The 71678-nt window shown below is 48.0% G+C and overlaps 1 long non-coding RNA gene across 1 annotated transcript; it reads left to right on the top strand.

Annotated features, from left to right (window-relative positions):
* Positions 1-34170: 34170 nt before the first annotated feature.
* LOC307096910 lies at positions 34171-57577 on the top strand. The gene is made up of 3 exons (XR_013813319.1): positions 34171-34225; positions 54746-54802; positions 57509-57577. It is a non-coding gene; the product is annotated as an uncharacterized lncRNA (long non-coding RNA).
* The last annotated feature ends 14101 nt before the right edge of the window (positions 57578-71678 follow it).

The following is a 71678-nucleotide window of genomic DNA, read 5'->3' as shown; positions in this document are numbered from 1 at the left end:
CTCTGTTCTGTTTAGTGAGTAATAACAGTTGGAGGAAATCAAAGTTGAAAATTGGGGTTTCCTTGCCATCCCTAGAGTCCCTTCCATGGCGTTGCAGGTGTTGCTGGAGTTTGGGGTGAATAAGACGGACACAGCCCCCGGCCTCGTGGCGTTTATGATCCACAGGGAAGAGAAACCAGTTATGATGAAGTTCAGTGCAATGTGGTGAGTTATATTCATTCTCCCATGGCCCTCCATGCCTCAGAGACCGCACCTGGCCCAGGGCTGGATGGCTCCTTGGTACCTGAGATATCCTTGTCCTGCATTTATTCATTCCTTCATTTGTAAACATTTGCTAAACCCCATGTTATATGTCATGTTGAATGAATTATGTCCCAGACTCTGTGCTAATAACCTGAGAGGCTGATAAAAAAAATGATCAAAAGCCTGGCCTACGTGGCTCAGTGGTTGAGCGTCGATCTATGAACCAGAAGGTCACAGTTCGATTCCCGGTCAGGCCCATGCCCAGGTTGTGGACTGTATCCCTGGTGTGGGTCATACAGGAGGCAGCCAGTCAATGATTCTCTCATCATTGATGTTTTTCTCTATTTTTCCCTCTTCCTTCCTCTCTAAAATCAATTTAAAGTATATTTTTAAAAAATTGAGCAAAATTCAAAACCTTGTCCTAAGGATCTGAGTCAAGTGAGAAGTCAGAGGAGTAAACAAATTGCATCAGTGCTGGGAGAATGGCTCAGGTGTACAGTCGTGGTCTGTACCAGGCCATAGGGGAGTGTGGGGTGGGGCCCAGGCAGGGCAGAGTGGTCGGGGAGACCTGGGTCTGGAAGCATAGGCAGGAAGGTTTTCATCCTTTCAGTATTTCCCAGTCAAAAAGTGAGCTGATATCTGTTTATCACTCAGTCACTGTGGATTGAATACCTACAGTGTCCTTGGTGAACCAGTTGAACGGATTGTTAGATCTAACCAATCAAACCAATAACCCTCTCCTGGCAGGTGACAAACTGCTGTCAAGCACTGGGGACCATATGGAAGAAGTGGGAGAATCTCTTTCCCTCAGGGCATCTGCAGCTGAACTGAGATGGCCACATGTGTTCAATCACCTCCAGAGCTCCTCGTTTAGAAAAGGTGGGTCTGGCCCACTGGCAGGAGTGAGTTCCCTTCTGGGGGGAAGTGAGATGCCTGCTCACCTGGGTAGGCAGTTTAAGTACAGCTCTTAAGTTTTGTAACAGAATGCCTGGTCTGTTGTCTGCCATGTTGGTAACTAAAGTATGAGCATCTATAATGTGCTAATATATATATTAATGATAAAGTTTATTTTATTATGGCAGCTAATATGTATATGAATGATAAAGTTTATTTTATTATGTTCATTAAAATATAAAAATACAGAAAAAAGTGAAAGAAGATAACTAATCTAATTATTTGATACTAGTGGCCTGATGCACGAATGAAGATTCGTGCATGAATGGGCCTTTGTTCCTCTGGCTGCCGGCACCACCTTTGCTCTGGCCAGAGCAGCCTTTCCGCTCCGGCCCAGAGCTGCCTTTCTGCTTTCCCACGCTGCCCAGAGGCCCCAGGTGGGGGTGGTGCAGAACACCTTCGTCCTACCCCGGCCTCGGCGCCTGTGTATGCAAATTAACCCACCGTCTTTGTTGGGTTAATTTGCATACGCACTCCTGATTGGCTGGTGGGCGTTGCGAAGGTACGGTCAATTAGCATGTTACTCTTTTATTAGGTAGCTTTTTCTTTCTTCCATGCTTTTACATGGTTATGATCATTGCATATGTATAATTTTATAATTTGTGTTTGCTGTTTAATGTTATAGCAACATAAACATTATTTTAAATGACTACATAGTTTTCTTCATTTATGTACCATGATTTATTTAATATATTTAAGTATAGCACTTTTTAAATATTTATTTTTCTTAAGATAAATTCCCAGAACTGGAACTTCTAGTTAAAGAGAGAAGCATTATTAAGACCCTCAGTACATATTGCCAAATTGTTTTCCAGGTTTTATTTCCATAGTATATGGAGTGCATGAGTTTAATTCTAAATTGCCTGCTATTTATTCTTGATAAAAAAATAACTGAGATAATAAATTAAGCACCATCCTTGTATGTGATTGGGTCAACAGAGAGAAATAGCTTTGAATTATATTAGTTTAGTTCCTTTACTTTGTATTGTAAATTAATACTGTGCCCTTAACTTTTATTACAGGTTATTATAAAACAAAACAAAAAAGACACATTTGGCATCTTCTGCTAAACCATCATTGATGATCCCATCCATTGTGTTATTCAGTGTCCTTTATAACAAGATATAGTCCTCTTCAACTTCAGCCATATTTCCATTTTCTTAAAATTGAATAATGATACCCTAGGATACCAAGAAGCTCATAGTTCATATTCATGTTTGCTAGAAGCAAGGGCTTAAAACCATCTTTTAGAGTGATTGAGAACAGGCTCAAGGACCACTAGCCAAATACACATCAGATGAGCAGCTAACAACGAGGTAAGCTTCTAAAAATGTCAGGTTCTCTTTTAACCCCTGTATGGAGAATGGGGTGGGACCTCCTACTCCCTCCCTGAACTAGATTTTGGGACTTGCATGTTCTGCCAAGCGGATGCTGAGCCCACATATTCAAGCTACTGCAAGGAATAGATTACAGGCCTGCTTCTAGAAGGCTAGAGTCGACGCAGCAGGAGAATGGAGACCATCCTGCTTGGTGGTGGTGGCAGTGGGCAGTGAGGGGCAATTCCTCGAGCAGGTGGCCAATCACAGAAGTACTGGGGGACAGAGAGCAGGAGCCTACCCTGTTCTGATCAGACCAAGGAGGACAGGCAGTGACTGCATCACAGTGCCCCTGCCTCAGTGACCCCTCTCGGCAAATGTGGACCTCACCCATCTCATCAGCTCCTCCTCCTCTCCCAGAGGAGAGAAATGGCAAAATTCCATGCCAATCCTCCCCTTTTGCGGACTGGGGCAGGCAAGTCTCTCCTCTATGGAAAGGTGGAGAAGAGAAAAGGAGGATTACCCCCAGGGGTACTTCACTGCGGTAGCCAGCTTAACCAGATGTCTAGCATAATTGTCCTTTTCCTCCCTCCGTGATGTTTCTGATTATTCCCTCTCCTTGTATCTTGAGCTTTGCTATCCCTTAAGTGAATTTAGTTTTTAACTTTAAGCAGCCTAAGTTTTTGTATTACATTATATACAAGTAAATAACATGTGCTGGACACAGTCAACAGATCAAAACACTTCCCCGGGCGAGGCCTTAAAAGCTAAGGTCAGCAAGAACTCCAGTTATCAGGCATGATTTTCTATGGGCATCCAGGCTTGAGTTGGGTTTGACTGGGTGAAAGAGTCATGACATCAATGGCAGTGCTGGGGGTGAGAATAATCATGAGTCGATATGAACAATTGTCATTCCTTTAGCCCTTTATAGTTTGTAAAGTACTTGAACATCTATTAGACCATGTAATCCTCACACCAACCCTACGAAGTAGGTACTATTATCATCCCCATTTTATCCATGAGACATGAGGCACAGAGAGGTCAAATGGTGGATCTGGGACTCCCATCCAGGTCTTCTGGCTCCAAATACCACACCCGCTGTCCTGGACTGTTTGAGCTGAGTGAGGAGACCCATGTGACTCTAGAGAGCATGGGAAACTGTGGTGTTGAGTTAAGGCTGAACCCGATGAGGAGGTCCCTGACAGTCAAGCAGTACAAATTTAATGCAGAAGAAATTGAGAGCCATCGAAGGCTTTTGGGCAGGAGTGTCATGGTGCAGGTGGTGAGATCCATCCGTCTGAGGGCTAGTGTGCCGAGGATGGGGAGGTGAAAACGAGGGAGCACAGGAGTAGAGATGCTGTGGAGGCGGCGTCTGGCGGAAGCCTGGTCTCCAGGTTACATTGTTAGTGCCCACGATATTATTGGCTTTTTCTTGGGGTTTATCATGATGCCCCAAATTGGAATTAGACACAGTTGATATATTCTGTCCCTTTCATTCCCTATCTTTATTAATGAGCCAGTATCTCGGATGTTTTGTCCATGTGTTTTTGCTTTTCCACCCTAGCATTTCTGCACTACATCACCTCAGGACCCTCTCCATAAGCAAAACTGTGATTAAAATAATGCCCTAACATGACAATGAGTTGAGACAAACGTTGACTTGACTTACTATAGTTAATGAATAGTTACTGAGAGAGGCTATGGGGGAGGGGGAGGGTTTGCAAAACTGGCTCCTTCTCACCCTGGGAGGGAGAGGATTAGGTGTGGATCCACCCTGCAGGGTATGTCCCACTCTGAGGTTGGCTTTGCTGTGTGATCAAAGGGTGTCTCAGAGAGGCCAGCAGGCCCAGCCTCAGAGGTTAAACCGCTCCTTTCTGCTGTGCGGTGGCCGCCCCCGAAACTGGCTGCCCCAGAAGAGTGAGTGAGAGTCTGTCTCCTCCCCTCCTCCACCCCTTATCTGCTCCCCTGGGGCTGTGCCCCACCCTCCAAGGGGAAGTCTGGGCTGTGAGGGGCAAGAGGGCGCCTGAGTCCAGTGACACTGACTGGCCGTGTGCCCTTGGGCAAGTTATTTCTTGTCTTTGGTTCCTTCCTCTTTCCGAATTGGAGCAGTTCCTTGTAGCTCTGAAGATCTGAGGGTGATTACTACAGAATTGCATCTCGTGTGTGTGTGTGTGTGTGTGTGTGTGTGTGTGTGTGTGTGTGTGACTTGCTGTTTAATAGGGTGCTAAGACAGCAGGGGAGTCGTCCTTCCCACCCCCGCAGCCACACACACGTGTGGCTCTCATTACTGTCAGGAGGCCTTAAGTCGGCCACATGGAGATGAGAACAGACCCCTTAATTAGGCACTGTTCCCAGAGCGAGAGAGGGGCCAGCCTGGGCCTGGCTGCCCTGGCCTCATGGGGAGCCCAGCCTGCAGGGCTGGAGGGGGGCGGGAAGGGGAGGCTGCTGCGGCCGGGGCATCTGAAGGACTCAGCAGGTTTACACTTCGCTGACCCGATGGATGAATGGGGCCCTGTCCACCCACATGGGGCCCTGGAATCTTCAATTATGGCAATTACATCAACAGGTCGGAAGGGCAGTGCTTTCCACTGAAGAGGTTGAGGAATTAAAAGAGAAATCATAAGCCACTGTTTTATTTCTTTCTTTCAAAGGGATTGGGTTGATGGAAGAAGACCCCCATCTGCAGTCCAATTGGGCTGTGGGTAGAAAACAAAGATGTGCCATGTTTTGGGGGTAAAATCTGGCTGGCACGTGCTCACCGGCCTCTGGACTCTGGCTCTTCCCTCAGTCGACTTTGTACTACAGTTCCTGGTGGGTGTGCATCTCATCTGTTGTCTTCCTGAGGACTGGACGGGTGCCTTCATCTCTGAATCCTCCCAGCATGCAGTGCAGTGGGTGATAGTTAAGACAGCACTGAACTGGTGTCGGAAGGGCTGGATTAGACCTTGGGGAAATCCATTAGTCTTTCTGACCCTCAGTTTCCATATCTGTAAAATGGGTATAATGCTCGCTGTCCTTCCTCCTTTCTAAGGTTTTGAAGAAGACACTAGTTCCTGCTATATTCTCCAGCTGATTGGCTGGTTTCTTTCTCTCAGCCACCTGTTAGGTAGGTAAAACTCAAGTGTGGCCCTTGCACCAGCCGTGTGGGTGTCACCTGGGAGTTTGTTAGAAATGTAGAATCTCAGGCCCCACCCAAGATCTACTGAAGCAGAACCCGCATTTGACCAAGCTCCCCAGGAAATTCATGTGCACGGTCGAGTTTGAGAAGCACTGCTATAGACTGAAACTTCACATAATAAACAATAGTTAAATGAGTGAATGACAGGGAGCTTTGTGGCCTTTTTCTCATTTGTAAAATAGGGATAATAATGCTTGTTTTTTTCCCATATGAGGAACGCTGTGAGGACCAAATGAAAAAGTAGTTTATAATTGTAAAGGTGTTTTATCGTCGTCACTCACTAACCCATTCAGCAAACATTTGCTGAGCAGCTACTATAAGGCAGGTTTGGGGTTTATAAACGTGTTCTCTGCTTATGAACAATTTGAAGCATTCTAAAAGTCTGATTTTTAGAAGAACTGAGTGCAAGATAATGTGGTAAGTGCTGTGAAATAGCTGTGATCACCACAGGGAATAAGGGGGGGGGGGGAGCCGTCAATTCCGATGGAAGTTCAGGGCTGAGTGAGTTGGGAGAGCCTCCTCTGCGTGGGTGGCATGGCACTTCTGTAGGCATGAGCCAGGTGGAGGAGAAAGAAAACATCCTCTGGAGGCTTGGAGGTATGACGCGATTGGTAAGCACAGACGGAGGAGGTCTTGCTGCCTGTTTAGCTTCTTCTGGGCCCATCGCCTGGTTTCTTTTAGGTCCCAGGCCTGCCCCGGGGCCAGCAGAGAGCTGCTGTCCTGTCTGCACTGCCAACTGCCTAAGAAGACATCATTTACTTTTGCTTTTCTTTTTCTTTTTAACGATTCTTCATTAGCTCTCACGGGTGAGGTTTATGGCCAACCCCAAAGTCTTACTTCATAAGATTTGAACCTAACACTGAGTAGCGGGGTCGGTTAAGAAAGGGAAGTAGGTTTCCAGCTATGTCATTATTCTCCCACCCCGCTGGAGAGGCAAGTTGGCACCTACGGTAACCGAGAACGGAGATGTCAGCACGGTTAGGAAATGGTCGGTGCCCTCCTCCGGCACCACTGAGACCTGTCACTGCCCGGCTCCCCGCTGCCACCCCGCTGTGTCCACAGCAGTAGTGGTCACAGCCCAGGGCCAGGTGGCTCTCAGTCAGGGAGCAGTCTGCAGAGTAGAGATACCCTGAGGCCCAGAGAGCAGAAACCCTGATGCAACTGCAAGAGGCGACTCCCATGGGAAGCAGCAAGGGAGTGGGGGTCCGGTCAGCTCTGCCTGGTCACAGCCGGGAGACCAGGAGTGAGAGTGGGTGACACCGTGTGGGTGTGTGCAGAAGCAGGCACGGAGCAGGGCAGGCCCAGGGTGTACACCGAGTTCGCCGGTAGGTCAGGAGACGTTCCGGTGGCATGAGGGCTGGTCTGGGCCGCCAGTCCTGCGTGTGGTGCCTGATTGCAACTCCTGATGCAGAGGGAGGCCCTGCGCAGGGCTCCTGGGCGTGGCAGAAAGACCCATCTAGGCTCCTCTTCTCAGTCCTGAGTCCGAAGCGACAGGCCAGGACTTTGTCTTCGTTGTACGCGACAGCGCCCTTGGTGGCGAGTTAAATATTTAACCAAACTTGCAAATAAGGGTTATCTGTTTGTCTCTGGCAAGGACATTGGGGCAAATGGCTTTCTGCACCACTGCCCTCGGTACTAGTGTTTATTCTCTTGGGGCAAAGGGAAGAGATAGCGCCTCCCCTTATCTCTGGTCCCTTTTAGTTTGTTAGCAGAGGCAGTCAACTTACAAAAAAAAAAAGGACAGAACCCGGGGCGTGGAGCTCTGGGTGAATCTTCACTGTGAGCTTGAGAGCAGCACGTGGCAGAGAAATAGCCTGAGATTTGCAGCCAGGTAGGACTGGACTCAAACTGACAGATTGTAGTGCTCAGGAAAGTACGTTTGCCGTGCCCTGCCTCCGTTTCCCCATCAGTGCCGCAGAACTGAGCTGTGCCCTTGCTGGTGGTGAGGACTGGAAGGCGGTGCAGTGACAGGGCTGTGCTGGCTGGTTTGCTGGGAAGCTGGATGTGATCAGCCCCCGTGGTCTGGGGATGGAGACGCGGAGGGCTTTCGGTTCATGAGGAGCATCTCAGTGTTGGAGCTGGGCACGCAAGGAGCCTCGTGTCAGCCCTTCATCAGCCAGAAAAGGAAGCTGCAGCCAGAAACGCCCCACCCTGCAGGGCCTCTGCGGCCACCACGCCTGTCCTCAGACCACACCCCACCCCAGGAGAGGGAGCTCCTGTACCCTCGGGCTTTCTGGACCTGTTCTTGGCACCCACCCTGCCTCCACCTGACCTGGTGTCTGCTCTCTAGCTCCATCGCCTTGTCGTCGGACTTGACTCTTGCTAGCTCCCAGCCATGGCCTGGAATCCACTAGCAAGGACTCTGATCACACACCCACGTGTTACTTCTGCTGCCTCTGGTGCACACACCTCCCGTTTCAGGGGCTCCGGAGCCCAGGGCTTCAGGAGAATGCCCTCCCCATCTCCCCACTCCTGGCTGCTGTGGTTTCTGGATTGACATTTCCTTCCTCTCTCTCTCCCTCCCTCTCTCTCTCCCTCCCTCTCTCTCTCCTTTGTATTTTTTATAGCTCTGGGAAGCCGTCTTTGAGGTTTTTTGGGGTGAACACGCTGTTTGCCTGCAGTAAGTATCAGCAAGAAAAAGGATGTCCTTAAAGTAACATGAAATCAAAAAGGGCTCTTAGCCTCCCCTTCAGAGGGCAGAGGGCAAGTCCTGAGCAAGCTCCTGGCATCGGTGACTAAATCTACCTCCTCTAGATGCTATGGAGTGTTGCAAAACATTCATCTCCCTGCTCGGAGCCTTAGTTTCCTACTCTGTAAAATGGGCACAATAATGATTCTAATCTAGGTAACCAAGTTGCTAGCTGGACCGCAGCAGATACTGATGTGAAAATGCTTGGCAGGCTACACGGCTGGTGCACTTGACCTGGCTTAATTCTCAGCCTCGTTCTGGGTTGAGGTCTGTGTAGTCTCACCTGGGTCAGTCCTGGTTGTGCTAAGCAGCCCCTTCAAAGGGCTGTCCGGTTCCAGGGCTGAAGAACCACAGCCATGGGGCCCATCAGATCCCTCTCCTCAGGCTCCTCTCCCAGGTGAAGTGTGCCTCACAGGCGGTGAGGAGGCTGAAGGAGTGCTCAAGGGTTATCTCACTCCAGATGGGCTCTCCCACGCCTAGACCAAGGACCCCGACCTGACCCCCTCCCAGTTAGAGGTGAGAGTGTCCAGGGAGATGTGGCTGCATAGGTGACATGGCTCCCCTGGGTAAGGAGGGGAAAAACACATTATAAAGGGCAGCCACACCTATTGCCCAGGCAGTAAGCCAGCCACCAGCAGCATTTGCATAAGGCGTTTGTTCACCATAAAGGAGCCAAGAGAGTTGTCAAACACTTTCCAGAGACAGCAGCACCAGGCTGGAAATATTTACTAGTTCATTCATTTGTTCATTTCCTCAACATGTGCTTATTTCTTTAATCTTGACGCATTTATCAAGCACTTCATATGTATTACAGCCATGCCAAGGGTCCTAGAAACATTATGCCTTGTGTTAGTCAGGATAGACCAGGTAATGCTGTGGTAACAAACAACCCCCAAATCTCAGTGTCTGGAAGCAATACCAGTTTATTTCTTACTGTCTCACTGTAGCTCTTTAGAGAAGGGCCTGCCCATGGTTGACAACTTGAGGGGTGTTCCACCATCTTATGATGTCACCGTTCAGCATGAGCCCTTATGATTCACTGTAGCAGGGGAAGAGAGCGCGGAGAACTGTGCACCAGTCTCTAAAACGATTTGTCCTGGAAGTGACACTCACACTTCTGTTCACATTTCACTGGATGTCATATTGCCACACCTAACTTCAAGCAGGGGTAGAGAAGTGTAATCCTTCTCTGGGCCTTAAAGAAAGGAAATATGGAAATAGTGTAAACTCTGTTAATTTCTACCACATTGCTAACCATCCTCCACCCCCACAACCCTGGATATAGTTACTATTCTGGTTTTACAATGAAGAAACTGAGGATGAGAAGGATTAAGCACCTCCTTCACATTTGCATAGCTAATAAGAGGGAGATGTGGGATTTGAACCTGGGATGATCTGATTGCAAAGCCTTTTCTGGTTCCTTTTATATCACACAGCCATGCCCACAAAATGGTTATATCACAAGTTAGGGAACTGTAGCTGGTCAGCCAAAGAAGGATGGGTGAGGTGCTGTGTAGTTTTAGAGGAAGGAGAGATTGCTTCCAGTTGGATAAATCCAGGAAGCCTTCATTGTGGAGGTGGCTTTTGCCTCCAGGCCTTGAAGAGTAAGCCAGATTTGGACAGTCAGAGATGTTTATTTTTTCAATCAGTCTGTCATTCATTCTGTGTGCTATGTGGGAGGCTTCTTATATCTGGCAAACCTTTTTGAAATCCATTTAGTTCACACTCTTAGCTTAGTTCACACTCTTTCCTCACATGAAAAGTCCCAGAGTGATGAGGATGGGAGGGGTGGTGGTTCTGAACTGGGTTTGACTAAGGAACTTTCCCGGAACGGGCCCTGGGGAGCGATCTGATGCAGTTGGTCAATTAAGAAGTGGATTTTATTGCCAATTTATTACAGCCTTCCTTCCTTTCTCCCTCCCTCCTTACCTCTTTGCCTTTCTCCCTCCCTCCCTCCTTGTGTCCTTAGTGCCTGCTATCTGCCTAGGGCCGTGCTGAGTACTGGGGAAGGGAACTGACCTGGACACAACTTTTGTCCCTGGGAGCTTCGGGGTTCAATGATAGGAGGGATAAGGTTGCAGGGCCCCAGGGTCCCATGTTTGCCTAGAAACTCAAGAAGAAGCCCCCAGGGTGGGGCAGAGTGACCCCATCGAGGGGTGTGGGTAACTAGAGTAAAAGAAAATAAGCTAGCCATACAGAGTAGGAGGTGGGGGGAGGGGGGAGAAGCTTGCAGGGCAGCCAGAGGGGAAGTCCCAGGCCTGCTGTGAGAGGGGCTGAATGAGTCAGGACCAGCCAGTGTTATTCCCTGACTTGCAGGGGGAGGTGGGCAGCTGGGCCCTCCGGGCTCACCCAGAGGCCGCCCAACTGCACCTGGCCTTGCCCACAGCTGTGCTCCCTTGAGTGGCCCATGTCAGCAGCCAGCTTGTGCCAGGGAAGCTAGAGCAGAACTGGCTGCTGCACTGATTTTATTCTGCTTCCTACTCCCCCTCCCCGCTCCAGGGAGAACTTGAGTCTGGAGGACAGAACTCTGCCTCCGTCAGGGATGGTTCCGGTGAACCAAGGGTAAGAGAAGTGGGAGACATCCTTGCACACAACTTGGGGCACACATTTCCCTTCCAAGATTCACAGCAGAGCACCTGAGGTTTCTACTCTGGAGAAAGTGTTCTCAGGTCATTCCTGGGGGGCAAGGGAGGAATGCATGCCCTTTCGCCGAGTCTGCATCCCTTCTACTCCAGTCTCTTCTCCCAGTCACACCATCAAAGGATCTCAGCGCTGGAAGGACCTCGTAGGGTATCTAGGTCATTGGTTGTTAAACTGGCAGATCGTCACCTGGGAAGCTTTAAAAAAAACACACACACTGCCAGGCCCTGAGCCCAGGCGTTCCGGCTCGGTAGGCCTGGGCCTGGTCTGTGCTGGTAGCTGATTGTGCAGGTCCCACGCTCAGAGGGGTGGTCCCCTGGGGCCAGAGGCCCGAAGAGCACTTCCCTTGCTTGTGCTTGGCAACCAGCCTTTTCTTGTGAATTTATCGTTCTCATTAAGGGAATGGCTCTCCAAACCCGCTGAGAGGACCAACACCATTGTGCTTCTGAATGCAGGGCCGACCGGCCAGGAGAGGGTTTCTGCGCTGGCTCGGTTCCATTTCATCAAGGAGAAGGAGCCCTTCCCTGGGGTGGGCGAGCACCGTCTGTGCCAGCACAGCTGCCTGGGGAGGTCTCCTGAGCCAGCCGTGGGGAGACCGATCAGCCAGCAGCGTCCTCACCGGGGCTCAGGGCTGCCCAGCAGAGGAGAGGGGCTGCGGAAATACCGCTGACCGCCGCCCTGACATCTCCGCACATCCAGGCCTGGCTGAAGAGCAGGCTGTGGGCTGGAGGAAGTGAGACCCTGGGCATTTCTCTGGGAAAACACTTTACTTTTTATTTCTAAGTCCAAAGAAGATAATAGAGATTTTATTCCACGTGCCCAAGGTTTACTCACGCAGGTTCTCATGTGCTCCTCAGCAACTGCCCTGGGAGGAAAGGGCACAGGAGGAAAGGGCCTCCCGCTGTCTGTCTGTTAGGTACCGTCAAATTGCTCAGAAAGAAATTGTGTGTGTGTGTGTGTGTGTGTGTGTGTGTGAGAGAGAGAGAGAGAGAGAGAGAGAGAGAGAACAACCGATAAAGAAAATGGGGTAAATTTTAACAATAGTGGATCATCTGGGTAAAAAATATACAGGGTTTGAATGTGGTTTATTCAAGACACAGAGCAAGTTAACAGTGGGGTCCCTGTCCATGTAAGACCTACTTGTCACAGCTCTAAGTTAATATATTTCTCAGACTCCGTTTAAATGCTAGTTCTTGAGGAGCCTTCCCTGGCCTCCCAGACTGGATCGTGTGCCCCAATTTCAGGTACTTTTCCTGCCACTTTTCACAACAAGTAGGAGTGAATTGTTTTTGATTTAATGCCCGTGTTCCTGCTGGACTATGAGCTCCATGAGGGTAGGACCTCAGCTGTCTGGCTCCTGGCTCTGTCCCAAGGGTCTAGCGCAGAGACTGGAGCACAACAAATGCCCAACTAAGACTCGTTGAAAGGATGAATGAATGAGTGCGTGGATGCCAGGGCATGGGCCACAGATGTGCACCGGTGGACTCTCCCGTGCACGGACATGCTCATGCTCTGCTGTCTTAGTTCCATTGCTCTGTGTCATACCCAGGCTGGAGATGCCAAGATGTAGAGGCAGCTGGCAGGGTGGCATCATGCCTCTGGAAATGACATCTGGAATGAATGACATCCTTTGGGAAGAGAGGATGACATCCCTTCCCAGCCAGTCCCCCCCCCCCCCCCCCACCTCAAGCCCAGATGCTCTTCTGGGGAGAAATGATGCCCTTACAGCAGGTGGTGGAGGGATCCCAGGGACAGCAGGCGTGAGAGGGGGGTGGGGGTGCCGAGTGGAAACCGCTGCCTTTCCAGAAACAAAAGAGCCCTTTAAAGTCACTTGGTATCGCGTCTTCCTGCCTGGGCCTCTGCCAAGCCTGCCTCTTCCTATCCTGGAGCAGCAGTACCAGCAGAGACCTGTATTTGCTCCCCCTGATGCCCTGCCATGGGGATGGGGACAAGTGCCGTGCTGGGCAGGCCTCGTGCGCCCCTTCACCGAAGCATTTTGATTTTGATTTTTGAATAAGTAATGCATCCACAGATTTCAAAGTTCAAAAAGTATCAACATACATGAGGTAAAAGTCCCCCTCCCACCTCGGCCTCCCATTCATCCAGTTCTCCCTACCGATGTTTTTGGTTTTCGAATCCTTCTGCAGATAGCTGATGCACATACAACCAAATACATACTTCCCTGCAGTGGTAGAATTCCATACACTGGACACTGTATCTTGCCTTTTTACCTAATTATATATCTTGGCACTCTCTCCACGGGAGCCTATAAAAGAGTATCCTTGTTTTGTTTTTCTTGGCTATATAGTATTCCGTGGTGTCAGCGTAATGGGGGAAATGCTCAATACATCTAAGAAGCCACACTCCAGCCTTCCCCTTGTCATGCTGTGTGTACAAATCCACACTTCTGTTCCTGGGTCGGATTGAGTACTAAGCAGTGATGGAGACTTAGAGATGGGAGGCACCTCACGCCTGTGCTGTCCGGTGAAGTAACCACTAGTCTCTTGTGGCTGTTGAGCACTTGACAGATGGCTAGCCACACTGAGATGTACTGGATGTCAAACACTCACTGGATGTTGACGATTTCATTTTAAAAATCTAAAATATCTTAGTCATGAATAAATTAGATGTTTGTTACAAGTTGAAATTATGATGTTTAAATACATTGGTTAAATAAAATACATGAAAATAAATGTCAGCTGTTTTTAAAATTACCTTTAAAAAATGTGGCTACTAGCAAATGTAAAGTGATGTAGGATGGTCATGTTTGTGGCCAGCATAGTTGAATGGGACTATATGCTTCCTTGGAGACTTGGAGCCCGGGGGGAAGCTGGGGTGGGAAGGCGCTAACCAGAGCAGAAGGAGCGAAGCAAAGGAAAACAGACAGATGGCCAGCAGCGTGCTGGAAACCCCTGAGTCTCACAGTGACTTCCTGGGAGGCCTGGGGACCGGCCTCCTCCCTCCTCTGTCCCGGTGTCCGCCTGTGTTCTGGATGATGCCTGGGATTTGAATGGTTGCCACCAGGAGAGCAGAGATTCCTCTCCGGTTTGTTCTCTCCTCTGTCCCCGGAGCCAGCACAGCGTCTGGCACAGGACTGGGTGCTTGCCGGATGAATGAATGAATGAATGAATGAGAGTAGGAAGTAAAATGGAAAATTTAATTTTTATTTTCTAGGCAAATAGTAGGCTCATCAAACTATCGGACTAGGATGCCAAGGCTCAGAATGTAGGAGCGACTTGCCTGAGGTCTCTCTGGGTGTTGACGGCAGAGACAGGACCCCCTCCAGTTTCTTCACTCCCACAACCAAAGAATCACCCAGAAAAAAAAGGCTCTTCTAAATTGGTGTCTGCCCTTGGTAATGCCTGCTGTAAATGCATCCTGACCGTGGCACCCCCTCCTTCTCCATTACCTGTTTTTTAGGGAAAGAAGGGGAACAAGGAACCCACTCAAAACCAAGGGCTCAGCGTTTTCCAGTGTCCCTCAGTCAGAGGGCCTTGCTCCAGGTGATCACCAGGCAGAGGTCCCGTCCTCTCCCCGGGCCTCCGGGGCCCAGGCACTGGCCCAGAGAAGCCGGAGGCCAGCCCCGAGGCCTGAGGAGCCAGCAGGCTGCACTGGGCAGCTGGGGAGCAGCCTCTAAATCACTCCCGCAGGTGGGAGGGGCCGAGAGGGGATTTTCGTAGATTATATTGAAGGAATTACAATGGCGAGGGAAAGGGGCCGAGTTCCCACAGCGTGTCCGGTCACTCCCGAGGGGGGCTGGGGCGCTGGGCCCGGCTGCCTCTTTCTCTCTGGGCAGCAGCACACACAGTTTTTAATAATTAAGTAACTTTAATTGTCCTGGGAAAGCCGAGCTCGCCTTGGGGCACGCTGCACAAACTCATAATTAATGTTACCAAGAGAGATTAGCAAAGGAGAACTGAGAAATGATTCACTTTTTAAAAAGCGCCTCACTGTTAAGCCTTATTATCCTAAGTTTAGAACCTCATTTATCTGCTTTGGGGGGGGGGGGGGGGGGAAGACCCGAGACCCAGAAACGAATGCCTGTGAAATTAAAACTCCATGCCTTTGTAATGTGGTTTAAAAACATCAGATGGGAAAATGTTGCCATTTAGTGATTCCATTCTGGCGAGTGAGGGAGAATTTAAGACACAGGAACAGAATTAATAAATTATAATGCATGAACAAGAACTCCAGTTTTTTTTTTTTTTTTTTTTTTTTTTACTGCTCTCCCTGTTCCTTAGAAACGATTTCATTTTAGGAGTTTTGGGAACAGCCTTTCCTCTCCGGTGGCCCATGAAAGACATACTAAATTCTGTGTAATTTTCTATAATTATTCATATGAAACCATCCTAGTGGAGTGTCTGGCGTATCAGAGGTTGGTAAATAGGTGATGAATTACTGAGAGCACCTTAATGATGAAAGGAAGGGCGCCCTAAAGGAGAGCGTCTGTGCTTGCTCAGACCTCCCTGATCCATACGAAGGGCCCACCAGCCTGAGCTGGGTGACAAAAGGACGGTGAGAGGGCTGGCTGAGAGGGAGGGGAGAGGGAAGGCATGAGTTAGGAGTGGGTGTAAGAATGAGGGCCCGGGGTGAAGGGAAGCACAGAGCATGGGGCCTCGGGTGGCCCTTGTGCATGATGAGGGGTGCATGACCGATGGCCCTCAACCGTGAGCGTGCTCCCTCACGAAGTCCTAGTGTCTCCACAACACTGCCCTGCTTTTGTCTTCCATTCAGACTGCAAATAGCTGTTCCCTAAATCATGGGTGTCCTACGCTTTCCAAGCACCACCGTGGGTTGGCTTCCACTTGGTTGCCTCATATTGATTGGACGTCCACTATGTTCCAGGCACCTTTTTACACGGACATACCTTGAAACAACTAGAATGCAGGGGGGAGCCTGGCTCTCAACCAGATACATGGTGCCTTTCTTCTCTCTGAGCCTCAGTGTCCTCATCCACAAGATGGGAACAATAGTAGCAGCTTCCCCAAGGCTCTGCTGAGAGTGGATGGCAGCTCCTTGGCAGGTGGACAGGTGATGCTGGGAGTTCCTGGAGCCCCTTTTCCAGGTCATCGTGGAGGATTTTCCTCTTTCCTTCTGGCTTCTCTGAAGGAAACCTTAGAGAAGGCTTCGGTCCGAGGAAAGGGTACTGTTCGCCCCACACACCCACGCAACAGGGCTCAGACGGCCCCTCCTCTCTTGTCCTAGAGTGGGAGCTGGAGGGCGACTTGTCCTGTGCAGCCACCTGCCAGCGCGCTCAGGCCTCTCCTGAGAGCTATGCTGTCTGGAGAGGCTGGTGGGTAAAAACGAGGTGGTGGTTGATTCAGCTCAAGGTTGTGATTCCTTTCAAGGTTGCTCCATGTGATCAGATAGCTTACAAGGAACAAATGCTTTTAAGACACGAAGGAATGAAGTCATTCTCTTCCTGGTGCTGTCCCTTTGTGGCATGAGGCAAATTGTGTCTGAGCCTTTGTTGCCTGAGGGGAAAGAGTAGAAGGGGCTCCCCAGGGCTTCTCCTGAGGCACTGGGCGCTGAGGTGGCAGAGGCGGGGAAAAGCATTCAGGCCTGTACGTGCAGAGGAGGGGGCTAGGGAAACAGGGCTTGCCAGGCGCAGCGTCAGGGAATAGAAATCACTCTTGGAAACCATGACTAATTAAGGGCACTGAGTGGAAAAGCACACACTGAGAATAAGTAGTGTTACTACTAAACACGGTCCCTCAACCTGTTCCAAAGATTAGATATTATAGATTACTTTCCCATGCATCATCTCATTTGGCCCACATAAAAATTCCAGGTCAGAGAATACTATTCCTATTTTGCAGATGAGGAAACTGAGGTTTCTGAGATTTTAGTTGACCCAGGACTTGAGCCCAGGTTCTCACACTCCGACCACTCTGCCGGATGAAAGGCTGCTCACAATAATCCTACTATTGCCTTCCGGCTCCTCAGTACTGAGATCTATATTCCCGCTCTTTCCAAAATGTGATGCCATACATTTCACTATTACCTTGGTGCTCCGGAAAAAAACAGACAAATTTCTGTTCATTACTTATCTTTCAATCATCAATCCATTGTATATTCAGTTTATATTTCCTGAGAACTTACTGTGTGTTTTAGCTAATCAGGATCCCTGACTCCCAGTCTTGGGCTAGGTGTGATTTTTGGATTTTAAAATGACACGCACAGGCCCATGTAAGCGAAAATGTGTAAGAAAAAAGAGTAAAAAGTTAGCTCCTCCCTCTTATTCTTGATACTCTGTCACTCAGGGCCTCTCCCAGACACAACCACTCTTGCCAGTTTCTTGTGTATCCTTCAGAGATAGTCTATGCATATGCAAGCGTGCACACACACACACACACACACACACACACTGTGCACCCTTCTTCCAAAATGGAAACATACTGTATGTACTGTTTCTATATCTTGGTTTTCTGTTTCCATACCTGGTTTTTATCGGGGAGATAGCTTCGTATTAGAACACAGAGAGCCAAGCCAATCTTCCTAAATGGCTGATTAGCGTTTCATTTTATTTAACCTACATTTCACTTGCAAACTACTTGCCTACTGATGGGCTTTTGGGTGGTTTTCATTATCTTGCCACTTACGTTTTCCCCAGGCCTGCCCTTTGTGGTGGCCACAGGGCATGCCTAGACTGTCGCCGTGCAGCGCAAGTTCCTGATGGGCCCTCATGTTCTGGCCCTACCTGGTCCTGTCTCAGAAGTCCTGACAGGGGCTCCTTCAGACTGGACACTGGGTCCTGTGAGGAGCCTCCCCCCTCTTCTCCCAGGCCAGCCTGAGCTCTCCCCATCAGCTCCCTGATACCTTAGAGGAGAGGGGTCCTTTCCTGCTGGCTCATCTTGGAGTAATTGGTGCAGTAGAAATGGCTGTGGACAGAGACTTGAGAGATGGACATTCTATTCTAAACCTGTATTAATTAGCTACTTGAGTTTGGACAAGGGCCACGGCCTCCCTGGGCCTGAGTTTTACTATCCATCAAATGGGGAGATTGGGCTCTAGCTAGTACCCAGCATCCTTCCCAGCCTGTCTGCCTCAGAACCCTTGAGTCTCCCCAAACCTCAGAAGTGGCAGAGCGCCCCACACAGGGTCAGCCCCGGCCGGAGCTGTGGGTGGGGTCCCCGGGGCTCGGTGACCTAGTGAGCCTCTCCCGTCGCTGATCTCGGTGAGGCAATATTGAACCCAGGCAAGTTTGGCCTTGTTCTCCCCTGCACGCAGCGTGATTCAGGGCCTGTAGCGTGGCTTCCCCACCAGCAAATGAGCTGCAAGACACTTTTCTTGGCAATGGGCTTAACGAGGGCTCCGGGAATGTCTGATTACTCATGTGTTTTGCAAGGCAGCAACTCCTGGCTGAGAAGAGGAGGCAGCAAGCGTGGCTTCCTTCCTGAATTAATGACTTCAGCGTTATGAATGACTAATCGGCTCAGCATGGAGCAGAACCAGGTGGTCGAGTCGAGGCTGGGGGTGGCAGCGAGGCAGATGGTGCCGGTGTAGGCTTTAGGGGGGCAGAACTGGGGTCACGCGTCCTTCCCAGATGCAAGTCTCCACTGCCCCCTGGAACCTGTCTACCTGGGACATCGTTGCTGCCAGCAAACGTCCCCTCTAGCCTCAGGTCCTGCAGAAGGAAAGCTAAATGCTTACACAGAAATCCGGGAGTAATATCCAAAATGCATAAGTTGCATGACATCCTCTATCGTGTACAAGAAGGATTTCTGCAATGAATCTGTTACTGGGAGAAGGCATACAGGTGGGGAGCATTCTCTTTGCCCGGCTCCTGTGACAAGAGCAGCAGATGGAGGACTTTCTCCCTAGCTGGTTCCCTCTCCTCTCCTATCTCAGGCAGCCTATTGCATATCCTAGGATTAATGGGGACAGGAGGGAATATTTCTCCTTTAAAGCAGGGTCTCTGGCTCGGAGTTGCCCTCCCTACCACCCCTCCCCTTCCCCCTGCTTTCCAGCAGTGATTAGGCAACTGCTCTTTGCTCTTTGCAGTGGCTCAGGGCATGCCCGGACTGTTGTCACGCAGCACAAGCCCTGGCCTCCCCTGGTCCATCCCAGAAGTCCCGAAATGAGCCCTTTCCATCTGGACACTGGGATCTCTGAAGAGTCTCTCTTCTCTCCTCGGCCAGGCTGTGCTCTTCACATCAGCCCCTGACTCCTTGGAGGAGAGAGGTCCTTCCTGTGGGCTCCTCTCCTTAGCATCGTTTTGAAATTGCTCTCCTGGCTGACATACAGGACACGTGGCTTCAGTCTATGCCATTCGGGGCTTAGGCTATAGGACATCTCTGAGCATCCTGCATGTGCTGGCCCACCTGTCTTCGGCAGCATGTACCGGCCCTGTCTCTGGGGTTTGTACTGGGACGCGTTCCCCTGCGCTTCCATAGGCAGCCCTCATGGAGGGTTCTCTAAATGTTCTGTTCTTCTCACCGACTCGCCTTTCTAGGGCTTCATTGGCCAACATGCCCTCATGAGATTGGAGGGACTCCCCATTTAAAACAGGGCTCTGGCCCAGCCGGTATGGCTTGATGGTTGAGCATCAACCTATGAACCAGGAGGTCCTGGTTTGATTCCCGGTTGGGGAACATGCCCAGGTGTTGGCTCGGTCCCCAGTGTGGGCGTGCAGGAGGCAGATAATCAATGATTCTCTCTCATCATTAATGTTTCTTTCTCTCCCTCTCTGAAATCAATAAAAATATATTTAAGCCCTAACCGGTTTGGCTCAGTGGATAGAGCGTTGGCTTGCGGACTGAAGGGTCCCAGGTTCGATTCCAGTCAAGGGCATGTACCTTGGTTGCGGGCACATACCCAGTGGGGGGTGTGCAGGAGGCAGCTGATCGATGTTTCTCTCTCATTGGTGTTTCTAACTCTCTATCCCTCTTCCTTCCTCTCTGTAAAAAATCAATTAAAAAAAGAAAAAAATATATATATATTTAAATAAAGCAGGGCTCTACCCACTGTAGACAATTGTTGAATGAACAGATGGGTGAAGGTTTTTCATCCTGGGCATTAACACATTCCCTTTGCCTTCAAAACTCTAAAATTGCCTTTTGCTACATATACCTGGACCGGCTGCTCAGTCCTCAATGATTTCTTTCCTGGGAACACCTCCACCTTTCTTGGGACATGGCAGCACAGTTCCTCGTGTCAGCGGGCCCCGGTTACTTACAAGTTCACCAGCTTCCCGGCCTGACTGAGAGGAGCTGGCCTTTGTGGAAGTTGTCCTCAACTAAACTCTTTAATAATTAGGATGTCACCCTACTTGGCCTTTTCCTAGAAATCCCCCCACAAATTTATTGTTTGGGCTCAGAGTGGGCAATAAGACCTCCACAAGCACAGGGCACGTGCTTGAGAAGCAGGACTTCCCAAGTGTGAAGTGAGATTTATCTTTCCTCTCCCAGAGCCTTTAAGCTGCATACCCTAAGTCCCAGTGTGAAATGCCCAGGGAGTGCTCCCTGTCCCTCCCTTCTCTGCCCAGGGCCTATGGGCTCTGGGCCTTGGGTTTCTGCCCTTTCCCACGTGGACTGCTCCTTGGACCAGGGGAGTGCAGGCCCTGCTCCTCACAGAGAGGTCATGCCTAAGGAAGGAAGGCGGAAAGGGGGCAGAAACCAACCTGTGTATTTCCTGTAACTGGAGACAAAAGCTAACACATTGCCTGCTGTAAGATTAACAAGCTATTTGACTAAAGAGATTCTGTTCTTTTCTGTTCTTCACCCCATCCCCTTCCTTTCGGGTGCTTGTCACACCAAGACACTGGAGTCACGGGGAATGGGTGGTGTTTTTAGCTTTAGAAATCCTTTTTCAGGCAACTATGTCAAGAATGTTTTCATACTTTGGGTTGGATGGGGAGGGAGAAAAAAAGGCTTAATTCCCTGAGATGGGTATTGCTCTGAAAACAGACATGCAAATGTTGGGCTGTCACCCCCTAAAATGTTTTCTTTATTCTTGAGAGTTATGGCATCATGCCGGCTGAGCCTGGGAGACCTGACAAGTGAAAGAGGGAGGCCTGGAGGTGGGGTGAACAGAATGTGGGAAGGGGGGTGGGCAGCAGAGGCAGAGGCACGTGCCAGATGAGCAAGGCCATCCCTCCCCAGTCCCTCAGGCTCCCTGCGGTTGGAGCTTGCCTTCCAGGGAACTGAACACCGGGATCAAGGAAAAGCCAGAGCTGCACGCTTGTGCGCATGCTCAGAGACACCCTTGTGCCTGCTCTGCAGCTGTGGGGCTAGCCGGAGCTCCCGCCCGCTGGCTGAAGCTCAGACCTGCCAACCTGAGTATAACCATAGAGACTTAGTGAGAAATCGGCATGCCTGCAGAAGCCACCTGAGTGAGGCTCATGGTGCAGAATCTCTCTAGATCTCCAGGCATTGGGATGGGGGCGGGCAGAGTTAGCAAGTGCTTCCTGTGGGCTGCTAAATAATTGCAAAGCACCTCATGAGGCCTTGATATCCCTAGGTGTGAGTTCACAGCTCTGTGGGAGAGACAGACAAGAAAACACACATGCTAAAGCAAGGCAGTCTGAGCAGAATGCAAAAAGAGAGGGGCAAATATCCCTCATCCCCACACTCGGTTAAAATAAGTATCCCAGATGATAAAGTGGCTTTAAGCTATCTTACTGCATCTGTAGCTCTAGAGAAGAGCCGGTCTAAACTTTTTAGGTTTAGGTTTCTCATTTCCCACTTTGCCTAATGAAAGTATAGGAACAGGGCAGGAAGTGGCCTGCTCTGCATAGCTGGGGGTGCTTGGGTTGGGCACAGTGTCCCAGAGGCTGAAGGAAGAACTGTGGAGTGGGCTGCTGTCTGACCTATCTCTCTGAGTTATTGTTTTGAGACTCAAATGAGGTCATGATTAGGATTACATTTTGCACATTATAAATTAGTAAATAACTAAAGACTTGTCTTATTTCCTTGAGAATTATGATTATAGCCTTGAAAACTCTAATGATGCTTTCAACTTATTGAGCATCCACTATGTTCCAGGCTTATCTAGGGACTTAACTCATGTTAGAGCCAACTGGAATGTAAGCTTGATGAGGGTCAGGACTTGGCTTTGTTTCTTGCTGTAGTCACCGGGCCCAGAAGAATGCTGGTTACGTAGAAATTCTTCAACAGGTATTTTTTAGAGGTTGAAAAGGTGATTTTTGATGCTGGTAGCCTACTAGGGCATTGGCCCCACTATACTGATGAGCAAATGGAGGCTTGGAAGGGTTGGGTGGCCTGCTCTAGGGACCCCTGCCAGCTACTTAGTGAGTTGGAATTGGAATTCAGTCCATCTGTCTGTGGATCCAGTTCTTTCCATGATGCCCAGGCTGACCTAGACTTCTGGGTCATCTGTCTCCTGATTTTATTGGGCTTAGTTGTCCCTGGCAAAGGAGGCTGCTGTACCAGGAAGATGTGAAATCTTAGAATCAGCTTCAGGGACAGGCTGCTGTACCAGGAAGATGTGAAATCTTAGAATCAGCTTCCTCTCCAGACTCTAAGGACAGTGCAGAAGGTAGTCCCCAATTAACTGCAAAATGTTCGAGCTCTTCTGTTCAGAAACAGGTGGAACAGTATCTATGGTAGGCAGAAAGAATGGTCCCTCTCAAACATGCATAATCTAATTTCTGGAACCTATGAAAATGCTATGTTACAGGTCAAAGGGGAATTAAGGTTGCTAACCAGCTGACATTTATATGGGGAAATTGTCCTGGCTTATCCATTGTAATCACAGGGGTCCTTATAATGGGGAAGAGAGAGGCAGGAGAGCCAGTGTCAGAATGATGTAACACAAGAAAGGCTTACCTGGTCATTGCTGGCTTTGAAGATGGAGGAGGGGGCCACAAACCAAGGAATGCAAGCACCTTCTATAAGGTAGAAAAAGCAAGAAAACATTCTCTCCTAGAGCTTCCAGAAAGAAAGCAGCCTGGCCACCTCCTTGGTGTTAGCCCGGGGAGACCCAGTGCAGAGTTCTCAGCTCCAATATTGTCAGATAATACATCTGTGTCATTGTTGTTTTAAGGCATGGTGGTGACTGTGACAGCAGCCAGAGGACACTAATACAGCAACTTAACGCAGCGCAGTACTCAAGCAGCTTTGGTCTGTGCCTTGAACTCCAGGGACAGGCATGGCAGAAGCAGACACAATGCTCTAGGCTTTCTGGAAAACTCCTCTTCAGGCCCTCCTTACTCCAGCCATGCGGCACCTGGGTGCCCACTGGCTTTGAGCAGCTTCATGGAGGTGCTGCACCTCACCCTGGGCCATCTCACCTACCTCGCACTTCCGGTCTTGGGGCTTTCTGCTGTGAGGCACTGACATTTACCTACGTGCATTGTGGAACTGCATAGGACCACCCTTGACCAATAGAGGACATGAACTTATGGACAAATGCATCCCCCTCTTTAGAAATTCCCAGTGAGTGGAACACTCCTTTCCCAGGTGGAAGTTGCCTCAGTAGCACATCCTTGTATTGGCTTTCCCCTCTTCCCTGTTTCCCTCTCAACCGGACCTCACTCCTGGCCCTGGAATCATCATCCCCATGGGAACCTTTGTTTCTAGCCCTGCTTTTGGAGGAAGCTGCTAAGACAATATGCTTGAACAGAACAGCTGCTCATCTAGTATCTGCTCAAAGGTATATCCCCGGCCCCAGTCTCACAGAGCTGTGGGAGCTCATGAGGGCGAGGGGTAGTGGGTGGCTGCGAGCCCTGGCTCCTGCCAAGCACAGTTGCAGACAGGCCTGTCCTGGGGTCCTGGCTGAGGATACTTCCTGGTCTAGTTAGAGGTGGATGAAGTCCGGAGGGGTTGTGGCCAGGCTCTTGGGGCCATCAAGGGCCCTGCTTGTTTAGTCACCCAAGCCCCCTGATTCTGGGGGAGTCCCTCAGAGCATACCAACTGTTCCTATCATTCAGAACAGATGTTTTTCTGATGAACTTAATTGCATTATTAGCAACCAGACTACAAAATGGGTGATTTGAGAGCGGTCCCAGGCTGGGCAGCTGTTCCCAGGGCTGGCGGAGCCTGCCTTTGCAGTGGGCTCCTTCCCCACCCCCAAGGAGGCTGCCTCTGTCATGCTGATAGGCCAAGCTGCCCGGTCTGAGGTTTTCCCACCAGCCTTGCCCAGAACAGATGGAAAGGGATCTCCTGGGCATTTCCAGCTGATGCGGATTTCACAGCGGGCGGAAGAGAGTGAGGGGGAGCAGACAACTCAGCCCCTTCCCACGGCCACTTGGGAGGCCACACTGGTTGTTCAGCTGTCCACCTTCACTCCTTGTGAAAGGGGTGGGGCTCAAAATTGGGGGATCTATTTCAGTGGAGGTGAACCTAGAAGCTAGGATTACAAAATACCCCAGTTCCTTCTGGTTTTAAACCTGAGCTCCAAGGAGCTGTGGAGAGGAGGGTGGGGGCCAGGGGGACCCCTTACCATCACTGTTTCAGCCAGCACAGGGTCTCCCTCCAACACCCACTGCAGAAAAGGCGGGGGTTAGTCCCCGAATGCCCCTCCCCCCACTCTCTGCCTTCTAGCCTCTGCTCTTTGCTCCCATCCCAATCTCCTTTCTGCACCAGCACATCCACCTGATCCCTCTAGACCTGGCTCACGTGACATTTTCTCCAGAAAGTTGTGTGCCCCCCCCCCCCCCCCCCGGCCACCATTTTTAGCAATAATTCATCCTTCTTTCCTCTGATTGCTCAGATGGAGCCAGTCACTTAATATCTGGGCTCATAATTACTTCTGTCCTTAGTTATCTCTCCCACTGGACTGGGTCCTCTTCGGATCAGGGGATAGCTCTTTTCTGACTCCATAGTCCCCATGGGAGGTGCTTGGTAAAATGTCTTTTTAGGTTTGGTTAGTTTCATTTTTATTTTTAATGAATGCATGTGAAAAAGCTGCTGTTTAAACTCCTCTTCCCAATGACTCTGTCTTAGTCTGTTTGGATTGCTGTAGGAAAATACCATACTAGTAGGCCTGGTGGCTTAAACAATCAACACTTCTTTCTTCCAGTTCTCAAGGCTGGGAGGTCCAAGGTCAAGGAGCCAGCTCAGGCAAGCTCCCTCTTCCTGGTTTGGGGGCTGCTGCCTTCTTGCTGGGTCCTTGCATGGTGGAGAGAGAGGGCTCTGGTCTCTTCCAGATACCATCCCATTGGGGATTAGGGCTTCCAGATATGAATGGGGAGGGGGGGGCATAAACATTTAATCCAGTGTTGGCCTGTCTTGTAATCATAACAATCTCTGAATTAAATACTGGGAAATCTGTTCAAAACAATTTTTGAATGAATACCTGCTTGTGACAGGCATTGGGGGAAGGTGTTGAATGGTGAATGAGACCCGGTGCCTGCCCTCTGGGAGCTCACAGTCCAGCAGACTTGCTGTTGCACACCCAGACAGCTGTGCATCTTGCCATCAGGGCTAGACGGGCGGGGGCGGGAGGTGGCGTTTGACAGGCATGGGTGGCAAGGCCCACTCCTAATCTCCCAATCTTCCTGTTCCTGTTCCTCTGCTTCCTTGGCAGGGTCAGGAGACAAAAACCACTGGCCTCAGTGAAAGGCAGCCCAAAGAAGGTTTAGTCGAATTTTCCTCATTTGGGGAAACTGAGGCCGTCAAAAGAGAAGCGGCTCCTTGTGGGCCCCATGAAGCAAAGCAGCGACTCAGCCTGTCTTGGGAGACCTCAGGGTTTGCATGATTGCTCTTAAGGAATTGAGGAAGAACAGGAAGAGGGAGGGGTGCCCTGCTGCCTACAACACATCCACAGAGATAATCTGTCAAGGGAATGAAGGAAAAAAACAACGGCGAACAAGCCATCTATTCTTGTCTGTGCCACTTTCCCATGTCAGGGGCAGCCTGCTGAAAAATTTAGGTTTCTACTTTCATGTTTCCTTTCACCACACTCGGGACAAAATGTCTTTCTTTCCCCCCTTTTCTTTGGCAAGATCCTGACCAAAGCTGTAAAAAAAGCATCTTTTAAGAACATATCTATCTATCTATCGATATACATTCAGCCCCTGACAGTGACATGGAACTGTAGTGCCTCTTAATTGCCCAGGAAGTGACAAGGTCAAGAGGTGTCTGAAAGCGGCCTTGTGGTTCTGAGCATTGATTTCTCACCATTGTCGCCGCGCCACAAGCTGGAGTGGGGGGCCACGGCGCCTGGTTTTTGTCCTCTGTTTGGATTTCTTCCTTTCTTCTTTCCTCACTCACTTTTGAAAAGAAACTTCTGGCATTTGGGGTATTGACCGAAAATTCATAAAAGCAGGACGAGTTTCAGGTTGGCTGACTAATCATAATTGCTGCCTGGGTGCTTGGGGAGGAGGTCAGCTTCTTACAGATACACCCTCCCCTGATGCCCCCATTCTCTGCTACTCTCCCACTTTTTTCCCTATTGTCTTTGGACTTCCCAGGAGAAAATGACAATTAAAGAAACATTTTAATCCCATGAATGATCACTGGTTGTGTTTGTGATGCGTACATAAGTTGTACCTTTTGTGCTTCACGTAGAGTTTTGAGGCAGAGAGTGGTATCTTTTTGAGGAGGGGAGCTGAGGTTTTGAGTCATAGTCTTCAAGAAGCAGTATAGTACAAAAACAGCCTCCAGTGTTTCTGGAAACTGTTGATCGAGGTTTTAGAAATTCCTGGGCAGTGTTGTGTAGTTATATTTTGAGATAGAGAAGTACGAGCCTTCTCCAGAGACGTCAGAGAAACTAGTAGTGCACAGGCCACGCCCCCCCCCCCCCCCCCCCCGAGTAGTTTGTTCCTCAATAAAAACTATGGAAAGTGTTTATATCACCAGAGCAGAGAAATAGTTAATTCTTGGTCTGATAACAGAGGTGTCTTTCAAAACGTTACCAAGTCCTAGCGAATGTTAGAATCTTAACTATGAAGAAAAGTCAGGACCCACACAATGCAAGTCTCTAATTCTTCATGTTTCCCTGTCGGAGAGGAGCTTATTGTGCACATACAGCTCTGGAATCTTTCAGAACTCTCAGGAAGGAGTCTGGGGCATAGCATTTTTCTCTTCGTTGTACAAATGACACCTTGGAAAGTTAAGGCCCAAATCTAATGTTAAACATTGAGAGAATCTCTAATAAGAGAAATCTTACCTCGCTTTAGAGAAGTCTTGGATTTTCTTCCCAACCTCCCTGCTTTTCATCAAGGTTTTGAAACACACCTAGAATAGATAAGCCAGACCTTTGGCTTTAAGTTTGAGATATAAAAGACAGAACAAGAAGTTGGGAGTTGGGAGTCAGGTGGAGTTTTAGATTCACTCTACATCTGGCCTATGCAAACCTCGTTTCCTCTCCAGACCTTGGTTTCCTCTTCTGAAAAATGAGCAGTTGGACTGGTTGACCTCCGATCCAGTTGGGACCCCAAGAACAGAAACAAGAATATGTTGACATCTACTTTTGAAAGCTAGTACAAACTCAACATGTTTCAGGTTAGGGGCAAATTACAACATAACGGACCTTTTGTCAACTGCAAATATTGACTTCACAGGATTTGAGATCCAGCCTGAATGAAGTATTCCCAGTACCTGTTCCCATGGTGAGAAATAAATTGTGAAAGATAGACAAGACATAGAAGCTATTGGATAAACATTGAACAAGTAAATATATTAACATGATGAAGACACCCAGGTATGAATATGTCATACGGCTCCTACTGCCAGGCTGTTATCTAGCTACCCCTCCAACAATGTACATACATTCCCTCCATCCATCCATGAACTCACCTATCTGCCCATTTGTCCATCTTATTCTTCCACACTACATGGGAGTTAGGGATGCGTGCCATGACAAGGAGGGTTAGAAAAGTGCAGGGGGCTCAGACCAAGGGAGAGATCCCTTCCAGCCGGTGACGTTAGAGAAGGCTTCATGGAGGATTTGAGATGAGTGTTGAAGAGTGGGTAGCGTGTGAAGAAGAAGGGAGTGTGGGGGAGACCGTATGAGCAAAAGCACAGAGATAGGAAAGGACTGTGCTTGTCTGGGGCACAGAGAGTAGTCTGTAGTCCAGAAAGAAGGTCAAATAAGAGAAGACTAAAGAAATCTTAACTTTGGGGATCAAGGCAAATAAGGAGGGGAGGCGGGAGTGTTTTAGACCTTCCAATGAGTCATTTTTACGGTAGAGAGAGTGCGACGAGAATGAAGTTAAGGAGGCAGGAGGGGTGGAGAGTCACTAGACAATGACCAGCACATTTTGTTATGGGAAAGGATGTGTGAATAAAATATGAAAAAAAAAAAAAAAAAAGCAAAAGGAAACCCTGTGTATTGTGTGAAGTTTTACAAGAGCCTCACATTCAGTATCTGAGTTCTGCAAGCAACTCTTTATGGGACGTTGAAAAGTCAAGGAGACTTGAGTTCGTAAGAGACTCATTAAGGAGTGGGAGGCAGGAGGGTGTGAAAGGAATTTTACGGTTTTTGTGTGAGACAAGAGCCTTTCCACCTTCCTGCACCTGGCCCTCTCAGGCTCTTTTTCTGGAACTGCAGAAAGGAAAGCTCCAGTGGGTGGAGTCCGCTGCTGTGCCCCAGCCAGATGGTTCTCTAGCCCGGAAGCACCCTGTGGACTGAGGACAGGAAGAGGAGCAGAGACCTGGACTGGAAGCCTGTCCTTGCTTCTCCCCAGGTGCACAACTTCAGAGTGGCAACCCCTCTTTAAAATGGTGTCGTGAAAATGTTCAGAGTAAGGACTAATTACAATGAAATATGATAAAAGCAACTAACCCCAAACGTTAAGCCCCCCAAACATGCTGGCTCTTTCAGAAGTTATCTCATTTTAGCCCTCAGCCCACTGAAGCAGGAATTATTTCCCCTATTTTGCAAATAAGAAAATCGAGGCCAGAGAGCTTGAGGAATGTTCTCACGATCACACAGCTAATTAGATGGGGGCAGAAGGACGTTCCAAACTCAACGCACTGGATGACCTTTGATAATTTACTAAACGATTTTTGTGCTTTGGTTATTGTGGAACTCTTGGGGCAGAGATTCCTGACTGCCATGGACTGTTAAATAATTAGCATACATAATTAGCATAACCATATTTATATAAGAAGGGGGATGGAAGGTTGTGGGTGGGAGGAAGTGAGTGTTGGAGGAAACATGAGGGAGTAGAGAGAAGAGGGAGGCAGAGGGACTTTGCAAGCTCCTCAGATGGGGAGGAGGAAAGCTGAGCCGAGTGGGAGCCTAGCCGTGGGGATGACTGGGCCAGATGACCTCAGTGCCCTCCAGCTGCCCAGCCCATACTCTGCCCTGTGGCTGGGGAACCTAGTAATCACAGTGGGCGGCAAAGCAAATAATGCTTTGTTGGTTTTGCTAAAAGAAAATAAAAGAAAGACAGTTTAGTCCCCATGTGCTGAGCCAGCTGCTTTGTAGCCCCACGCTGGGCCCTGGTCCTCTGCTCCTAAGGTACCTTGAGGGTTCAAGTGAAGGAAGTCCAGGCTTTTCAGCTGTGGTGCCTTTGTCTTTTCTTATAAGTTATAAACAGTGAAATGCCCATTCAAAACCCAGAACATTTCTATCACTCCAGAAAGTTTGCTTGGGGTCCTTCCCAGTCCATCCCCAACTCCCCTAACAACCATGATCTGATTTCTATCACCATTGGTTAGTTTTGACTATTTTAGAATTTCTTATAAATGCAGTTATATAGGAAGATCTTCTCAAGTTTATCTTCTTTCACGTAGCATGGTATTTTTGAGATTCATCCACGTGCTTACATGTCTCAGTGGATCACTCATTTTCATCAGTATGATTACAGTGCAGCTTATTTATTTCTTCACTTGTTATGGGCATCTGGGTTGTTTCCAATGTTGCCTATAATGAATAAAGCTGCTACGAACATTCTTCTAAGACTTTTGTAGACGTATGTTTTCATTTCTCTTTGGTAAATTCCTACGAGTAGAATTGCTCGGTCAGGGGGTGGATGCAATGGTGTGCTGGCGTGGACTGGTACCGGCCAGCGAGGGGTAACTGCTCATCTCTTTCCAACCCCGCTTTCAGCGATGTCACATAGGCAGCTTGAAATTGGCCTTGTGGGGATAGTTGTGCCAAGAAAATCAGCAAGTGCAACAATTTAGGTTTGGTTTACCTCTCCTCTCCCACCCCCTGACCAGGAGCCAGTTGTTAAACATTTAGTAGTATACCACTGCGTAGAGATGTATAACTTTTTAAGAAGCTATCCGTTTTTCAAAGTGGCTAACATTTCTTCCTGTGATATATGAGAGTTCCAATTGCTCCACTTCCTCCTCAATATCTGGTGGTGTCAGTTTTTAATCTTGGCCATTTTGGTAGGTGTGTGATGATATCTCACTGTAGTTAATTTGCATTTTTCTGGTAACTGATGATGTTGAGGGCTTATGTGTACCTTTTGTAAAGGATCTGTTTAGTCTTTGGCCATTAAAAATAAAACTGGGTTGTTTGTCATTTTATTATTGAGTGGCAGGCGTTCTTTATATGTATAGTCTGCACGTAAGCCTTTGTCAGATATACAGTATGTGCTATGAATATTTTCTCCTAGTCTGTGGTTTGCCTGTTTATTTTCTTGATGGTAGAATTCTTTTGTGAGCAGACATTTAAAATTTTGATGATATAGTCCATCAATTTTTTATTTGTGATTCCTATTTTCCTCTCTAAGTTATCCGGATGTGTTTCCTCGGCCTGGAGTGGCCTTCCCTGCTGCCTCCTCTGTCAAGAGGACCACGTACTCTTTATGGCCCAGCATAAAGCTCACCTCCGTAGGGAACCCTTCCTGCACTTCAACTGACAGCATTCTTGCCTTGGTACCCCCTTATTTCATACCTCTCTGATCATGCGGTGATGTCATGTCTTTTTATGGGTCTTTTTAACCTACCTGACTGGGAGCCTCATGTGGGTCTTCTGGATTGCATTCTCCCTTGTGCCTTCTCTTTGGCTGCTTGTCTCCATCACCACCCTGCTAGGTGCCTGGCCAAGCAGGTTCGCTCACTGAATGCTAACTGACTGAGTGAATTGACTTGAATATACCCAGGACATCATGGTTGACCTCTTTGTCCTTTGATTATGTTGTAATGGTCGAGAATTGCTGATTGCAGATCAGAAGATGGGGATAGTTTATTTCATAGAACAAAAGTGAGTTTGAAAAATTCTGCCATGTTCTACCAAAGCCAGAGCCATTGAGGATCCCTGGTGAGGAACCACTGAGGATCAAGTAGGATTCTGCTCTGAGGAGATTAAGGCTGGGCAGGTCTTTGTGTGTGTGTGTGCTCTGGGGAAGTGGGGGAGAGGGTGTGTGCATGGAATGTAATCTGAACTGCACTTTAACTTTGAGAGATTGCTGACAAAGCACTGGACTGGTGGCTAGACAAACCTGGGGTCAAGCATGTTTATAGCAATGGGACCTCAGGCAAGAGATTTTTACCTCTTTAAGTCTCTCAATTTCCTTAGGTATAAACCAGGAACACTAAAACTACCCATCTCACTGGTTGTCATTGGAATTAAAGGCGATGCACATAAGACCGCTGTGGAAATGGTGGAGTTTCCAGAACACCTCCTGACCCCAGGGTCTGGGCAGCTCCTGTGGGAGATGCTTGCTGGGTTCCTTGTTTTGTGGGGTTTCACATGAGGGATGGCTCCCCAGGGCCTCCTGCTTCACTGTGCTATTTGCCTGGGCAGTTCGGTGCAGTCCTAGGGTGCTAGCGTTGGAGGGGTGCTGTGGAGCCCACACAGAAGCTGAAGGGAAGCAGAAACAGGGGGTGCTTGCCACCCCATGGAACCGAATGCCTGCCCTAGAATCAGAGGGCACTTTTTTTTTTTTAACTTTTCTAATTGCTTATTTTTGAGGCTCTCAAATGGTTGCCAGCATGGGCTGTGATCAAGACTTCTGCAGCCCATCAATAAACAGCGAGCTGTGGGAGTGGGTCCAGGCTAGAGACTGGCAGGGCCCTTAATTACAGACCCAAAGGTGGAGGATGGACTTGATGGAGAGTCCCCCAACCCCACCTCCCTTTGACAGTTCCCATCTGAATCTAAAAGCAAAAACCTCTGCCTTGAGCTAGCCACCTCTCCCCGAGTCCAGTTTCCCCGCGGTAACCTGGGGGTGGGGTGGGGAAGAATGTAAACCCCCCTCCCCCACTCCCTGGGGTCTCTTCCAAATGGGTGGAGAGAATGGGAGTCAGGTGCTTGCTTTAGAAATGGCGAATGACTGTGTAGGCGCATTGTGTGTGCCTGCCAGGAGTTCCTTTGTTCCTTCATTCATTCATTCCCTCCACATGTATTCGGCACCTACACACTGCGATGTGAAAAAATACCGTGCAATTGTGTCCAGGCGCCCAAGGGTTAAGCAGGCGGCGCGGCCCCGGTCCTGCCCGCCTGGCCCGCCCCGCGGGAGGGGAGGCGGGAGGGCGGCGCAGCGGGTGCCAAAGTCGGAACCTGCTCCGCGGCAGCGGCTCCCGGCGCGGCCTTGACTCGCAGCCAGGCCTGGCGCGGCCGCCGGCTGTGGAATGTGTGAGCGCCATGTGTCACCGCCCCAGACTGTGGGAAAAGGCTGCTCCGCTCACCTCCCAGCAGCTGCCCCGCGCCCGCCCTGGCTGAGCCGGGAAACAGGAGCCGCCCGCCGCCCTGGCCCCAGGGGCACTTCCGAGCGTGCGCCGCACCCACGCGCTCCCAGCCCAGCCCACCCCCGGGACCCGGGAGGACCTGCCCCTGCAGGGCGCGGCTCAGCTCGGGGCAGGCAGGCAGCCGGCAGGGGCAGCCCAGCAGGGCCCTTTCCTGCCCTTCATATTCCCGTGGAGTGATCTAGTCTCCTTGGGTTAGGTAGGTTAGCCTCGTTGGATGGAGCAGTCTTGTAAGCATGATCTCACTCGGAGAAGGGCCTGGGGAGTGAAGGTCGGGAGGGGCTGTGGTTGGAGAGGCCAGACAGGAGGCCCTTCAACCTGGGGGTGTCTGACATTGGCAGCACCTTCCTGAGGCCAGGCTTAGTGATCCGAGAGCTCTGAGCAGGAGGCCCCACTGTGCCCACTTCCCAGAATCAGAAACAGCATCCTCTGGGCTAGGCAGGTGATCAGCACCTCCCTCTGGGTTCATGCCTCCACCCTCTGGCAGATCCACAACTCCAGCCCTCCCCTGCCGTGAGTGGACATCACATGGAGCTCAGGAAACGCCCAGGCCAAGGCCCTTGAAGTCCTGCCCCATGTCTGCCTTGCTGGGACACACATCCAAGGTCACCCTGCTGGGTGGAGCACAGCTACTTCTATACTCCAAGTCCTCTCTGCCACACCCTACACTCCCCTTTTAAGAATGGAGCTCCTTCTCAGCAGCCCTGTGCCCCAAGGAGTTCCCTCCCTGAAGGAGAGAAGTCGGGGGTGGGGCACATGGGAATGGATGGGGTAAACCATGTGTCCCGAGACCCCAGTAGCTTTGCCAAAAGTCAGCCTCATGCTACCAGAGTTCCTACCCCTGGTGCCTCAGCCTGACCTCCCGGGGGTCCAGCACCCTACAAACCTTCGGTTCTGGTGAGTGAACTGTGAGAACCCTCCACAGTTCACTCTACCAGCACCCTTCCATTTCTGCACCTTGCTCCTGCTTGTCCGTCAATGTCCGGTCTCGGGGTCAGAGTGCAATGGGTCCTGAACACCTGAAACACTTGCTTCCTGTTCCTTCTTGTGGCATTTGTAGTCACCCACAGCCCGTGATCTGCATGGCCTCTCCTCTCATCTGCAATTCCATGAGGACAGAGACTATGCTGCTCTCCTACCTACAAATAATAGTTTGGGGGTTCTGCGTATGGCAGCGGCTCCTCTGTTCATGGGCTGAATGAACTAGCAAACGAATGCTCTCCAAGGGCAATCTATCACTGGCTCTCAGTTTCACTTACCAGGTGTGTGACCTTGGACAAGTTACTTAACCTATTTAAGTTTCATTTTTTCTCAGCTGTAAAATGGAGATAAGTTTAACTGATATTGGGTCTGAAGTGACTTATATAGAGGTTGGTACACAGCAGGTGGTCGGAAATATATATAATTGAAAATATTGAGTATACAACTGCTTTTTAGTATACACATAAAATGTGCAAATAAGTGACAAATATTTTCAGTGACTATTTCAATATGGGGTATCTATTTCTCTGTTAGCTAGCCTGGTGGTTTGGGAAACTCCTTGTTACATCCATGTAGATCATCTTGTGTGTTTGCCCCTTCCCAGCATTCTGCCTTGGGCCGTGGTGATGGAGACAAGATTGGACATAGAAAAGCAAATGTCTGGGTCAGGGTAAGTGTGTGCCCCTGTGGCATCCTCCAGCCACTCTGGAAAGACTCCTGTCCTCTCAGACCACTGTTCCTCCTCCATCACTGAAGGACTTGTAACCAGAGAAGCACATCTTAAGCAGCTGCTGTGTATAATGCTTTGTGCAGGACCCGTGGGTGATACAGACCCTCGTGCTCTTACCTGCAAAAAAAAAAAAAAAAAAAAAAAAAGCATTTATCTCCTTATTGGAGGAGCAAAATGGGCACACATAGGGGAAATTACTCAGTTAGTAAGACAGAGTGTCACTGACTTAGTGCTATCATGAGGGACATGCGACAAGTGACATAGGGTTCTGAGGAAGAAGAGAGAAGTGATAGTGGGTGTATTAGTCTGCTTGGGCTGCCATAATAAAATACCAAAGGCTGGGTGACTCACACAACAGAAATTTATTTTCTCTCAGTTCTGGAGTCTGGGAAGCCCAAGATCAAGGTGCTGGCCAATTTGCTTTTTGGTGAGAGCTCTTTTCCTGATTTGCAGATGGTTATCTTCTCACTGTGCCTTCACATGGCAGAGAGACAGACAGAGAGAGAGAGAGAGAGAGAGAGAGAGAGATATTTTGAGAGAGCAAGCAAGCTCTCAGATGTCTTTTTCTTATAAGGACATGAATGCTGTTGGATTAGGGCCCTACCCTTATAACCTCATTTAGCTTTAACTACTTCCTTAGAGGCCCTGTCTCCAGATACAGTTCACACTAGGGAAGTTAGTGACTGTATGAATTGGGAGTGGGGTTACACAATTCAGTCCAGAGCAGTGGGGAAAGGATGTGACTCAGTCTAGAAAGAGAGACCTCCTTGGATAGGTGGGCAGAGAGCATGCCTGGTAAAGGGAACAGCTTGGGCAGAAATGCAGAAGCCGGGTAGGTGAGCAGTGAGGAGCATGGCATGACTGGTACCAAAAGTGTATTCTGGGTGGGACATAAGTTTGAGAAGTTTGGGGTGCAGCCAGGTTATGGAGGGTTCTAAATGCTGGGTGTTTGAAGGGGTTTGAATTCTGAGTTTGTGCCTGATATGCCTGGAAATAGGAGCTGAAGAAGATTTGGAAGTTGGAGGAGCCAATGCTTGTTAAATACATGGCAACAATAAGGCTGTGAAAATGCTTCTCATGGGCACCAGATATAGGAAACTTAATCCTAGTTTTTAGAGATGGGCACTGAGGCTGAGAAAGATCAAGTGACCCAATTAAGGTCAGCAGCAGGTTAGTTGGGGGCAGGATCAGGTATGGCACTTGGCTGGCTTTGCAGAGGGCCCACCTTCCACTGTCCTCATTGGCCCCTGAGTATTAGGTGATGAGAGGTGGCTCAAGGGAGGCCCACGTGCTGGGCTGGGACAAGTGGACTAGAGGGAAGTGAGTGCAGAGGCAAAAGCAGCTGGAACCTACAGCAATGATCCCAAAGCAGCTGGAGCCTCCTGTCCTGGCTGGGGCAGGATCAGCCCATGTGAAACTCTAGGGAGCAATGGAGAGTGGATGTGAATGGAGTCTCCGGTAGAATGAGGAGGATTCGGAATAGATGGGCAGGAATACAGAAGGGCATTTTATATTTTGGGGGATATTTTGGTTGCTATTATCATAGCTGTTTAAGATGGCACTTGGAACCCTACATTTAAGTTAATGCTTTAAATTATAACACACAAGATTTTGACCAAAATCCAAACAATGACAGTACAGACAGAAGGGCAGAAACATCTGGAAGATATTAAGTGTCCATGAGCAGTGGTTGTTCTGATAAGCCCAAATCCAGGGGTCTAACTTCCAGAGAAACTAACAATTTTCTAGCTGAAGAAGCGGAGGCTCAGAAAGAACAAAAGCTGCCTAGAGCCACACAGATAGTAAGTGGCAGAGCTGGTTGACCCAAGATCCATCTGGCTCCAAAATCTGTCCTCTTTCCACCCCCATGACGCTGACTCTGGGTCTGTTTGACGCTTGGATATCGGGTGTCCATGTGGTAACTATGTTTTCCAAACTGCAAATAGGGACACATGATCTGACAAGTGTGAAGGCACTGCTGGGGACAAGAGGCTAGAATGTTTTAAATTAGGACCATCCCAGCAAATCCAGGACATCTGGTAATCATAGCTATCTATGGGGCTGCCCACACCCTTGGCACAGGCTGGCTTTGGCCATTTAATACTCTTTCCCAGCCTGAATGTCCAAGGTCTATTTTTCGGTTGGAGCATATGCCACGGGCAAGTGAGAGACATTTAAAAAGATCAAACAGCTGGAGAGAGATGCAACAGGCATTCTTTTCAGGGCATCCTAAGGAGGGGAGAGAGCAGGAGAGGGCAGGGAAGTGGCAGAAGGTCAGAAGAACAGCCCACGGGTTATAAATCTTGGGAGGTGTAAGGCGCTGGGAGCTGAGGGCAGATTAAGGTTGATGGCCTTCGGACTTTTCACCGGTACCAGGAATGTAGCTGTCCCCTTCTTCCATCTCTTGCCCTTGCTCTTGTTTCTTCTTGAACTCCAACTGCTCCCTTCCTGCCTCCCACTCAAGAAGCTCCTGCAGCTGTGCCTGTGGCACCTCAGGGAGGGGCAGGTGGCTTCTGTGGGTGGTAACAACTTACTGGTTTGCTCTGGGACTGCATCAAACTGTTCTGTAAAATGAGCCCCACAGTAGCAGGTTATTGTAGAATGTTGTGGAATTGTATGTGAAACCGTCCTGTAAAGAATTAGATACATAGAGTGCTCAGTTTTGTATTTAGTGGAATTTGGGGCTAATGTCATGTTGGATTTATTAGAATAAAAATGCCAGTCTTAGGAGCATGCACACTGAGAGGCCTAAGAACAATAATTTGAGGTCTGTGTGTTTGAGGTTGTGCGTTTGCCTCGTTTAAAGTGGTCAGTTGCCTGCTAACTCACAAATACAGGGAGAAGAAAGGAGAGGTGAAGTGGGAGGTGGTATATATGGGGGGCTGGAGAAGGAGATTTTTTGATATTTGCTTGAAATCACATAATCATAGAATGTTAGGGACAGGCCTCAGAGAATGTATAACCCATCCTTTTCACTTTATAGATGGCATACTAAAGTCCAGACAGAAAACTTACTTTTCCAAGTTAATAGCTACTCAGTGGTCAACCTGGGCATGGTCTCCAGGTCTTCCAGTCCAAGTCTAAGGCTCTCCCTGACAAGCCATGCTCAGCCCATACCATACACACAGCCCTATTCTAGGAGTAGTGGGGGAGGCAGAAAGGAGAGGAAATGTAATCTCTAGTGTCAGGGTCAGAGACTAATTGGGAAGACCACGACCCAGTCAGAGAATAGCTCCAAACTGTACTGGATGGGGTGTGAGATCCAGGGATATGGCCCAGGGAGATGTGAGAATTTTGATACAGTAACAGCCATCCAAGCTGGGATTGTTGGGGAAGACTTGAAGGAATAGCTGAAGGGTTGACATGGACAGTTGGAATGATGTCACATTTCCTTTTGCTCCAACTCTTGTCTAGAGGATGTTAGTTAGGTTTTAATCAGATCTCTATTTTGAATCAAAATGTACTAGGACTCTGCTTTCCCTGAAAAGCTCCTTAAACTAGAAATTGATGGTTCCTAAAACTTCTGCATAGCGTTAAATGTCTGTCAGAGACAGAATCTCACCAGTTAATATCTACTTCTTAATTAGCCAATGTGCTAAGGAAAGATCATTCACTAAGTGGTTGGCAAAGCTAATTTGTCATGCCAGTGTTTTAATCTATTGTGCTTTTAAAGCGTTATGCTCCCAAACCATTTCAAAAGTCTCTCTATTTAGTTTCTCTTGGGAGCAACCAATTAGCAAGCAGTCTTTACTTGCAATGACTTGCTCTTAAAGTTACTCATGTAGTTTTCCTTTTCATCTGAAAACTTGATTGGGAACCTTTGGAGATGGGGAACCTGACTTATCCATCCCTACACCCTCCATCACACCTCCCATGAGTTTTTGCCCAGGGTAGGCACTGAGGCTTGAACAAATGATCAAAGCTGGTGGCATGCCCAAGTTACCCTCAACTATCTTGACTACCAAGCCTCGAGTTGTGAGCAATGAGATTTATCATCAGTGAACCTGGTTGTACTAATAGCTCATATGAATTTCCACTGTAAGCAATGTCACCTGATGTCTTGAGGAAGGGGACTTGTCTTACTCATCTTAGCATCTTTATGCTTAGCCCAGTGCCTGGTATATAGTAAGTGCTCAATAAACGTCTATTGGTTTAGACAGACACAAAACCCATTTTCATTAGGCAACTTCTGTTCCAAAACTCAAGCTACATATCATTATAGATAAGCGAGATTTAAAAAATAATAATTTCTTGCTTTGGAAACTGTACTATTAGCTTCTTAAGATCAGTCTTTCTGATCTGGTCCCTGTAGTTTATGCAAGAAGTGACAATTTCCCTGTTACTTCAAAGCCCCTTTCTCTTACCTAGACTGATTTTTAAATTTAATTTTAATTTTTAAAAGCACAGACCCATCTTTGATCTATGTCTCTGGGGTGACAGGATGTTTCCCCCAGTTTCCTTATTTAAGCAGCCTTTTCATCAGCCTGCTTCTCCCTTATTCTAGTCCTTATTGTTTTGCCCAGAGTTTATCATGGAAATTCACATTAGAGAACATTTCCGCATCTTTCGGTGATTTTCATCTTTAATTACTAGGATAAGCCCCCACCCCAACTCCTAATTCCTTGGATGATATCCTTATTTAAGAACATGATCCTGGGCTGCATATTCATTCATATGACTACTAACTGATGCAGGTAAACTTTACTGGAATATAAATACTGTAGCTAGAAGGCAAGATCAAAACTGTTCCCTGTTCAGAAATCTTAATCTTCCATTGCCCAGGGGAAGCAGCTTAACATGTGAGGTGATGCCACTCGCTTCCCATTAAGTAGAATTTTGTGTCGATTTTGTATGGTTGAGATTGTTTACAAGTAACAGGTAAAGATCAAAAGCCCAGAATTGCCTGATGTTCCTGTTTCCTGTTTGAATGTCAGTCCCACCGAAGATGTTTGGAGAAATCATGGTTCTGACCACAGTATCAACTAATACTACCTACTAGTATTTCATGCACCTGAACTATGTCACCAGAGGTTGGAGGAAAAAACAAACTAGTTTCCGTGTGTGTGTGTGTGTGTGTGTGTGTGTGTGTGTGTGTGTGTGTGTGATGTGGTGAGTCTTATAGTTTCCCACAAAGGAGAAAGCATAAGCTTAATGAACAAATTATAACAGATTTAAAAAAAATAAAACGAACTCTCTAAATGTCTTCTGTATATCAAGAAATCAGTAGATCCTTCCATAAGAAGTAGATCTTTTTTGACGTATGAGAATGTTTGGACTTTCCCTGGGTACTTGTGTCATTGTGTCACATTTAGATGGAGAGCTTTGGAAAGTTTGCCTCCCTGTAACAGATGCCAAATCAAGAGAAATAGTACATGAAATAGCCCAGGGCCTTTGGGGATTCAAATGGCTCCAGGCTGACCTCTTAGCCAGACGCCCAGACTTCTACCACCTCCAGCTCAACCCGGTCTCCCAGGCCAGGTCTACAACAGCCTGTTTCCAAAGAATGGGTATTATTATACTGGGGTTAAATAAATATTTTGTGTGATCTCTTTCACCTGGCCAATCACTTATTGGATCAGATTGACCTAGAACCTCTGGTTATTGTAACACTCTTCTGTCTCTACCCTGGAAGAAAAAGTCATCTATTGTCTCAGCAACAACAATAACAGCACACACACACACACACACACACACACACACACACACACACACACTTAGAGCATTTTGAAGCTATGATGAGACATCTTAACTTATTTAAGCAAATTACACAAGAGTTCACATCTGTTTTGAGATGGACTCTGGTAGCACTAGTGTTATTGCATTTTATAAAAAGGGATTCCAGTTACACTAGCTACATGTATACTAGTAAAAGCACCACTGGGGTGGATGAAATTGGAGTAGTTCACTAGGTTAGATCAATATTCAATCCTGGCTCCACATTCACCTGGGGAGCTTTTGAAAAATACCCATGCCTGGGCCACACATCAGAACAATTCAATTAGAATCTCTGCGGGTGTGGCCTGAGCATCTGCATTTTTAAAAGCTCTTGCAGCAGATTCTACTGTGCAGCCAGTGTTGAGAGCCCCAGAGTTAGATTAACGGAGCCAGGGAATCAGAAGAGTAGTGATGAATGTTATGTCATGTCCAATACCAGGTTGATGAATCTGTACCTTTAATTTAGGACAAATCTTCAGATGACAGAGCTAGATAGGACTTTAGAGATCATGTGTCATTTTAGAGAGGGGAAACTGAGGCTCAGAGCCTTGTTAAGCAGTTGAGTGGCAAGACAATACAGGCAGCACTAGCTCTAGAAACCAGGGCCTTTCACTGTATGCCTCTTTCCCTAAAAGTTATGTTGAAAATTGAGAGAAGAGATCAGCTACACTTGTATGTTTCTAGCCATCCATTTACTTAGAAATGCTTAGACACTGGGAATGGTTTATGGTAGTGAAAAGAGCACGGCTTTGCAGCTCTCACACGGAGTGGCGTGAGCATCAAGCCTGCATCATTTATTAGCTATCGCTTATTCTCCCTGAGCCTATCTTCTCATCTCTAAAATAGGAATTAAAAGTAACTATTCATGCCTGGCCCGGCATGGCTCAGTGGTTGAGCATCGACCTATGAACCAGAAGGTCACGGTTCGATTCCCCGTCTGGGCGCATGCCTGGGTTGTGGGCTCAATCCCCAGTGTGGGGTGTGCAGGAGGCAGCCAATCAATGATTCTCTCTCATCATTGATGTTTTTATCTCTTTTTCCCTCCCCCTTCCTTTCTGAAATCAATAAAAAATATATATATTAAAAAAAGAATACACTATTATCACAAATAACAAGTAACACATGTAGAATGTGCTTGGCAAATTAAATGGTAATTATAACTATTAGCAGCATTTAAAAACTCTTGGGCTTAATGTTAAAATAGCTGCAGAGGGCATAAAATGATGCCGTGGTGTTTCTTTGCACAAAATCCCTAAATCTTGCAAAGGTTGTTTTTGATTTCCACTGGTTGAAAACACAAATAAACCCCAACTAAAGCACTTAGGAAGGAATGAATGGATTTCCAATCTGTGTTTTCTTGTTTACAGTGGAAAATATGCAATCCAAGGAAAACACAGGTGGCTAAACTGTTCAGTGCCCCTATTTTTATCAGATGTAGAAGGCTCTCAGGATGCAAAGTTTTTCAGTAATGAAAAATGAAGACTAACTTTCAAGGTTAAATGGCTTTGTGTTTCCTATGGCTAATGTAGGGTTTTCTCTGTATGCCATTTATTGAAAAAAAACCTCTATATCCAACACAAATTCCAAAATAATTTTTTTAAATGCCCACAATTAGCATTTGTAAAGAAACCTTTCTTTTCCCTTAGAGTTTGTTGCTTTGTTTTGTTTTGCAAAAATAATATCAATAATATCATAGGAAGAGGAAAGCCACCTTAGCGGGGGTGGGGTGGGGGAGGTGGGCGGTCAGGGAAGGGGGGGTGGGGCGGAGAGGAAGTGTTGCATGATTGTGGAATGAAGATGGGAACCGAGACGAGGCCTAACCCCCAGCCCTCATGCCCCCCAGGCCGGGCTTGTGCGGACGTGTCTCGGGCGTGACCTCCCAGCAGCTGCGCCACCGCCACCGGCTCAGCCCCGCGGCGGGAGAAACCCGAGCTCCCCACAAACAGTCCGTCTGGCAGGTCCTCTGGTATTTGAGGCACTGCCGGTGGGGAGAGCTGCCGCGTGCCTGAGAGGCCCTGGGAACTCGCAAGCCTGGGCTTCCCTGGTTTAAATTTCTGAAGGGTCTGAACATCTGCAGGGGAACCTCCAGTCCGGGGCAGGGGCGGGGGTGGGGCCCAAACAGCAAACGGAGGATCTTCAGGGAGGCTCCAGGGTGAGCCTTGTCCACCCTCCTCCCTGGCATGGGTCCTGGGTCTTGATCTGATTTTTCTTCTTTATTTCATTTTTATTTGAAAAATATTTTTACTGATTTCAGAGGAAGGGAGAAGGAGAGAGAAACATCAATGATGAGAGAGAGAAGCATTGATCGGCCGCCTCCTGAACACCCGCACTGAGGATCAAGGCCGCAACCTGGGCATGTGCCCTGACTGGGAATTGAACTGTGACCTTCTGGATCACAGGTCGAGGGTTCAACCACTGAGCAACACCGGCTGGACTTCTTTATTTTATTTTTATTTTTTTCCTGCAAATATCATGTGGTCAGCAGGGGCTATGAATAAACCCTTAGAAGACTAGATCTCCTGATACAGGTTTTCACAGTGCCTCTACCTCCCTCAAGTCCTGGCGGTGCAAAGGTGAGGTTGACGAAAAATAATGGATTCTTTCTGGAGAAGATGTTTCCAGGCCTCTTGATAGTAGTTAACGTTTACTGGGTGCTTACTTGGTGCTAAGCACTTTAATGCAACGACTCATTTAATTCTCACCACAATCCTATGAATCCTATGAAATGGGAATTCTTATTACCCATGGTTTACAGGCAACAAAACAGGCACAGAGAGGTTCAACAATTTGCTCAAGGTCACACAGCGAGTAAATGGTAGGGCTGGAGCTTCAATTTAGGCAGTCTTGCTCCAGAACTCATGTTTGCAGCCACTTGATGAAAGATGCTGTCTTCTAGAATTCCTCTTCTAGCACACCAGCTCTCCACAAAGGTAAAGTTCTGGAAAGTTTGGCTGTCAGACACAGCAAGCCAGGAATTTCCTGAATGTTCTGAGATTATCAGAAAGATCTGGGGACGTTGGGGGATGGAGGGAGCTTGTAGTCCACATTCACTGGGAATTATGTGCATGCTGTTTGGGACGTGCTGGTAGATGGTTGCCACTCATGCTGTCCATCTCAGGAAGGGCTTCTTGGCAATTTGGCCAATCGGAAAGGGACGGGACCCACAGTGACAGGGGGTGAGCATTGTGGTCAGTCTGCTACAAGTGTTGGTCTGGAAAGAAAAGACAGAGGTTCGAGTGCGACCTGCCACCTGGCAGCCCAGCGAGCCTTGCCTGAGAGTCGGGGGAGGGTCCCGGCCTCACCTTCATTGCCCCAGGAAGTATGCTGGCATTTGGAAGCCCTACTGTGAAGCCTGAGTCTGGCAGGCAAGTTTATTGATGGGCAGTGTTAGCTGGACTGTCCCATCCAGGGCACCCCCCTCTTGCGATGGCGGTATGAGGAGTGGGATGAGTCACTGGAGGATGCTTTAGGGGAGAGGGCAACGAAAAAGCCCAGGTTCGAGGATGGTTTGGGGGCTCATTTCTTTGGAGTGTGGAAGGGCTAAGTGCACCGCCTCCTACGTACACACACCACAGCAAGTTCGCTTCCCACTGCTCTGAACGTCTCTCCAGGTCAGCAATTTTCAACTGGTGTGCTGAAAGAACCTTGAGAACATGCACTACCTGACTATTTAGTCAGGGGCACTGACCCCTTTTCCCTTAGATTGCCAAATAAAAAAGAATGACAACTGCCAACATAGCAATAGCCATCTGGTATGACTGAATCAAAATTATACCCCCTTTTGGTGTCAGATTGGCAAAAAATGTAATTTTTGTAATTAGTTTATGTGTGCCATGAAATGAAAGGTTGAAAATCACTGCTCTAGGTTAATCCTTACTCTCTGATTCCACTACATTTGTGCTAACAGCCCCTATGGTACCATCTTATTTTATATTTTTAAAATATAATTATATTGATTTCAGAGAGGATGGGAGAGGGAGAGAGAAACATCAGTAACAAGAGAGAATCATTGATCAGCTGCTTCCTGCATGCCCCACACTGGGGACTGAGCCCACAACCTGGGCATGTACCCTGACCAGGAATTGAACCGTGACCTTCTGGTTCACAGGTTGGCGCTCAACCCTTGAGCCACACCAGCTAGGGTGGTGCCATTTTATACCAGTGAAAGTAGTCATCACATTTTCGGTCAGTCCGGCAGGAAGAGCTTTTCTCTCATGATCCCCTCTCCTGGTACCCGCCTTTAGAGTGAGGGGCCTGGCAGAGCAGAAGTACAGAAAATGCACCTCCACCCACCATCAAAGGACAGGGATTAGGACACAGAGCAGTCCTGGGACTATATCTGAGGCACCTGGACTGTACCTGGTGTTCCCAGGCCAATGCTCAGAATACAGTATTCCTTCAGATGGGGAAACTGCTGTGGTGGGGACACGCATAGCTTTTTTGGGCTCCTGCATGGCTCTACCACTGACTTGCTGTGTGACCTTGGGCCAGTTACTTTTCTGCACTCCGGTTTTGTCATCCACAAAATGATCATAATACTAATAACCGCTTCAGAAAATTATAAGAATGAAAATGAGTTCATAAATGTCAAATACCTGGCACATGGTAAGTGCTTAATAAATATTGGCATCTGCTTTTACTATTACTATAAATATTATTATCATCATACAACTCTAGGCAGCTTACTGTACCTCTCTGAATCTCATTCTCCCCCTATGTACGATTGGTATAATACTAGGTACTTTATGGGATGTTGTAAGAGCTAAATAGTGTTAATTACTATTGTAAAGTTTGCAGTAGATGGCTATTCTTTATGCATTGTTTTAGCCTAGTTTACTTCCAAGGGGACAATTTTATTTTCAAATATGAGGAGGTTTCTTAGAAGAGCTCCAAAATACTGACCATAGCCAGTGAGGGCGCTTGGACACGTTGCTTAACCTCAGCCACATCCCTTTTCCCAGCTGTAAAATTGTATGATGATAACCGTCCCCAGGAATCTCCAGGATAATACGAGGGGAACACATACAATAATACACAAAGCACTTTGAGCTCCTCTGAAGAGAGACGCACATAAATGGAAGGTGGTATTACAAGGAGGGGTAATCACTGGGTTCTCTCCCCCCCCCTTTTTATTTAATTAGGAGAAAACTAGTCATTAGAAAGCATGGTCTTGTTAAAACAGTGCCCTGAGAAATCCTTCCCTTGGCACCTAACCAGGACTGTGACTTGGCAAGTTTCTGTCAAATGTGGGCAGCAGGGGACCTTCCCCTGGGCTCAGGGACAGGCCTGCAGATTGGGAGGCTTGGCTGTCTGAGGGCCATGGCCCAAGGTGGCTGACGCAGAGGTGGCTGGGGAGCGTGTCTGGTCCGCTCCTGAGGAGGTTTCCCTCCAGGTCAGCAAGGTGACTCTGCCCAGCTCAGTAGCCCTACTTCCCCCAGGGGCCTGAAGTCACCCTGGTCTGCAGGTTTCAGCTGGCTGCACACCTGGATCTAAGCTTTTCCACCACTGGGCTCTCTTGGTCCCACTGGGGTGACTGCAGGGCTCTGGGACTCCATCCCATCTGGCCTTTCTCTCCAATTCAGTGCAGGGAGGAAAGTCTGCCTGCTCTTCTTAAAATGGGCCATGGCGGAGTAGGGGCATGGGTGCACCCAGTGCTGCCTCTGTCCCTGCAGCAGCCCCCAGCTGGACAGACTTACCCTCCTCTCTGCGAGGCCCATGCTGCCCATCTGGATCTTGCTGAAGGGCTGCCTCTGCTGGGTGCCTTCCCCAGTCTCCCCAGTTCCCATTACTCTCTTTGTCTTCTAGTCTATGTTGCTATAGTGTGATTTTTGTGTCAGTCCTTGTCTTATTTCACCTTTGACTCTGGGCCACCGGAAAGAGGGGAAGGAAAATCAGTTAGAGACATGAAGTACACCAGCTGGAATCACAGCCAGAATACTAGCAGAATTGATTGTGCTGATTTCTTCTAATGCATTGATGAGCAAGTGAGACTCTGATAAACCTTGAGATGAGCAGTCATTTGTAAAATAAGAATTGTTTTAAACTAGAGGCTTGGTGCATGAAAATTCATGCACTGAAGCGGGTGGGGGGGGGATCCCTCAGCCCGGCCTGTCCCCTCTCACAGTCTAGGAGCCCTCAGGGGTGGGAGGCGACCTGGTGATCAGGGGAAGGCAACGCCCCATCATAACTCTGCTGCTGCCACCTCGGGCAGCCCTGGGTGGCTGGGCAGCCAGCATCCGGGGATTGCCTGTGCCTCAGGCCGGCCCTGGGCGGCTGGGGGGCTGAGGGAACTGGGGGACTCCGGAGGCAGGCGCGTGGAGTGGCCAGACCCGCCTGGGGGCAAGCCCGGCCTTGCTGCATGCCTGCCACCCTGGTGGGGCTGAGGGGACTGGGTGCTGCCATCTTGTGGTTGTGGGCGCCGCCATCTTTGAGGGCATGACAGTCAATTAGCATATTCCCTCCTTATTGGCTGTGAGTGCCACCATCTTTGTGACAGCGTGAGGGTCAATTAGTATATCCCCTCTTTATTAGATAGGATATATTGAAAAAATAATAGACACCTATTTATCCACCACTCAGATTGCCAGATGCTACTCTATACTAATAAAAGGGTAATATCTAATAGGACTAGGTCAACCAGCCATCTTCCGGACTTCCGACTTCCTTCTGGACAAAGCCATGCTGGTGGGGGCTGAGGCAGAGGCATCAGGCTGGCAGGAGAGAGCAGTTAGGGGCGAGATCAGGCTGGCAGGGGGTTAGGGGTGATCAGGCCGACAGGGAAGGGCAGTTGGGAGCAACCAGGCCAGCAGGGGAGGGTTGTTGGGGGCAACCAGGCTGGCAGGGGAGGGCTGTTGGGGGCAATCAGGCTGGCAGGGGAGGGCAGTTGGGGGTGACCAGGCCAGCAGGGGAGAACAGTTGGGGCGACCAGGCCGGCAGGGGAGGGCAGTTGGGGGTGACCAGGCCAGCAGGAGAGAACAGTTGGGGCGACCAGGCTGGCAGGGGAGGGGAGTTGGGGGTGACCAGGCCGGCAGGGGAGGGCAGTTGGGGGTGACCAGGCCTGCAGGGAAAGGTAGTTGGGGGTGACCAGGCCTGCAGGGGAGGGCAGTTGGGGGCATTAGGCAGGCAGGCAGGTGAGTGGTTAGGAGCCAGTGGTCCTGGATTGTGAGAGGGATGTCCCAGATTGGAGAGGGTGCAGGCCGGGCTGAGGGACACCCACCCCCTCCCCCGTGCACAAATTTCGTGCACTGGGCCTTTAGTATTTTACCATATTTTCCTGAAACATCTTCTAATGTGTTTTTAAAAAGAAGCACACCTTTTAGATACAGCTAAGGCATTCACTCTCCTCTGGAGTTACCACTTTCCCCTCCCTCCTTGGGGTCACCACTTCTCTTTATCACCTGAATCCATGGAGATGGGTGTTTAGGAGATTGGTAACTGTTGCATTGTGTGTGTGAAATTATAGGTGCATGTCTTTCTTGCACACACAACAGCTATTCAGGAAATCCTCTGACTCAACCTTCTCAAGGTCTTCACTGCTACCACTGAGATCATGTTACCCCTTTGCTCAAATCTCACTAATAGCTCGTGATGTAACGCAGAGTAAAAGTCAAAGTCCTTGTGACCTACAAGGACCTGTGTGATATCCGTCCCTCCACCCCCTTGCCTCCCTGACCCACTGCGACTGCCTCCTCCCTCTCTCCAGTCTAGCCACACTGTTCTCACTTTTCCTCAGACAAAGGGCAAGCCCTGGCCCTCCGGCTGTTCCCTCTGGCTGTGACACTCTTTCCCCAAATACCCAGATGGTGAAACCTCTTACATTCTCCAGTTCTTTGCTCACATTTCACTTTTTAATGAGGACAACCTGGCACACTTTATTAAAAATACAGCCTTCGTCTCCACTATCCTATCTCTTACCCTGCTCAAATTTTTTTCTTTTTCCATAGCACTTATTTTCTACTGACTGTATACTTTACTTATTTATCACATTTGTTATTTAATGCCTCTCTCTTCCTGCTAGAATGTAAACCCCATGAGAGTAGGAATTTTTGTCTATTTTGTCCATTGATCTTTGCTTAGTGCCAAGTAGTGCTTGGCACAGAGGTGCTCCATAAATATTTGTTGAATGATTACATAATTAAATGGGAAAAAAATTATGAGTGTTTCTTGCTGGAGAGGGTCCAGAACTTTCATCAGATTTTCAAAGGTGTCTGTGACACTAAAAAGGGTAGGAACCATTGACATAGTAAATCATCAAAAAGTTTGCTGGAAATTTTTTGCTTGCCAGGTGGCTTTCCGAACGAAGTAGAAAATCATGAAGGGTTTTCTCTTTCTCCAACCTGTGTCTCCCTGGAGAACTGTTGCTGGCAGCGACGGGACCTCCTTCCCCAGGACTGGCAGAGGGTCCTCCCGGATGCAGCCCTGGCCTGACTGAGGTCCAGAGCAGGAGGTATTGGTGGAGAGTGTGGGCAGAAGCTCTGGCTGTGAGCCGGCTCCAGAGAAGCTGTAATTTTCCTCACTCCTGTGTCTGGGGCAGAGGCTGAACTGAACGCGACCACAGTCTCTGAGCTCTCTTGGGGGAGCCAGGCAAGATGCCCAGACCAACAGGAACTGCTTCCTGCCTTACAGGCTCCAAGCCTAGGCAAGGAGCAAGTGCAGGGAATCTCAGAGGAGCCCCAGTTGGGGAAACTAGACATTGCCCTGTGATGCACAGAGAGATAGGTACTAGTTAAGTGGGGGTAACCTGAAAAGCAGAAAGATACCAAAGGCTATCTGGAGGTGATAGTGGGAGTGAATTGGAGGTGAGTCAGCCTGCTCTCAGGGCAGTTAAAAGGCAAGTGGCTAATTGTGGGTGCAGTCCACCCGGGTCACACAGAAAATGAGGAACAAGTGCCTAATTGGGCCCACAAGCCCAGGATCCTGCCTGTAATTAGCAAATTGCAGGGCTTTGATATCTGCTTTGGTAACAACTTGTGGAGTAAATGGCAGGGAGGAAAAATGCACCCCAGCCTGGAAGGTGACTCAGTGTCTGCTCCTTGAACGACTTTCTCACGAACACCTATAGGCAGTGCACACGTGAATATACTCTCAACATTGCCAGCGGCCTGTGACACTTTCTATGTTTCCCTTTACCTCTTTAAAAACTTGCTTAAGTTCTTGCCAGCTCAGGGCAGAAGCTGAGGCCTGATTTCCTGGCACGTGCTTCCACTGTTCACTGTTCACACTGATTCCTATGTTCCCGTAAGGCTCTTTGGCTCATTGCGTGTGGCTCTTCCACAAAATACCACGGCCTGGGCGTCTATTTTGAAGATGTGGCGTTAGAAGAAGTTTAAGTTTAAAAAATTTGGCTCTCAAAAGAAATTTCACTCGTCGTACTGTTGATATTTGGCTCTGTTGACTAATGAGTTTGCCGACCACTGCCTTAAGCCACAACCCCTGAGGCAGAGCTCCTCCTGACAGATATATGACTTAGGGGTGGCCATGGGGAATTCCCATGCAAGTGCCACAGCAGGGTAGAGGGAAACACCAAGGAGTTCTGTTGCAGTATTGTTGAAATTTTGTCCATGAGGATTGCCTGTGCTAGTTCCTGATCAGAGACTGGCCTTCACAGGTTTCAGATCTGTTGTCTGTCTCTGCAAACTTCTGAGAGGTGCTAACCAGAAGGATAGAATAATTGCATTGGGATTGTCATGGTAAAATCTTATAAATTTCCCCAGATGCAGAGACTGGTGAGCACAGGCAATGGAAAGAGCTCTATAAGAAAGGGTTAGGAGATCTGGGTTTGAATTTGGACTCTCTGATGACTCATTGTTGGGTCTTGTCCAGTTACTTAAATATTTGTACATCATCTCTGTCATATATTGACCTGCTTTTATTGCCTGATTTTTCTCTTGGTTATAAGTGACCATTTTCCTGCTGCTTTAAAGTCTAGTAATTTTTTATTATATGGTAGACATTGTGAAGCTATATCATTAAGAATTTGCACTTCGTTATCTTCTTTTAAAGAGTGTTAGATTTTGTTTGGGCAGGCAGTTAATTTACTCATGAAGTAGTCTGATCCCTTTGAGTCTTATCTTTCTGCTTTGCTTGGCCGGTTGAGGTAACCTTCACTCCAGGAAGAGTTTAGTCACTTTACTCAAGTGTGACTCTGGGCTCTTCTGTGAATGCCCCAGGGGGTCACCTTCACCTTCTGAGAGCTCTGGGTTGTTCAACTTACTACTCTCTGGTCATTTCTTTTGTGGAGTTTCACTTTATACACACAGAGCCTAGTACTCAGTAGACTCAAGAGGATATCTCAACAGACTTATGGTGCTCTTTTACTGTGTATTTCCCTCCTTTCTGGAATGGTGATCCTCAACTCCAAGCCTCCTCAGCTCCCCTAATCTCTGGTCTCTGTTTCCTCTACTTGGCAAGGCTGACAGACTGTGCTTGTGATTTCCAGATGGACACTGCCTCCAAGCATAAATCTAAGGTTATTTTAAGGCTCACCTCATTGACTCTTTCTCTCAGGGATCACAGTTTTGCACTGCCTATTTCCCAGTGTCTTAAAGCAATTTTAATTCTATCAAGACTAGCAATTGATGTCTTCACAAGCTAATAAAACTTCAGTTTTCCCAAGTGTAAAAACAGTTCATAATATTTTCCTTAAAAGTTACTTATGGTAACTAAAATACGCAATAGATCTGAAAGCATATACAATGATGCATAAAATAAGCAATGAGGCATACAATAAGAGCTTCTAATAAGTGCCAAGTCTATCTTTCATTTCCTTGGACACCAACAGTATAAATGAATTTGGCATTTTCATGAAATTATAGAATTTTAGAGCTGCGAGGGATTGACCTCAGAGATGATGGGTTAGTTAGTTCAAATGCCACATTTTACAGAAGCACAGGCTGAGGTTAATGAGAGGAAGTGATTTTCCCAAGACCTCATGGCCAGTTAGTAGAAGAATGAGACTATTACTCAGGGGTCCTGGCTTCTAGCCTATGGGGCATCCATTTATTCAGCTCACATTTATTGAATATTTACTAAGTTCAGAGAACTGAACTAACTGCTCTAGTGCCTCTATATAATGTCCTGGTTTGTAGAAATGTTTAAAAATTGATTTTGGAACATTATAGTAGGTTCAGTAAATCAGCATATAATTTTGGGCTTCTCAGGAGTGGGTGGATCTGACTGACATTAATTGGAGCAGCCTACATTGTACCATGCAAAGATGCAAAATGCTTCCAGCATTCTGCTCCCATGGGATGTTCCATTATAGTGCTTCAGACATATGAACATGTCAGGTAATTACTGTGGTTTTATGGCTCTGTCAGTCATGGTTATAGGGAAACTAAGATTTTACTCTGCTTGCAGCCATTCCAGGGACTCAATGCAAAAATGGATGATAAAACTTTAAGGAAAGTGCCCTGCTGAAGTGGCTCAGTTGGTTGAGCGTCATACTGTGCACTGAAGGGCCACCAGTTCAGTTCCCGGTCAGGGCACCTGCCTGGGTTGTGGGTGCGATCTCCAGTTGGGTTACGTACAGAAGACAACTGATTGATGTTTCTCTTTCACATCGACGTGTCTTGGGAGACACAGGCTTTGGTGACAGTGCCCCATGGAGCCTGTCTTTAGCTGCAGATCTTTGATGGGACAAGCAACACTGGCCACTATTTCTCTGACTCCTGATTTCTGCCTGACTTGCACATTGCTCAAACCAGCCAAACCTTTCTACACTGGCCTTTTCCCTTTTTCTCAGTTCTAAGGGACCAGCATCCTGGAGTAGGTGAAACCCTTCACTCAGCTCTTTAGTAATGACTGATGCTGAGCATACAGTTATCTGTCAGCCAAGGAAAGCTGGAAGCAGGGAGCACTGTTAAGAGAGCAGGATTTCAGCCATGCCAGTTTCCTCCTTCCCCAGTTTCCTCTCTGCCCATGCCCTAAGTCACAAATGCTTTGTCCTGGCAAAGCAGATGCAGCTAGAGTCTCATTCAAAGAACGCCTACAGGCTCTGACTTCCCTCCTTTGCTTTTAACTCAAATGGGATGCTGTACTTTTATAAATCCTGTCATTGAGGGGTTGGGTCTAAGTCCCTTCTCCTTGAATCTAGATGTGCTTATGACTGCTTTGACAAAAGTTTGACAGAAGTGACCCTATGTGATTCCAAAGCCAGGTCATAAAAAATCAGGTTACTTCTACTTGGTTCACTGGAAACTTTGTTCTCTGATCAACAGTCCCCACTGAGCCTAGTCTTCTAGCCATGTCCATCCATGAACCTGAGATGTGAATGAAGCCATCTTAGACCCTTCAGAACAGCCCATCTACCAGCTGAATACCTCCAAGTCAATGTCATTCATGGCACGTGGAACAGAATTGCTAAGCCAAGCTCAGCCTCAATTCCCAACCCACACAAATCAGGAGATATAATAAAATGGTTGTTGAATCCACTAAATTTGGGGATGGTTGGTATGCAGCAACAGGTAACTAGAACACTAGACATAAATAGAGAAAATTTTGCTGTCGGGTTTTGATAAATTTAGGTTGATTTCATGTGATTGACCCTATCCATCTGCTCCTGACCATGATAATTCATTTTGCTTAAAACTTGGATCAAGTTACCTCTTGACTGAGCCAAAATTTGACCTGGGTTCATGGACAGCTCCTTGAGCCACAGCAAGGCTCTCAAGCTTCCCAACTCATTTGGTTGTCAGTAAACTTGCACACGTAACCACACACACCACTTATTCCAACACAATGGCTTCCTGCTACCTTAATCCAAATGATTTGCAAAAAAAAAAAAAAAGTCATGAAATGGAAGTGTAGCTTTGAAAGCCCTTTTCTATGGATCTGGATAAACAATATAGAGACAACATTTTCTCAGCATCTCCACAGACAGAAAGGGTACGGTCCAACTTCTTAGCTTACACCTACCTTCACATGTGGAATCTAGGATTGCCATATGGGGGCTTTTCTCCCCTGTAACCATCATTTCTGTCCTTACTTCACACAGAGAGCTGGGACTGAGACATTTTTAAATGAATTGGAAGTCAACAAGACCAAGTCATCAGCCTATTTTTCAGTCTTGATTTGGGGAAAGTTCCCAGTTTACTGAGTAGGGTGAGTGTAGGAATAGGGGTGGTTTGAATCTCCAAGATCAAGTGATTTCTCTCAGCATGCTAACAGGGCAAATGTGGCCTTGGAGTCAGAAGATGTTGGTTCAGACCTGAGTGCTACCACATGCTTCTTACGTGATCTTTGTTATTTAATCTCTTTTAGTCTTAGTTTTCTCACTAGTCAGAAGCATACAGTTTTAACCAATTTCACAGGAAATATGATGCTGCCTTAATTTGGGTTTGGCCAGAAGCATACCCTTAGACAAGGATTTGAGTGCAAATGGTCTAATTGGGAAGGGGAGGGAGCACAGGTAAAGGCATGGGCAGTGATATAGGGAAAGGAAGGCAACCAGGAAAGGGTTTGTGGTCAAACCAGTGACCACTGTGGGCAACTGCAGCTTAATTCCAACAGAGACACTCTAGGAAAGTTGTAAGACATATGCCTCAAAATTGATCCTCCCTAAGCGGGGAGGGAGCTGGGGTTATGCACCAACTCCTCTCAGTCCTTGGATGCCGGCTGCTCCCTCAGGCTCAGATACGCAGATGCTAGTAGTGGGAAGTTTCTGGAGCACCCTGAAAGCCTGAGGTTGAGGGTCTGATAGCCTTTGTTAGAGAGCGTTGACCAAGATACAAGCAGAAGGCTGGGATACAGCAGGCACCCCAACCAAGGCCCGCTCATTTCTTTTCGTATCTCTTTTAATTGCCTCAACCCACAGTGACCTCTGCCTTTTATTGTCCTTATTGAATAACCAGGTCAGTTGGCACTTGATATACATGGTTGTATCTACTGATAGCTTGTCCCCGGATAAATAGTAAATCCATCGAGTCAGCTCCTCCTATTTTTATGCATTGTTGCATCTCCCACAGTACCCAGCTCAGCAAGAAATATATGGTAGATGCTCAGTAGTAAATACTAAGACAACGTGGGCCAAACAACCTTGGTTTATAATCAGAAGGGGTTTGCACAGGTCAGGTGGGGTGACATATGTAAAAGTGCGTTGATGTATCTAAAATATTGTGCTAATGTGAGAGGCAATTAATTATCCAGTTTATTGTTCCTCTTTTATTTATATTCCTGAGGTTAAAGATAGCAATAATACTTTGAGGCTACAATGACTCTCAAAGTGAGGCAGAAAGAAAAATATATTTGGGGAAAACAGTTTCCCAGTCTCCCTTTTATTTTCTCCAATTATTGGGAAACAATCAAATCCCTTGTTACCCCCTGCTTGGCTTGCGTGTATTTTATATTTAGACATTGACATTGGCCATGCAGTATATAGGCTATGGGAGTAATGAGTAATTTGCTGCACCCTCTAATAATTTACATGTATTAATTCTCATCATGACTCTCTGAAGGAAATTCTGTTTTTTCCATTTTACAGATGAGGTAATTAGGTACAACCTGCACAAGGTCACACAGTGGTTAAATGGCAGGGCCAGGATTTAACTGGGTTGTCTGCTCCTGTGGCCATAATAATGAATGCACATAACTGTATTCTAAATGAACTGTAGAGCAGCATAGTGTTTGTGTCCTGAATCATTTTTTCCCTCCAGCACCAGTATTCAGTGAAGTAAATTCTTATATGTGGTCATTTGGAAATTGGTACTGATGAGTCTAATATTATTGCTTTTTGTATCCTTTCTCCAGTATTGCTAATATGTCTATTGGGATCAGAAGTTCACCAAAGTGCTTCGCTGGATGGAGGTTGGTTTCCCAGTGTCATATTTGCTCTGAAGAGTCTGATTCTTGGGGAGCAGAGTGAGTCAGACCCTGAATGGGGAGTCAGGAGGCATGGGTTCCTGTGCAGCTGGAGACTCGCTGAGGGGATGAGGTGACCAACTGTCACAGTTTGCTCAGGACTGAGAGGTTTCCTGGGAAGCAGAACTTTTCATGTTAAAAATGGGTCGTCCTGGGAAAATTGAGATGAATGGTCACCCTAACTCATATGCCGAAGTATTAAATAAGGATGCTGTTTTCATGCTTGTGTTTTTTAATCCTCACCAGAGGATATTTTCCCATTGATTTCTTAGAGAGAGGGAAAGACAGAGAGAAACATTGATGTGAGAGAAACACATCAATTGGTTGCCTCCTGACTAGGTCCTGGGCTGGGGAGGAGCCTGCAACCGAGGTATGTGCCCTTGACCGGAATTGAACCTGGGACCCTTTAGTCTGCAGGCTGATGTTCTATCCACTAAGCCAAACTGGCTAGGGCAAGAATGCTTTTTTTCTTTTCTTTTTAACCAAAAAAACAGAAGGAAGAGCTCTATAGATTTTTAAATGACAAATGGACATGGATGTGTTCCTGTAGAGATTACCTCTCGGCTATGAGAAGAAAGCTATTAGATGTATTTCAAAAGTCTCAAGTTTCTGTGACTTAGGAAAGCTGCATTGGAAGGAAATTTAAGCCAGAAGACCCAGAGTCCCATTTATGAACTTCATACTGTGTGACTTAGAAAATTATTCTAACTTCTTAGAGTCTCAGTTTGCTCAGCTGAGAAAAGGGAAGATAGCCCATCTGGTCTTACTCATAGGGGTTGTGCCTGTGGAATTGGAAAGTTTACTCCTTTGTAGCCGCTCACCACATTCCTACAGAATGACTAAGAGCTGCAGTGAACAATCATCGTGGAACACAGTAAGTGCAGGTCACCTGGATACTATGTGGAAGGCGAGCCTCATGAGAAAATACATCTCCACACACACAATTCTAATACCATGTATAAGAGTCATAGACTCCTGTCAACTGATTAAGCAACCATGGTTCAGCCAGGTACCTCATTTTGAGGTCTCCAGGATTCAAGATTTGTCCCTAGAAACTCAGAGGAAAGTATGTATGGATTAAAATGAAATATCCAAGTCATTAGAACTCTTATATACAAAAAATCTGTAATAACCTGCTCTGTCTCCTCTCTCTGCCTCCTCTAACATTGCCCCATGTGACCTGTAGGGTGGGGGCCAGAGCTCTGATATCATTTGCAGCCTCCCTTCAGGGCCTAGTGGCCCTATTCATTACTTTAGATTCATGCATCAACTGTCCTTCCTGGTACTAACCTCTGCTGTGGTCTTAACTCAGGTCTAGACTTGGCTCTGGACCCAGCCTTTCCCCTTCCTTTACTAGAATCAGAGCTATGGATATGGGGTTACATGACTTGCCCTCCAACAGATTTCTTTTTTTAAAAATTGAATTTATTGGGGTGATATTGGTTAATGAAATTATACATCACCTGTATATTATATTATGTGTTCACCACCCCAAGTCAAGTCTCCTTCTATCACCATATATTCCCCCCCCCCCCCCATTCTTCTCCTACCTCCCCTGCCTGCCCCTTCCCCTCTGGTAATCGTCATGCTGTTGTCTGTGTCTATCAGGTGTTTTCTCGTTTTTGGTTTTTGCTTAATCCCTTCACTTTTTTCACCCAGCCCTGTCCCTCCAATAGATTTCTATGTGCTCAAGTCTTCTCTCTCTCTCTTTCTTTCTTTCTTTTTTGCTGGGGTGGGGGGGAGGTCCTAAGGATTGGCTGCTAGAGGACATATAGAGAAAAGGTTCACATGACTCTTCTGCAGCACTTTATGGGGCTTCCAGATTTGTTGCTCTAAAAATTCAGCATGAAGAAAGGCCACCTAAAGACCATGTTAAGATGTGACTTCCACTCCCTGTCCCTGGAGTTGCCGATTCAGTACATGGCAAGAATCTGGGTTTCTAAATAAGCTATTTGGTAGCTTCTGACACCTGTGCTCTGAGTTATATTAAAGAAGTACTGCTGGGAATTGGGGCCCTTTAGTTAGATATTCGAGCTAAGCTAGAAATATGGATGAAGAACTTTTAGAGACTGAGAATGTGATATTTAAAAAACTTAGTCTTTGGTGCTTTGCCTCAGGGTCCTGTCGTTGGCTGAGGTAGTCATTGTTTAGAATTGAAACATGATTCAGGTATTTTTCATTTTCTGACTGTTTGGATATTTGTAAAATGGAGAATTGACCCAAGATCTTGGATACCTTTGCAAACATTAACTTTTTTGACCTCCTGACATTCTGGAACGTGAGATGCAGGGATTATTGCACCCATTGTGTAAGTGGGAAACTCAGCCAAGGCTTAAAAACACCCATCACTGTGCATTCTCTTGCAATTTCCAAGCCTTTGTACACGCCTTCCCTTGCTTGACCTTCACAGGAGACTGTTGCGGGTAATATTATGGTCTCTACTTCACAGGGGAGGGAGTCTGGGCTCAGAGCAGTGATGGGGCTACTCAAGGGCATAGAGTGGAAGAGCTGACACCAGGACCCCCTGGCTGCTCTGGCTCCCGAGGTCACTCTTTTCAATGCATCCAACTGCCTCTCTAGAGAAGACAACAGCACAACTGAGAGGGAACCAGGACACCCTGATTTGAGGGAAACAAATGTGTTTTTTTCCAGGCCCGTGGATACCTCTGCTCCCAAGACTTCAGATCCGCCGTGACCATTTGCTAGATCTACCCATTGCATCACCTGCCAAGCAGGGAAAAAAGGAAGGGTTCCTTCGGGACTTCCTGGGTAAAACAAGGACAGATGGCAACTTAATTTAAAAGAAATGGAGGAAAAACTAGAAAATAAAAGCGACAAATGGACATGGATGTGTTCCTATAGGGATGGCCTCCGGGCTGTGTACCTGCCTCCTGTCACAGCTCTTCCTGTGTCTGACACCTCTGTCTCACCTCCTCTGGGCACCCAGGGAGGTGAGGGGCTGAGCACAGATAGCTGTTGGAATTACGGGACCAGTGCAGCCCCGCTCCCCACCCTCCTGGTGGGAAGGGGAAGCATGACCCATTTCCTCCTGGGTAAATATTTTCACAGGAAGCATTTATCAAATGTCCGCAGGGGCGGGGGAGCGGTCTGAGGTCAGTCAGCTGTTCCTCTCCTGCCCTCCTGGGCAAAGGCGGTGGGGTTTCTCCTGCACATTCACACCCTCTCTGTCTTCTGTCCCATCTTCTCTCACCAAAGGAGAGGAGCACAAATCCGAGAACGTCCCACATCCCCTCCACCCTTTCTAATAAACAGGGTTTCTATCAGACCGGGCCCCTCTAATGAAGCTGAGTGTCCAGATCCTTCCAGAAGAAATGCTGATAAGGAGCTCTCCATCACTCCTCACATCTTGGATTCTGAACCCATCCCCGCTACTCGGAGCAGGGAGCCTGCCACTCAGACTTGATTCTTTCCAGGTTGGGGACGGTTGGTCAAGCAGGACCACTGGTTAAGAGGTCTCTCCTGGGTCTTCAGACTCCAGCCCCCCCGCCCCCCTCTACCAACGCAGAGGAGAAAAGTCCTCCCTCACGGTGCCTTTGTTTCCCTCACAGTGCCCTCGCCTGTCATCTTTTCTTCACACCAGTACTGGTAGTTAAACCAGAGGGATCTGGATCTCAGCTCTGCTGGCTAGTAGCTGTAAGACCAGAGCAAGTTGCTTCACCTTCCTGTGCCCAGTTTCTTCATCTGTCTTTTCTTCTTGTGAATTTACTGGGCACCATCTCTGTTCTAGGCACTGTGCTAGGTCCTGGATAAAAATGCTACCTTCTTATAGATTTGTTGTGAAGATCAAATGAAACAGTTCAGTAAAACACTTAGCAAACTGTCATAGAATAAGTATTCAATAAATAAACAGAATAAGTATTCAATACAGTTAATTCTAACTATTATTCTTTCCACTTACATTATTTTCATCTCACTATTATGATTTAATCTTTGGAGAAGAGTAGAATTTTTAAGAAATATTTTTATTGATTTTTAGAAAGGGCGAGGAAGGGAGAGGGAGAAAGAGAAACACCCATGTGAGGGCTGCTTCCTGCAGGCCCCCCACCGGGGATCGAGCCTGAAACCTGGGCATGCGCCCTGACCAGGAATCAAACCAGCAACTGTTCAGTGCACGGAACAATGCCCAACCAACTGAGCCACACCAGCTCAGGCAAGAGTAGAATTTGAAATGTCATTTGCAGTCTTTCATGCCTCTGACCCTCATGCCATCACATAGACCCTCTGGCCCTTTTTATTGGGTGAGGGCTGCTGTCTTCCCGACTTCTCTGTGGAACCACAGCCAGTTCACTCACGCACTCCATATTTCCATCGTTCAACAAAAATGCAGTGAGTTTGTCCATTGTGCTGCAAAGAGGATTAAGAAAGGCGCCGGCCTTCGTGTTAAGGAAGGTGGGAAGGTGAGGGCCAGGGCAAATGACCAACTGCAGCTAAATTAAAGACAGAAAAAATGAGATTCTAGATCTGGAAAGTAGCACTCCTTCAGAGGAAGAGGAATTTATTTCCAGGTGGGGGCTTGGGGCAAGGCTTGGCAGGCTTCATGGAGGAGGTGGTAGTGGGCTGTACTTTGAAGAAGGAGGAGGATTTGGTGGGTCCTCTGGAGGTGTGGAGAAGGGACATGCATGAGCTCTGAGGCCTGTTGCCCAGGCAAAGAAAACCACTTTGGCCCAAGAATATGAAGCCCTTGGTCTCTGGGCTGTCAGTTAATTGTGCAGACACTTTAAATCTTCTATTGTACTTGTGGGCCATTTTCCACATACATTATGTTTGAGTTTCACAAAAATTGAGTGAGTCAGACAGAGCAAGAATTATGAGCTCACTTTCCGGATGAGGACATTATGACTCAAAAAGGTGAAGGGATTTGACCAAAGCCACAAAGGTGACCAATGGGAAGGTGGACACTGATCTAAGGTTTCTTGACTCTAAGTCCAGAGCATTTTCTCTGGCACAAAGCTGCTACCTGCCTCTCCCCCAATCCCACCCTGCCCCAGGCTGAATAGCCAGAAGAGCTTTGAGCTGTTCCCTTGGCCTCAATTGATGTCCCATCAGCACTTGCCAGGACTCTGTAATAGCATCCTTAGAGGTCCCTGCTTCCTCTGGGTGGCCTCCAATCCATCTTCTATAACCACACCTTCTACACAGAGTAACCTTTCTAAAGCCGGGACCTGATCGTGCTTTGCTCTTGCTTAAAAACCTTTAGTACCAGCCCTGGCCGGGTAGCTCAGTTAGTTAGAGTGTCATCCCAATCCGCCAAGGTTGCAGGCCGGGTTCCATCCCCAGGCAAGGCACATACAGGAAGCAACCAATGAATATCTAAATAAATGGAACAATAAATTGAGTTCTCTCTCTCTCTTTCTATAAAACAACAACAAAAAAGCCCACCCCAAACCAAAAAAGCCCACCAATAAATAAAATAACAACAACAAAAAACAAAACAAAACAAAACAAAACAAAACACAAACCTTCCTACTTGCCTCTTACAGAGCTAACCCAAATCCACTTGTTGTTCTAGGCTTATCAGGGTCCATCCTGAGCTTTTGGCCTCCCAGCCTCCTTTCTTGCTGGCCTCTCTTGTGCTTTCTGTGTGTGAGACTCTGCATTTCTTGTAGCTCCTCAAATGCTCCAAGTTGTCCCCTCATAGCTTTGTGCACACATGAGGTCTGGAGCCAGACTTCCTGGGTTGAAAATTCAGACTCACCACTTCAGTAGCTATGAGATTGAGGAAAGCTCCGTAACTTCTCTGTGCCTCAGCTTCCACACCTGTGAAATGGGGATAATAATAGGACCCACCTTGTGCAAACTCATTGGCTTACTAATTTAGTAAAGATTAGCCCCTGGCTTGGCACATAGGAGGGCTCAGTAGATGTGTGTTTCCCTGAACAGAAACGCCTTTCCCTGCCTAGTAAGCTTGTGCACCGTCTCCCAGGCTCCCTGCTCCTGGTCCCCTCTGGGAAGCCGCCCTCACTGCCCGAGGCAGCACTCCCTCCCTACAGCCTGCGTTCAGAGGTGCCCTGCACCCCACACTGTAATTACCTGCCTACACTGGCCTCCTCACCACAGCCGGAGCTCCTTGGGGCAGAGCCTTGTCATTTTTGAAGCCAGGTCCACGTCTGAGTCACTGTGGTACTGGCCACACCCAGCGCGGCCCTGCCACATCCTACGTCCCGATACAAGTCTGTGAGGGGGTGGATGGCAGGGCTGGCCCTGAGGGCCTTGCGGGTGGCACGGCCGCTGATGTCTTAGGTGACTGACCACGTTTACCTCCTGCTCCTTTGTTTCCCCAGAAATGAAATGGACGACTGGCCCCCCTGGTCTGACAGGTGTCCCAAAGATGGCAGTGCCTATGGGAGCACACAGTCACAGCCAGGAAGGTAGGACGGGATGTGGAGATGAAACGCTCAGGGACCACAGAAGGGCAGCACGCTAACCAGAGCAGATTTCCTGAGAGGTCCTAAAGCTACCCCCACCACCCCCCCAGGCCTCAGTAACCAGGCCCCGTGCTTCGTGTTATACTTGTCATTTGTATTCCTTTTCTTCAAGATGCTCTCCCCGCAAAGTGTGCAAGCTTCGGGGCCCCCAAATCGCGGTAACCCCTGGAGTCAGTCCCTCTCCCCTGGACCTTTCTCATCTCTCCGAATCTAGGACTCTGAGTTAGGGAGGAGGACCAGGAGCACACTCTGGCCCCTGGCACACTCTGCCCTCTCCTGGCACCCCCACTTTCACCCGTGCCTGAAGGGCAGCGGTGGGAGTTGCCTGCGATGCCAAAACCCATCACCCACACCTGCCATCACCCACACCCACTGCCCCTCCCACCGGATTTCTCAGGTCCTCCGACCTCCCGGTCAGTTTTGGCTCTGAACCATGCCCCACTGCTCTCTCCACACCTCCCCCACCTACCCCATGTGGGGCCAGCCTCCTTGAGTCAGGCCTGCTTGGACTTTGTGCATTCAAGCCTCTCCCTTCCAGGGCATGGCCTCCAGCCCCATAAACCACAGCTATGGTAAACAGTCCTGCCTCCAACCTGCACTGCCGGCCTGTGGGTCTGAAGGCCAGTTGACCAGTTCCCCTTTGTGGGGAGGGGGCGTGGAGGGAGTGGGGCGATGTCAGACACATTCAAACCATTTCCTTAGGGAGGAAATGTCATTTTCATAAGTACGCTATTTGAAGGCTGCCTACACACACCCTACAGGGTGCAGTTGTCAATCCTGGTTGCACTTTTGAATCAGTCGGGAGCTTTAAATCTTAGTGATGCCTGGGTCCCGCTCCAGAGATGACTGCTTTAATTGGTGTGAGACACAGCCTGCGTGCAAGGGCTTTTTAAAGCTCCCAGATGATTCTAACATGCAGCCAAGCTTGAGAGCAACTGCTTTAGGGAACATTCTGTAAACGTGAAGGCAAACGAGAAGTGAGGGTTTGGAGCAAAATGAGTTTTAGCGTGAGTGACACAACTGTGCTGGGTTCCCGTGCCTCCCTGTTTGGCTTGAAGGGATACACCCTTGCCTTTCCCTCCTCCAGCCCACAGGACAGGAGGCAGGTCCCAGGGCTCACACCGGTTCGGTTCGGCTTGCCCCCACCCCCAGGAGGACAGGAGTTTTAGGGCAGAAGCTATGACTTTTAGGGAACCAGGGCCAAGTCGGCTTCATTTTGGTGTGGCCTAGGCCTGAGTCAGAGGTCATGGGCTTGCTGGGAGATGGAGACAAGGGTTCAGTGTTCCTATCCCAGCTGAGCCCTGGTGCCGCCCACGCCTGCTCCTCCTGGCTCTTCAGCTCATGCGCTTTGCTGTTTATCTCCAACACTCACTCACTCTGGTCTCTGCCTCAGCTTCCCTCCAAATCCAAATGGTCACAGCATTCTGCACTTCTCCACCATTCATTCATCCCAACCCAGTCCCACTGCCCAGCCACCCCCCACTCCCCCCCAGCTTCTTCTACTAGAAGCCACTGCATTAGCTTCCGGGCTGCTCTGGACTTCCTGTTTTCTCTCTCTACCCTAGATCAATGTTCCTGTTCTAGTAAGGCTCTCTCTTTCTCTCTCTCCATGTGATCCAAGAGCCCAAACCCAAAACCTTCTGGGGTTTTCCTTGGCTTAGCATAGTGGTTCTGAAAGGGTCTTCTGAGGACCAGCAGGATCAGCATAGTTTGGGGATTTGTTAGAAATGCAAGTGCTCGGGCCCCAGCCCAGACCTGCTGAAGCAGAGCTCTGTGGGTGGGTCCCAACATTTGTGTTAGTAAGACTCCCAGGTGATTCCGATGTGTGGCCTAGACAGTTCAGCCCACACTCCTGTGTGTGCATTCACAGTGCCCACACTCTGGTCCCAAGTTGTCCAATTGTCAACTGTTACATCTCTCTCCCATATCCCCTCCTCAGGGCCTCTGCCCATGCTGCTCCCTCTCTCGGAAGGCCTTTTTCCAGTTCCCAGTGTCTAAATCCATTTCTCCTTCAAGATCCAGCTCAAACATCATTTCTTTGGACAAATCCCAAGATTCCTCTTACAGGAACATTTTTTTTCTCCCTTCTGTGACCTCCATAGAATTCTTCCTCTCTCCCCCTGAGTTTTGCCTTTAAAGCAAGACTTCTCTCAATTATGACTACATATTAGAATCACTCAAGGAACTTAGAAAGATATGTATGCCCAGGCTGTACTCCAGAGCAATTAAATCAAAATTTCAGGATGGAGCCGGCCATCACATATTTTACAGTTCCAAAGATAACTTTAATGTGCAACTGAGATTAAGACCCTCTCTTCTAAAACAACCAGAGGGAAAACCATGAGGGGAAGAGATATGAATTTAATGTCAGGAGACCCAAGTTCTGCTCGGGACTCTGTCTCAACTGGCCATTTAGCTTTGGGCAGGTTACTTCCCCTCCCTCTTGGCTTCTGTGTTCCAAGCTGCCATATAGAGCATTGTTTTAGGTCAATGGCTCTCAAATGTGATCCATGACCGGATCTCACCCCTAGAGATTTCTGTTTAATTGGTCTGGGCGGGGGCGGGGGGGGGGGCGACCTGGACTCCACCATAAAGCCAAGATTGGTATCACCTTCTTAGATCTTATCCAAGGGCCCAGGAAACTGTGTTCAGTGGTTTACTTTTGGGAGCAAGGATGTCTGCCTCTTTAAATTCTTGGACTTCTCTGCCCTGCTATTAACCTTTCCTCCCCTGAGGATAAACACCCACACCCAGTGTCAGTAGTGAAGGGCAAGTGAAATTTCCTTATCTGAAAGCAGGAGAGTGGGGGATATTCTGCGCCCACCACACTTGGCCACACTGAATGTGTTTGGCCGTTGAGGCAGGATGTGAATTAAGTATCAGATGAGCATCCTCACCGGGGGCCGGGTGGAGGGTCACTGAGGGGCCTGTCCTTCAGCAACCTCAAGGCTTCGCGCCTCATGCTTCTCAGCTCCCAAACACCTGGTCCCACCAGCGCACGGAGAGACAAGTCTTCTTCATAGTCATCAAGGTCTTATGTGAAGGCAGGTGTAAAAGAGAACTCAGAGATAGCAGAAGGCAGGTTCACCAAGGGCAGCTGAGGTCTGAAGCTGGATGGGAAGTCAGACTCCAGCCTGAGGAAGGCAAAATGACCCAGCTGCCAGGGGCGGGGCCAGCAGAGGAAACTGCCTGCTTATTTAGGGGTTGGGGGCAGGGAAGGGAAGTGAATGCTTACACAAGTGCCTCTCTGATGGAGGTGTTACTGTCCCCAGAGACACCCAGCAGCCATCCACAATGAGTCCCTCTATTTATCTGCACATTGGGCTGTCCCCCTACAAAGGAAACTGGCCCAAGTGCAAAGGAGTCTAGACTAAGTCCGCCCCCCCTCACCCCACCCCCACCCCCATCTCAGGGTCAGGATTTCAGAAAAAGTGGAGATGGGAGACATTCTCTGAAATCTCCGTCCCTTCACCCCCACCCCCACCCCCTCACACACAAACACTTGAACAAAGAATCCTTTTCTTACTCCCTGCTGTGTTCTTCCACACCCTTTCCCACACTGATTCCTCTCCTGAAGGCCGGCTGGTTCCTAAGTCCGGCTGGGCTGCCGCCTGGAGGGAGGGGCTGTTTTGCCCCGAGAGGCAATGCTCGCCTAGGGAGGCCGGAGTTGTTTTGCAGACAAGAAAGCAGTCCTGGGGGTGTGGTGTCTGGCCTGGGCTGGCCCAGGGAGCCAGGACAGAGGTCGGGCTGTCTGTCTGGAGCTTGGAGCACTAGACCATGCTTCCTGATGACTTTACAGTGGGCCATTGAGGAAGAACAGGCTCATGGAAAAGCAGCTATGTTTTGACTCCTTGACAAAGGCTGGGACCAGCCCTCCCTGCGGGTGTGTGTGGGGGGATGGGGGATGCCGCAGGGCAGTGGGTGTGACATGTTCCCACTCTACCCATCCCTGTGAAGCGTCTGGTGAAGGCTGAGGGGGTAGCTCCCCAAGGTTAAGACTTCTGAGGTTCCTCCAGGCAAACTGGAAGATTTTGGACTTGATTATTGATCAAATAGAGCTTTCTGGTTCCTGAGAGGGAGAGAAATCATAAAAGTCACCTGCCAGAGGACTCATCATGACTTTGGAGGGATTGGATCACCTTTGCTAGGATCCCCTTTGATTGGCCTTTGAGTTAAATGGATCCAAACAGCCTGCATCCATTTCCTTGGCATGGGCTGGGGTGGGGAGAAAGGAAGTGGGGAGAGCTTGGTGTGGCATCTGAGGTTTGCTGTACCCACACACTCTATGCAAATGCAAAAAGGCCCAGGGAGCATTTTATACCAGTAATTACCTTAAATTGCAAAGTAGTCAGAGAATCTTAAAGTTGGAAGGGAGCTTAGATCAATTTAGTATCTGTCTACCTCAGAAGGCCCGCCTTACCTGCCGGTCTCCAGATAAGGATGCTCAGGCCCTGGGATGCACCGCTCCAAGCTCTCCAGGGAGCTGTCAGCAAGAGTCAGGCCCAGAGCACACTTGCCACGCACTCTCCTTGGCTCCCTGGACGTTTTCCGCCTCATGACTCCACTCTGGGCCCTTTGGCCTGCTCATACTATCCCTGCACTCTGGGAGGGCCATCCCAGCTCTGTGATTTTTGGCAAATCTCTTAACCACGCTGTCACTCAATCCAACCCAGCTGGGAAGTCAGGCATGACCCAGGCTCCTGGGAAACCAGCTGTGGCACCCAACTGGCCCTTCTCTGCCAAACCTCCACAGCGTTGGAGAGAAGTACTGGGTGGGGAGAGTTGGACATGGCTTAGCAACACGCTGATAAAGACTTGACCTAAGCACCCCTCCCCCCCCCCCCAAATGAGAGAGAATCTAAAGAATAAACATCCTAAACAATGAGCCTTCACAAGATCTTCATTGGTCCCTTCGCACACTAATCCACAGGGTTTGTTTTAAGAAAGAAACAAAAAGGAGGAAAAGGATTGAAATGAGGCCAGACATGGTGACTACCTCCAGAGAGTCCAAGAAACTGCTGCCAGCTGCATCAATTACGGTTGCCCACAGAAACCCATGGAAGGGCCTACAGTTTAAAATGTTATTTGTTTTTAAATCCCTAGAGCGTTTTAAAACTGGCAGACCCCTAAGGTCTAGCCCACCATAAAAGGAGAAAAAGTGGGTTTGGAGAAGGGGAGGATGTTGGCTAAGGTCAAGCAGTAGGTGATAGTGGCAGGGTCAAGAGAAACCCCAGCTCTTTCCTGCCTAAGACTCAACTCCATCACATGGGCTGTTTGCACAGGTGAAGATCAAGGTCACATCTCTGTGTTGCTCAAGCAGTCGCTGATGCTAGATGAAAGTGTGGGCCAGACCCCTGGCCTGATTCTGGGCTAATAACAAACTTGGTTGATTGATGGATCATACTACTTTTTGAGCTCCTGTGGGGAGGTTAGGAAGCCATGGTCCTGAGAACTGGGTACAATTCTAAGTCTCATCAAGAGCCACCTGAAGGGAAGTGACCAAGGAGGAGAGAGGAATTGTATAGTTAGCTCTGCCTCCTGAGGCTCTGCTTAGCATCCCAGCGACACCCCCTTGCAACAATGGAGTTCAGGCAGCTGGTGAGCAGACTCCTGCAGAGCACCTGGGAACTTCAGATGCACCAGGATGGGATTCATGTCTGAAAGCCTATCTGAGGGAAAGAGCAGAGCCCGGTGAAGGTGTAGAGGTGACAGGGCCACTCTGCTAGGTGGTCAGCATGGATGATCAGCAAGAGAAATAGGCCCAAGCTGTGGAAGAGGAAGGAGGGCACACGTACAAGAAAATAGGCAGGTAGCGATTCTCCTGCCCCACCCAACAAGTAACCAACTTTGTCAGAACCACAAAGCTTAGAGGCTAAGAATATGGGCTCAACAATAAGAACGAATGTCTGGCCTCAACCTCTTTCTAGGAGTGTAGACATGGTGCAAGTTACTTAACTCCTTTGAGCCTCATTAGTGGGATGGAGTTTAGAATACCTACCTCCCAGGTCATTGTGAGAATTCAGTACAACAACAATGTCAAATGTTTATCACAGGGCCTGCCATTCAATATAAAATTATTATCATTTCTTTTTTCTTTCAAGGATTTTTTTCCAGACCCCATGCAACTGCCGGTTTATAGAACAAGTCTTTTTGGCACCCAGGAGAGATACAGTAAGGGAGGACAGAGGCTATAGTGCCTTTTGGTGGGACATTCCCTGATGTGTGTTGTTCTTTACTTCAGCCAGAGTGAGCAGGAGCAATAAGGTGAGGAGGATCCTAGGCAGCCTGGGACTACATGATCGCTAACAGGTGCTTCAAATCACAAAGAAGGGCTTCCTCCTTCTTAGAACCTTGGCTGGAGATGCAGTCCCATTATTTTTCAGTCTCATTCAGGCCATTGTTACCCAGAAGTCCCTCTCATACTGTGACATTCCTTTCAGGTTCCTCACAGCTAAAGTCGTGTCTGGCTCAAGCCTTGCCTAGCGGGGCATGACCTACCTTCTACTTGCCTCTGGGAGCTGCCAAGGTCTCAGTACTCCCTACCTCGAGCTGGGTGTCCGCTGTAGCCTCCCTGTCTGAGGGTGTGGGCTTGCTGAGCCTGTGTGGTTTCTCCCAGGGATTCCTTGGCCTCATAGGGGCCTGAGGACCCTCCCTCAACCTTTGGGCTAAATGACATCCAAGGACTCTAATTCCCACGAGAATTAGGAAAATGCTACATTTATAGGCAGCCCTAGAGAGCAGCTGGGAATCTTCATCAGATCTGGATGCAGACTAGGAACCAGAGCAAGGGTTTGGGCAGAATTTTCTCAGGTCATAGTCTCTTTTCCCCTACCGCCACACAGATCTCAGTTTTGCCTCAAAATAAACTTGGAGCAGATATTTAAAGATGTGAAAGGAGCAAGTTATTAATCTTCGTGAGGTGGTCACAGGTCTTGGTATGAACTTTACTCCATGAGTCCTTAAAACAAACAAACTGTGTCAAGAGACTGCTAGCAGTTAAGGAAATCTTGTTCTCTTCTTCCTGTTCATCAGACAGACTACATTTCCCAGACTCCCTTGAAGCTAAGTATGACCATGTGACCTGGTTCTAGCCAATGGAATATGAATAGAAGTGATGAGCGACACTTCCATGTCTGGCCAATCAAAACATCTCAGATGCATTCATACATGTTCCTTTTCCCTTTGGGCTAAATGAGGATAATGCCCAGGTGCCTTTGTGAGATACGTATTGTAACGGCTGTGTCCATCAGCCTGATTTCCTAAAGAACCGAGTGGAGGAGGTTCACTAGGTTGACACACCAAATGAAAACTGATATGAACTGCCTATGAACAAGATATAAACATCTATTGAATTTGAACTGTTACAAATTTTGGGATTTGCTTGCTGAGCAGTACACTTATACTAACTTATATAGGAACTAATGTTTGAGCTAGAGAAACAACCTCCAGTCCTTGTGATCAATATAGTATCTTCTCCTTATTCATGTACTGTGTTCTATAAAGTTGCTCTGAACGCTGAGTAAGCCAATGCTGAGCCATTGCTCCTAGGATAAATTCAAGGTTAGCTTCCTGTAAGCCTCTGGACACAACATTTTTGTCAGTAGATCAATACATAATCTTGTTTTATGTGTGTTTCTGTTGAGAGAAATTTCATTTAAATATATTATTGATTCTTTAACAACGGCCTCACAGCCCAGTGCACTATAACGCATGCCTGAAAAAAACTTATCCAACACAAGTATTATTTGCTCCATGTGGCGCACTGACCCTTCTTGTTGTGCTAAGGAACACTGTACAGCACTTTAGCACCATGCCTGGGGATCTTTTTAAACAGTGAAATCACTTTAAAAAGCACAAAAAGGCAAACAAAAACAACAACAACAACAACAACAACAACACTAAATAGACTGTGAAAAGGACACTTTACCAGTATGAGAGCTGAAACTAGAAGGCACAGTATGGACCGCAGCTGGGAATGTGTACGTCAAGGGTCTCAAATATTGCATCCCTCTGCAAATGTCATTGAATGATAGCCAGAGCACCATGAGTATCCACTTTGGGGCTACAAATAGTTGAATCTGAAAATGATGAAAATAGTCTATGACTAGATAACACCAGAGCCTGTGGACCTGATATTTTGAGAAAATCTTGGTTGGTAAGGAGGATTTGAATCAGATGAATTGAGGGAGGTCTTAGGCTAGTACTGGAATTAGGGCAGGTGGTGGTGCTCCCAGAGACCTGGTGGGTTTGTACCTGCTGCCTCTGCTTGTACTGTTCGTGCAAGGATGCTTTGGGGCTGAATATGGCATCAGGGTCTGGCTGTCAGGCTACAGTTTATTTAAAAAGCATAGCAGGATCTCTGGCAGGATCCAGGGTAACCACATTCTCAGTGGCTGCTTTTTAAGACAGTACCAAATCGTGGGGCCATTTTTAGTTGTGCGAAAGCACCATGTTCTTTCTCACTTTAAATCTTTGCACACATTCTCTCTATGTTGGAACTCTATAATTCCCCTCCCCCACTTTTTTTCTTCTTTCCCTCACATTGCCTGTCCAATGCTATCTACTCACCAAATCTTGGTCAATTCTTTCAAATTTGGATTCCAAGTTTGGATTAGGTGGCCCAGCTCTCTGTCTCTCAGTATCTTATTATAATTCCTCTAGATTAGTATTCATTATATTATGTACTTTTCTCTTCCCTTGACTGGATGGCAAACTCACCAAGGGCAGAATTATATCCTAAATCAAACTTAATAATGAAGATGGTTATTGGCTCTTGGAAATAAACATTCCAGAGGTTAGGCCTCAACATGACTTTAATTCAGTGGCTCAGGGATATAACCAAGGACCTAGTTTCTTCTCTGCCTTCTGTGTATCAGCTTCATTCTAAGGTGGACTCCTATTCTGGTTACACGGAGTCTGCCAAGAGCCCCCAGGACACCTGCATTCTTGTGCAGAGAAAGAAGGAAAGAAAGCACAGATTCTTTCTCCTCCAACACTGAACAAAAGTCCTGGGGGCTCTTGGCAGACTCCGTGTAACCAGAATAGGAGTCCACCTTAGAATGGACTGATTGGACTGATCTTCTAATTGGATGATCTGAAGTCATATACCCACTCCTGAATTGTGTTAAAAGGAAGAGGATTATCATGATTGATTTAAATATTGCACCTAGGTTGGGACCAAGACTGCAGGACTGTTACAAAGTAGAGGAAGGGTGGAATGGATATTGGGAGGTCAGCAATAGTGTCCAAGAGAGTAAGGATTGGTGGCAGGAAGATCCCTGAAAGAGCAAGTCCTAGATGAGTGTGTTCCTAGGCAACCCAATTAGAAAAGAGCCTAGAATCACACGCACCAAGAGTGGAACCATTTCCTTCTTACTGAAGTAGGGGGATTTGCAGCAAGGCAGGTGCTACTTTGAGAATGGAGGCTCATTAAGGCCAAAGCTAGAATGCAGTGAGCAGAGAAAAACAGAATTGTGAGGTGAGGTAGAAGGGTTGGGGAGGGGCCAGATCATGCAGAGCTTTGCAGCCATTTTAAGATTTGAGAGATTAAGCATAAGCAGATCATGTTTCCCTAGCTTCCCCCGAGAGGACAATGAGGATAGAGAGCCAGGCACACCACCATTGGCGAAAACTCCTTCTTCGCATCGAGTTATAACACTGTTGCTCACCTACCAAAAACCTTTCTTGGTGACAACTAAAAATAAAGTGACTGCTCAAATGTGTTTCCAGAATAATTGGCCAGACCTGCTTAAGACTGTGCTCCTCAAACCAAAGGAAATACAGCCTCCTTTTGGGGTGGTGACCCAGAAAACATATTCATAAGATGACTTGGTGTAGCTTCATGGAATGTAAGTCCATTTAGTGGTAAGTTACTTGAATCTTTTAAATAATAAAACAAAGATATATTATGGAATAGTTGCATGCAAATTCTGCATGAATTTTTAAGCTTAACCACAGGCATTAGGGAAAGTTTGGGCTTGAGCGTAGGTGGGAGCGAGGTTGGGGATGAGTATACAGAGTACCCAAGACCCTTGCTGGCAAGCCTCCAGGGGTATGTTTCCATTTTTCTCCCCTGTCTGGGATACGTTAGGGGAGAAATGAGAAGTCACTAATGCCTGTACTTCAGGGCTGGGCACTAAGACCACAGAGCCAGGTGAGGGGCCAAGGTACCGCCTCCCCCACCACATGACAACAAGATCCTTCGGGGACTTTTGGCAGGTGATGACCCTTGGATTCATCCAGGACGGGAGAGTATGCATTAGAGTGAAATCTGTGCTTGAACTAGTTATCTTAAAGTTAGGTAGGAGCTAGAGTCTGCTGAAGCTCATATGTGATGCCATTGGAAGTCCTGGCTGTGACCCAAGGAAAAAGCAGGG

The sequence above is a fragment of the Cnephaeus nilssonii genome (genome assembly GCF_951640355.1).
Source record: "Cnephaeus nilssonii genome assembly, chromosome: 3".
NCBI lineage: Eukaryota > Metazoa > Chordata > Mammalia > Chiroptera > Vespertilionidae > Cnephaeus > Cnephaeus nilssonii.
Note: the sequence above shows the minus strand (reverse complement) of the source record. Positions and strands in the feature narration are given on the sequence as shown.